Source organism: Cupressus sempervirens, chromosome 7, assembly GCF_028749045.1.
Source record: "Cupressus sempervirens isolate cs-2001-9-10 chromosome 7, ASM2874904v1, whole genome shotgun sequence".
Classification (NCBI taxonomy): Eukaryota; Viridiplantae; Streptophyta; class Pinopsida; order Cupressales; family Cupressaceae; genus Cupressus; species Cupressus sempervirens.
The window spans coordinates 494,041,738-494,113,826 of record NC_143124.1 but is presented as its reverse complement, the minus strand read 5'-3'; the positions used below and the strand labels follow the sequence as shown (position 1 = coordinate 494,113,826).

Genomic DNA, 72,089 nt, shown 5'->3' with positions numbered 1-72,089 from the left:
AAAATACTCTAAGATAATTAAATACACCATTTTCACCCTATAACGCCCTGCCAGGGAACCCAAAAGAAATTAACCTAAAGTTTCACTAAGTCTGCTAAACATTTTTTTTTAAAGATAATATCTTAACAACAATAGAAATAAAATAGTAGAAGTAATAACATATACATAAGCACATACCATAAATAGATTACAATTCTTAAGGGCCCCATGATGTTGAATCACATTTAAGTTTAATTAATACTAAAACTAATGTATAACACATTTACATTAAAGAATAACTACAAGTACAAATCCATTTAAATAATATACAATTATCCCGAATGCCACTTGGCAATAATAAGAATACACAATCATCGACTGTATAGGTTACAGGGTATGAAAGGTTTAAAGAATATACATCATAAAAATAGATTACATCATAGTACATAAGAAACAAAATAAAAGAGAGTACAGAACAGGGAACTCCAACCATGACACCGAACTATTGGATCTCAATGGTAAAAGTAAAAAGCACTACCACCTGACCTTGTGAAACCCAAAAGGGTCCACTCCCACCACACTGAGGAGATAGTCTCAAGTCCCAAACAAGATATCAAACTCCAAGGTCAAAACCAACATCTAGGTCAAGGAAAACCTGAAAGCAATCTAACTCAAAGGTACCAAGATATAAATGACATCTAAACCTACATGCAACAATGACACGTAGAAGATCTACTATGTAAGTGGGAAAGTGTCATTGCATGAGCCAACACTAAGTTTAGCCAGACAGTCTTTTAATACTCCACCCCCTAAGTGTCTCTATACGACATTAATATCCTTTCGTAAAGATAAGGCATACTAATGAAGCAAGGTCACCACCAAGCATCCTCCATACTCCCATCCTAGCATGTACTAGGACTAAAGGCATGGGCAAGGAAAAACAATAACTCATATTAATTCATTTTACCCTCATTTAATGTAGTGTTATCACTTATTAAAACAACCTACAATGGGTTACTCGTCAGCCTCTTTAAGGTCTCGGCCTCTATTGCAAGCCACTTCTCAACATGACATACAAATAACCTACCCTAAGCTCAATAAAAGAAGTAGGTCTCATACGACCATAAATCACTCATCAATTCTTAAATAAGAAACTGGAGAAATATTGAAAACATTACTGGTCATAATCACAAAATTCACCAATACCATAATCCTAATAGGACTAGTCTAAAATCAAATACACATATACAAAATAATGACATCACATGAAATTGCCAAAATAATAACTCAACATCACCTCAGTCCTATACAAGCAACTAGGAAGCAATCCAAAGATAACTGATCAAAGACTCAAAGGTTATATTAGGAAAGACACGCCATTCACCTTAGTTCTACACAAGAGAAACTAAAAACAATAACAAAACATCTGATCAACTCAGCATAGAGCACACATGTAATGCCCCGCCTGGAGATCCTTGGTCACAAGGATGAAAAACAAGCCAAAACAATTTTTTTTTTACAAGTGTAAGTGCACAAGATACAACCTACACAAACCAAAAGATCACAACGGAAGACTGAAAGACAACCAAGCACCAAAGGATCTCCAAACGCCAATACCAACCAGAACACAACCACGAAAACCACAAAGACCTACCAAGCCAAAAGACATAAGCTGATTCTTGGAAACTGGCTAAGTTTGAAATCCTGAAGCCCTAAAATTTGGCTAAGTCTGAATTTCTGAAGCCCTGATTTTTCCTAGAATCTACACCTTAGCTCGCAGAGGTTTGAAACCCATCTCAAATGAATCGTCGCATATGTTAAAATATATCTTAAGTATAAGGAATTACTTATACTTAAACGATATATTTTAAACCCCGAAGGACAACAACAGAAATGCAAAAATTGAATTTCAAAAGAAACCTCCTGAATTCAAAATGCAACAACATAGGCTTCAAGAACACCCAAAAGGGTATCTAGATCAACTCTCAAAATGATCGAAACACTACAAAAAGTGCCCACTATTGGCACGCACAAGTTTTAACCAAAGGGTGTGCGACACTTTTTACTAAGGAAGGGCGACACTTCTCCCTTGGTGTGTGCGACACTTCTCAAGAAGGCGTGCGATACTGGAAAAGTATCGCGTGACATTTCTCATGAAGCCGTGCGACATTCTTCCAGTATCATATGATACTTCTCCAGTAGTGCGTGCGATACTTTACAGTATCGTACGACATTCTTTATATGGGCGTGCGATACTTTAACAATGTCACACAATGCTGAACAAATGTTGCCCATACAAAACCAAAAACACTACCAAAACTCAAAAATGGGAAAAAATGACAAAAGAACCTCCACACCGGGGAGTACCGGATCCACATCTCGAGGCCAGAACACTTGAACCAGAATTGAGTAACTGAAATACAAAAAATGAAATCTAACCATCTATCAAACAAAGAAGGGAAAGTACAGAAAGGAAACATCACATTCAACTGAAATAAACATCACAATAACATAGTTAACATTGCAATGAGCAAAAATAACCAACTAAGTACACGGTTCCTACCAACTGTCAATGGCGTCATAGGACCATCGTGGGCCCTAGCCATCCCCCGCGCATAACATCCCAAGCCACCGATCAAATCATTGGTGCTGTCGTAATAGGGACGTCACTACTAAACATGCTACAATGTAAGTAAATAAAATCTACCATGCTAGTAGTAAGCACAAGATAAAACTATAATCAGACAACATCATCTACCACATGCTAATCATCATAATGAGGAATGCATTAAAACTAACATCATCTAAACATGATAACATCATAATGAGAGCATAAATTACAAGAAGCATACTCCGTACACTGAAGTACCAAGTGACACATCCAGCTACAGTCGTACTAGGACAATAGATCGTATCTGTACACCGGTCCCTAGCAGTGGTGAGGGTAGCTACGCCTCCCAACCACATGGCACCCGTAGGTCCACACCCGCCATGCTGATGGAGATAGTGATCCAACCGCAAACACACAAAAACACAACAACCATGGCTAACACTCACGCCAAGCAGTATGATGACTGAAACCAAGACATAGACAATGCATAAACTACAGGTCCTGGTCAGACACCTCAATAGGCTTACTATGTAGGGGCTGACATCATGGAGAGTCGCTTGGCATCAACAAGCCCAAGCTCAGATCGTGTGTCCTCAAACTTAATTGGGTGCTCACACATTGTGTCCTCGAACTCAATCGGGTGCTCACACATTTTATTATCTTAAATTTTATTACCTCCCAGTGTTTTCTTTAATTATCACTTATATAAAACTTCCTTTGCCAACCCATGACGTCATGATCATCGGGCTGCAAAATAGAAGCCCCCTCCATATGCTACCCTACCCTACCCATGCTCATCCAATGACGAGTGCTTGTAGGCATGCAAATTCCCAACCCAACCCCAATGATCATACTTTCGAAAGTGCTACGGAAGGTCGGGGCTCGTAAGTCATCTGACTATGTACATGCATGTACTCGTGTGTGGCGCACCGCCATCACGAAGATCAAATAAAAGGACTAGAAGAGAACACAAAGCAACAAGTCCCTCAATTGTAAACAAAATCGAGAGGACGGATGCAACACGCATCCCAATGCAACAAAAGATGCAAAAGTGGTCTAACTGGTATCCAAACAGATCACCCAGGTCCACGAACCACAATGTGCCAAGAAAACTTGATAAAACATGGTGGCACACAAAACGAGGTAAAAACTCCAAATTTTGGAAAAATTTCCAAAATTAAAACCCATTTGGCCCTTGGGTTCAAAAACCCCAAAAATTCAAAAATTAATGAAAACTGACACCGTATGCAAACACGGCCAGCATAACGGCCCAAAAACCCAAAAGCCCATTTAAAAAATAGGGAAAAATGTTCATACTCGACCAACCGAGCAGAACTAGCAACTAGAAACGGAGGGGAACACTAGTTCTCAGCCTCCTAACATATTGCTACAAGAAACAAAAGCTAAAACAGAGCGAAAACTATAAAACGAGAAGGCCCTACCTGAAGGAAAAAGAGGCAGAAACTAAAACTGGCACAATAAAATAAATCACCCGCCAAAACAGTTGAAAACGATAGCAAGGCATAAACTCCTTGAGCCGAATCCAACGAGACCAACCTCGCGCAGATCCCATGCTCACAGCTCCCAGAACGAGCAAAACAAGAATCCTTCAGAAGAGGATTTCCAAATTTTGCTCTACAATTCTATTTTCAAATTGTGAAAAGTGATTTATGAAATCACTTTTCCAATACTTATTCACTTTTTGGGTGAATAGTCGATTCTGGAAAATAGCTAGCTGGAGTAGTTAAACTCCGAATTGCGCCAAACGAAAATAGGTTATTATCCGCAATGGGATTTCACCTAAGGCAAAGCTGCCAGAAATTAAATTTGAAAAGATTAAAATCCGAAAACCCCAAAAAAATAGAAAAACACTTAACACTTTCACGACAAATGCGAACTTCTAAATGCACAGACACACTCACTGGTCTAATCACATAATGCAAATGAGTTCGGATTTACTAATCACCGAAAGGTTTTGATCTAAACAATAACAATAAGGGTACGTCGACCATATAGGAACAACATGGGTAAATATGAATAGCTGAATCACTAACTCCATGTGCCACTGCTAGGGATATAATTCCTGTACACTAAAACACACGATCAAGTGCAATGACAAATAATATCATAGCCGGAGCAACATGTATTAAAATACCTATTTAATCCATTTACATCACTCACATTCGCAGAAAGCGTAAAGATACAAGAATGAAGTAAATAACCATAGCAGAGAATCCATCTCATAACATAGTCAAAAAATAGGTCCAATACATCATATAACCAGATACCATCATAGATTTAATGTCATCTCAAAAATGGCATCCACATGCAAATGTGATAAACTGAATAGTATAGCAGTAAAGCATCTATGGTACTGAATCCAAGTATAACATCCAACCCTCAGGTCATCATAAGGTACAAAATAATAAGAGTATCAAGTATCACTCGAATCAAAATAGACAAGACATAGACTGCAAACATGAGAGGCACTACATCCTCCCCCACTAGCATAGGCTTACTCTTGGAAGCCAACAAAAAGATAGGGGTACAATTCCCTCAGTCGTGTAGCATCCTCCCAAGTCGTAGAGGTCTCATCGCTCGGGTCCCATTGGACGCTTACCTGCTCTATTTCCCAACCTCACAAGGTCAGCCTCTGGTGCTGTAGGATACGAATGGGCTCCAAAGTAAGCTGCCTATCCACTACCTGCAAAGAATCCCAATCAAGCACATGGGTCACATCTAGAATATACTGTCTCAACACAGAAACATGAAAAACATCATGGATGCACGAAAGGCTAGGTGGCAACAATAGACGATAAGCAACAGGACCAATCCTCTTGAGGATCTCAAAAGGTTCGACAAAACGTGGCACCAACTTAGAGTCTTTCCCATAATGGATGGGGCTCTTCCTTGGCCGCACTCTCAAAAACACCTTGTCACCAAAAGAAAAGTAACGATCCAACCTATGGGCATCTGCATACTTCTTCTGCCTATCCTAAGCAGTAACCAAATGCTCTCTAATGCGAACAACCTGCTGCTCCATATCCTGAAGCATCTCTAGACCCAAAAGAACACGGTCCTCCAAAAAATCCCAACTCAAAGGGGTATGACATGGTCTGCCATACAAGGCCTGAAAAGGTGACATGCCAAGAGAGCTATGATAACCGTTGTTGTATGCAAACTCGACAAGGTACAAATAGTCCTCCCACTTCACCTGCCTATCCATAACATACATGTGAAGCATATCCTCCAGAACTTGATTCACTCTCTCAGTCTGACCATCAGTCTCTGGGTAATAAGCTGAACTAAAATTGAGCTGCGCGCCCCAAGGCATGCTGGAGAGATGTCCACAGTGCAGAAGTAAACACTGGATCTCTATCCGAAATGATCCGATGAGGAATCCCATGCAAACAAACAATATCTGCCAAGAAAACATGCGCTACAAAAGAAGCTATGTAGGATGCTCTCATGGGTGAAAAAGGTGCTACCTTGGACAACTTGTCCACTGTCACCATGATACAATCATGTCTCCATGATGACATTGGCAACCCTATGATAAAATCAATGGATATTGTATCCCACTTCCATTCTGGAATGGCATGTGGCTGCAAAAGACCCGCCGGATGCTGATGCTCTGCCTTCACTCTCTGGCACTCAAGACATCTAGCAACAAAATCAGCAACATCGCATCTCATCCCTGCCCAGAAGTACAGCTATTTGAGATCAGCATCCATCTTCTTGACCCCGAGATGTGCAGAATATGGTGCAGGATGCGCTTCTGATAAAACTAAGGTACGAAGATCACCTGACAAGGGTACATAAATACGCCCTGAGTGTCACAATAGTCCATCAGACTCAAGAATAAAACCTGAAAATCTCCCTTCAAGGGTGCGTCCAGACTCGATCTCCGCCCTCACCTCTTGATACCAAGTATCACTAGGCAAAGCCTCCAAAATATGGCTTCGTAAATCCACTCCCAATGACAACACTGGTACCTCATGTCACCTCCTGCTCAAGGCATCTGCGAAAACATTCTCCTTCCCTTTGATGTAATGAACATCAAAGTCATACTCGTACAGGAACTCCATCCAATGACGCTATCGTGCATTCAAGTTTGGTTGAGTAAAGATATACTGCAAGCTCCTATGATCGCTATGCAACTCAAACTTGTGTCCCAAAAGAAAATGCCTCCAATGGAAAAGGGCATGCACTACGGCTGCGAGTTCTAAATCATGAGTGGGGTAGTTTATCTCATGGTCCTTGAGTTTTTTAGACTCAAAAGCAATCACTCGACCATCCTGCATTAACACCGCACCCACGCCTTCCAACAAAGCATCTGTGCAAACCATGAAATCACCTATAGGATTAGGCACTGCAAGGATTGGTGCACTAGTCAAACACTCCTTAAGAGTAACAAAAGCTGCCTCGCACTGATCTGACCAAACGAACTCGCTAATCCCATGAAACTATGAACTTCAGAGATATTAGTGGGTGCTAGCCAATCCATGATAGCACGAATCTTCTTCGAATCCACTGCAATTCCATCACCAATGATGATATGTCCCAAATACTTCACCTCTGACTGGAAGAACCCACATTTACTCAGGTTTCCATACAGTTGATGGTCTCTCAAGCACTATAATACCTGACATAAATGGACTTCGTTCTCCTCCACAGTCTTTGAGCATATCAATATGTCATCCAAAAACATAATGACACACTGATCGAGGTACATGCAAAATACCCCATTCATCAAACTCATGAATGTTGATGGTGCATTGGTCAACCCAAAAGGTACAACTGTGAACTCATAATGCTCATATCGTGTATGAAATGTTGTTCGATGAATATCAGCCTCTTAGATACGAAGCTGATGGTATCCCGACTTCAGATCAATCTTTGAGAACACTCGTGCCCCCTTCATCTAATCAAACAAGTCATCTATCCTTGGCAAAGGATAACGATTCTTCACCATCACCTTATTCAACTGCCAGTAGTCAATGCACAAATGCAAAGAACCATCCTTCTTCTTCACAAAGATGACTGGTGCACCCCACAGGGATACACTAGGATGAATATGGCCCTTGGCCAATAATTCCTCCAACTACAATTTGAGCTCACTCAACTCCTGAGTAGTCATGCGATAAGGAGCTCATGAAATTAGTTCTGCTCCTGGTACCAGATCGATCCGAAAATCAATGTCACACTGAGGTGGCATACCTGGAATTTAATCAAGAAACACGTCTACATACTCATGAAGGAGTGGGTGATCATCGAGTGTTACCGTAAGGCTCTTGACTTCCTCAAGATCACTGAGAGATACAAGAAACAACTAAAAACCCTTTCGCACACTCCGCTTCAGCTGATTAGCTGTGATCATACGAAGCGAGACTGGTCGCTAAACTCCCAAAAGTTCCACCTGCCCACCTGTTTCATCCACACACTGTACCACCTTATGATGGCAATTGATATTGGCCTGATGGGTGGCTAACCAATCCATGCCCAACACAATGTCATACGATCCTAGAGGTAGAATGCGTAAGTCCACTGTGGTGGTGAAGGTTCCCAAACTCAAAACACAACTTCTAACCAACGAGTCAACAACCACTTTAGAACCCGTGGCTAACTCTACCTGCCACCTATCAACCTGACACATTGCCACTAGCCCACATCGTTGAACAAGAGATGGTGATATGAAAGAATCGAAAGCACCAGAGTCAAAAAAAACTAAAGATGAAATACCATGCAACGTACCTGTAGCCTCAACTACCATACCTTGATGCTCAGCTTGACGGTTGTCAACCACTGCAAAGACTCTGTGATTCCTACCGGCATCTCCTATAGTGGGCTCAGATCTCGCTGTGCCCTTACCAAGACCAATGGATGGCCTGATCGAACAATCATAAGATTTATGGCTAGGCTGGCCACAAGAAAAATAGTTTCCTCCAAAGCTAGCACTTGATTGACGACCTCCTTGAGTAGCACTAGGGTAAGGTGCACTACCCCTGTTGCAATTCTACTAACTGCTATGAGGAGGACGATCTTGCTGAGATTTGTGTCCTCAGTTTTGGTTATCTCCTTTCTTCCCTGAGGTGTCAAAAGCTTGTACACCTTTCTTACCCCAAAACTTCTTCTTACTCTTACCATGATAACTACCCTGAGAGGGTTCTGATTGGGATTGGCCCTTGCCTGAAGACTGAGTGAACTGAGCATCCTGTCCTGAATTTTGAGCACTTTGGTTCTGAGAACCAAATTTACCACTGTAGCCCCTAGCCACATTGCTCTCAATGATCCTTGCCTTCTCCACGACAAAAGAAAGTGTCCTTGGTTGATGAGCACGGACATCTCCAATGATCGAGTCTCTGAGACCCCTAACAAAATGTTGGGTGATGAGTGCATCATCATGCCTGTAGCTCGAATACTGTTTCAAACCAAGGAACTTCTTCTCATACTGATCAACTGTCATAAAGCCCTGCTTAAGCTCATGGAATTCATCAATGTGAGCTTCACGATACTGAGGTGAAAGAAACTTCTCTCTAAACCTTTCCTCAAAGATCTCCTAGGTGAGATCTGTGACATTGATACCAAGTCTTTCACTCTCTTCACCCCACCAAATGGAACCATGTTCCCTTAGCTGTGTTATTGCACAACAGGCCTTTATGTTGCTCCCATAAGGTAGTAATGAGAAACAACACCCCATATCAAGCAACCAAGTCTCAGCTTTGAGTCCTATTCCCTGGCCATCAAATTCTGGTGGTTTGGACCTCTGAAGTTCCCGCATCATCTCAATCTGGGTGAGATCAACAACATCTTTGCCATGGCCCCTCCAATAGTGCCTTCTACCACCAGGTTATGTATGAGAATGATCACGCTCATGCTCTTCCTCTCTATGCTTCGAATGGTGGGACTCTCCATGATGAGATCCCTCTTCCTGATTTTGATCTTGCTGGCGCTCCTCAACACGAGGGCCCATCCGAGTAAGAATTTCCTGGAGCACTGGCATCATTGCCCCCAAGAGAGCCTGATTAGCATTGTTATTACCCTATTCTCCCCCTCCTCCCTACTGTTCCTCTTCGTGGTGTTCATTTCCACAGTTACCACTACGGGTACCACCACGGCCACCAGGTCTACATGCAGGAGGCATCACTAATAGGAAGCAACAAGATAATGTTAGAACAATCAAGTCACAACATAAGAGTTAAACATGAACCAACGAGATATCATATAATAAAACATAATATAACAATACACAACGAAAAGAAAAACCATAATGGAAGCATAACACAGAGATCCCAATGTTGCAACATGGGCTCTGATACTAGATGTAATGCCCCACTCGGAGATCCTTGGTCACAAGGATGAAAAATAAGATAGAACAATTTTTTTTTTACAAGTGTAAGTGCACAAGATACAACCTACACAAACCAAAAGATCACAACAGAAGACTGAAAGACAACCAAGCACCAACGAATCTCCAAATGCCACTACCAACCAGAAGACAACCACGAAAACCACAAAGACTTACCAAGCCGAAAGACATAAGATGATTCTTGGAAACTGGCTAAGTCTGAAATCTTGAAGCCCTGAAATTTGGCTAAGTCTGAATTTCTGAAGCCCTAATTTTTCCTAGAATCTACACCTTAGCTCGCAGAGGTCTGAAACCCATCTCAAATGAATCATCGCATATATTAAAATATATCTTAACTATAAGGATATACGTCAACTTATACTTAAACGATATATTTTAAACCCCGAAGGACAACAACAGAAACCCAAAAATTGAATTTCAAAAGAAACCTCCTGAATTCAAAATGCAACAACATAGGCTTCAAGAATGCCCAAAAGGGTATCTAGATCAACTCTCAAAATGATCGAAACACTACAAAAAGTGCCCACTATTGGCACACACAGGTTTTAACCAAAGGGCATGTGACACTTTTTACTAAGGGAGGGCGACACTTCTCCCTTAGTGCATACGACACTTCTCAAGAAGGTGTGCGATACTGGAAAAGTATTGTGCGACATTTCTCATGAAGCCATGCGACACTCTTCCAGTGTCGTACTATACTTCTCCAGTAGTGCGTGTGATACTTTACAGTATCGTACGACATTCTTTATATGGGCGTGCGATACGTTAACAGTGTCACACAATGTTGAACAAATGTCGCCCATACAAAACCAAAAACACTACCAAAACTCAAAAATGGGAAAAAATGACAAAAGAACCTCCACACCTGGGAGTACCGGATCCACATCTCGAGGTCAGAACACTCGAACCAAAATTGAGTAACTAAAATACAGAAAATGAAATCTAACCATCTATCAAACAAGGAAGGGAAAGTACAGAAAGGAAACATCACATTCAACTGAAATAAACATCGCAATAACATAGTTAACATTGCAATGAGCAAAAATAACCAACTAAGTACGTGGTTCCTCCCAACCGTCAATGGCATCATAGGACCATCGTGGGCCCTAGCCATCTCCCGCGCATAACATCCCAAGCCACCAATCAAATCATTGGTGCTATCGTAATAGGGACGTCACTACTAAACATGCTACAATGTAAGTAAATAAAATCTAACATGCTAGTAGTAAGCATAAGATAAAACTGTAATCAAACAACATCATCTACCACATGCTAATCATCATAATGAGGAATGCGTTAAAACTAACATCATCTAAACATGATAACATCATAATGAGAGCATAAATCACAAAAAGCATACTCCATATATCGAAGTACCAAGTGACACATCCAGCTACAGTCGTACTAGGACAATAGACCGTATCTGTACACCGATCCCTAGCAGTGGTGAGGGTAGCTATACCTCCCAACCACGTGGCACCCGTAGGTCCATACCCATCGTGCTGATGGAGATAGTGATCCAACCGCAAACACACAAAAACACAACAAGCATGGCTAACACTCATGCCAAGCAGTATGATGACTGAAACCAAGACATAGACAATGCATAAACTATAGGTCCTAGTCAGACACCTCAATGGGCTTACTATGTAGGGGTTGACATCATGGGGAGTCGCTTGGCATCGACAAGCCCAAGCTCGGATCGTGTGTCCTCAAACTTAATTGGGTGCTCACACATTGTGTCCTTGAACTCGATCGGGTGCTCACACATTTTATTATCTTAAATTTTATTACCTCCCAGTGTTTTCTTTAATTATCACTTATATAAAACTTCCTTTTCCAACCCATGACGTCATGATCATCGGGCTGCAAAATAGAAGCCCCCTCCATATGCTACCCTACCCTACCCATGCTCATCTAATGACGAGTGCCCGTAGGCATGCAAATTCCCAACCCAACCCCAATGATCATACTTTCAAAAGTGTTATGGAAGGTCGGAGCTCGCAAGTCATCCGACTATGTATGTGCATGTACTTGTGTGTGGTGCACCACCATCACGAAGATCAAATAAAAGGACTGGAAGAGAACACAAAGCAACAAGTCCCTCAATTGTAAACAAAATCGAGAGGATGGATGCAACACGCATCCCAATGCAACAAAAGATGCAAAAGTGGTCTAATTGGTATCCAAACAGATCACCCAGGTCCACGAACCACAATGTGCAAAGAAAACTTGATAAAACAAGGTGACACGCAAAACGAGGTAAAAACCCCAAATTTTGAAAAAAATTCCAAAATTAAAACCCTTTTGGCCCTTGGGTTCAAAAACCCCAAAAATCCAAAAATTATTGAAAATGGACATCGTATGTAAAAACAGCCAGCATAACGACCCAAAAACCCAAAACCCCATTTCAAAAGCAGGGAAAAACGTTCATACCCGACCAACCGGGCAGAACTAGCAACTAGAAACGGAGGGGAACACTAGTTCTCAATCTCCTAACATATTGCTACAAGAAACAGAAGTTGAAACAGAGCGAAAACTATAAAACGGGAAGGCCCTACCTGAAGGAAAAAGAGGCAGAAACTGAAACTGGCACAATAAAATAAACCACCCGCCAAAATAGTTGAAAACGATGGCAAGGCATAAACTCCTCGAGCCGAATCCAATGAGACCAACCTCGCGCAGATCCCATGCTCACAGCTCCCAGAACGAGCAAAACAAGAATCCTTCAGAAGAGGATTTCCAAATTTTGCTCTACAATTCTATTTTCAAATTGTGAAAAGTGATTTATGAAATCACTTTTCCAATACTTATTCACTTTTTGGGTGAATAGTTGATTCTGGAAAATAGCTAGCTAGAGTAGTTAAACTCCGAATTGACCCAAATGAAAAAAGGTTATTATCCGCAACGGGATTTCACCTAAGGCAAAGCTGCCAGAAATTAAATTTGAAAAGATTAAAATCCGAAAACCCCAAAAAAATAAAAAACACTTAACACTTTCGCGAAAAATGCGAACTTCTAAATGCACAGACACACTCATTGGTCTAATCACATAATGCAAATGAGTTCGGATTTACTAATCACCGAAAGGTTTTGATCTAAACAATAACAATAAGGGTACATCGACCATATAGGAACGACATGGGTAAATATGAATAGCTGAATCACTAACTCCATGTGCCACTGCTAGGGATATAATTCCTGCACACTAAAACACACGATCAAGTGCAATGACAAATAATATCATAGCCGAAGCAACATGTATTAAAATACCTATTTAATCCATTTACATCACTCACATTTGCAGAAAGCGTAAAGATACAAGAATGAATTAAATAACCATAGCATAGAATCCATCTCATAACATAGTCAACAAATAGGTCCAATACATCATATAACCAAATACCATCATAGATTTACTGTCATCTCAAAATGGCATCCACATGCAAATGTGATAAACTGAATAGTATAGCAGTAAAGCATCTATGGTACTGAATCCAAGTATAACATCCAACCCTCGGGTCATCATAAGGTACAAAATAATAAGAGTATCAAGTATCACTCGAATCAAATAGACAAGACATAGACTGCAAACATGAGAGGCACTACAACACACGACACATCACCGTGGTTGGGTATAAAAGACCGTAACCAAAATAAGCCATAACATCATCACAAAACAAAACTCCCAAGCTAGTAAACATTCTGATTTGGTCAAAGAACTAAGTCAACCCAAAAACCCAACACACAAGAAAACATAAAACTAACATAATAGTTTCATAGTTCTGTTTGGTTTTGAAAACACACAATTTTGGTTTAACAGTAGGGTTCATGTTTACATTTCGTTGTAAGTTTTCATTTTGATAAAGTTTATAATTTCCCATATAAAAGGATCCATATTCACTTTTAAATTTGAATGCACAACTATCACTAACTCATAAAACAATACTGCCTCTATTAATCATTATAAAATAATTTAACTAATAATTATTAAATTATTAAAACAATAATTATTGATTTATTAATAACACAAGATAATATTAATAAGCATAATCACTAATTAATAATATAATAAAAATTAATTTAAATTCATTAAATAACATTTAATATTAATTTTAATTAATTAATAATAATTAACAAATTATATTAATTACATTAATTAAAAATAAAAACCATATTAATTTTTTTTATTAAATTAAATTAAATTTAATAATTTAAAATAAATAAATAAATAAAAACATTTAAAAGCATTTTTAAAGGCCTGTCGGCCTGCCTAAACAAAGGTTGCCATAGTAGACCCTGCTACAGTCATATCAGGTCCTGCATTAGTAGTACCTCCTGTTGTCACAGTAGGATTGCTACGACAATCCCTGTATGCCACCGAGGATAAGACAGGGAAGGGAGGTGTGATGTGGTGGACAGCCTCATCCAAAATACATTTAACATTATTATTTTTTATTAAATTTGTTTATTAAAACAAATTACCAAATTCGCCTAGCCCCCCAATAAATTCTAATTTATAATTTTATTTTTATTTTTATATTTAATAATGTAATTACCTTATTATATACATATATATTCCAATAGTAGATTTGTGAAAGAATTTACTAGCAATCAAATGAATTTGATTAATCAATAATCTTTGTTCGATTTCAAACCCTACCCACAATTTCATTTTCTAAAATTTACCACATGAGGGTTTCTAATTCATAATTCCTCAAATATGGACAATTTCAAAAATGAAGAACAATGATAAACTACGACAAGGGTTTCAATAAATTAATTCATTCACAAAAAAAATCAAGAATAGAACCTAGTAAATTACAACACAATGATATCAACCAAATCTAAAAATTCTAAGAACAGATTTATCCAGGCACAAAGAAGACAAGAAATTTAAGAATGGAAATCTATTATGAAAATTAACCACAAGATTCTACCTAAATTTGATGCTAATTCGACAATGCACGAAGCACGCAAGTATTTTCCTTTCTTTCTGAAAACCTCCTTCTCCAAAATTGCTCCTCCAAAACTCAGTTAATGTAAAGATGAGCTCTAGATCTCTGATAAAGAGTTCTTCCCTAAATTTAGGGCTTCGATTGTGCAATCACACGAGAAGACTCATTGATCTTTATCTTTTATTATTTTATTACATTTTAAATATTCATACACAACCTTTTTGCCATTTAATTAAAATATCTTTATTAAATAAATTTCTTTCTCTCCTTAATTGATTTTTGAGACATTTTGGATAAAAATATCTATTAACTTAAGTAATAATAATATTTAGCATTTATTTAAAAATAAATTCCTAAATATATTATTATTAAATTAAATAAATATTAATATGTCCAAAATTAGACTTTAACTAAAACTCTAAATATATTTAATTAAAATTTCCCAACTAATTAAATATAATTAAATATTGATTTTACCTTATAAAATCCCTATTAAATTAAATCATTAAATACTCTTTTTAATTTGATATAATTATAATAGAAAATACACCAAAGACCCACAAGACTAAAAATGAAAGCCCATAATAAAATACAGACAATTAGATCACATTGAAGGGTTATAATCATGAATTTACATCATTTGCCAAATTCAAAAGGGTAAACAAGTCAGGTACTTATCCACTTTTTAGGACAATTGGCCCAAGGATAGGATTCAAACTCAAGAGTTGTCTCCCCTCTCTTACCATTGAGATATTGCCATAGGGTACACTCATCTTGGCAATTCAGGGAAGTCGATACTTGGTACTTGTAATCTGCATAAAATCCACACATGTACATACACATATATTCTAAACTAAACAAGCAATGGCGGGAAGTGGTGCATCATATAGATCTTGACTAGCGGGTGACTACAACCCCCTCCCTCAACCATATCAGAAACAACATACATAAAATAAAACATATAGCTACACCATAAACATGCAAGTATGGGGTAAGTATTCATAGAAAATACGTGTAAATAATCCATCTAACTATCATCATGAAATAATTGGAAATCATTGTATACAATCATCATCAAAGAATAATCATGCATACCTAGAATATCTATTACCAAAGTAACTCATCATATAATCATTTGTGTATGAAATAATATCCAACAATTTGGAAAACAATGTCATTGATCATCAAGCATAAACATAAAGCTGGCCTAAAAGAGTTTGGCAATAATATGAAAAGTCAACTAGGGGTAGGCATTACATCCACCCCCCTAGACTTAGGCTTACTCCTAGAAGCCTACAAGAAAGATAAAACTAAAGCACTCACTGTGCGGGTCCCATTGGACCCTTTCCCCTTTTAGGAGGATAAGATTCCATTGAGAACACTCTCTACAATCTATCCAAATCTTCATCTGTGGGTCTTGAAGTTGTATGTCTCTGATCCAAGAACTATGATTTCCATTGAGGAAAATGAGATGACTTGTGTCCATGTTTCCCACATGAAAAATATTCTCCACTAAAACCCCTCTGCACTCTAGGTGCATCGAACTACTAAAAACTACCCCCAATAGCAAAAGACTGAGTACTCTATGACGGTTGGTCATACTTGTTGCACTTGTTGTATTGGGAATTCCTAGAATGTGATCCATCGACACCACTTTGAAGTGGAGGAAAAGATCCTACCTAATGCTGATTACCTCCTATAGAAGCAGGCTTCCTAGTGCTACTTGATCCCTGGTTACCTTTGAACCTTGATGTTGTAGGTGCTCCCACAAAACCACCATTTCCTAAGGTAACGCTATGCTTTACTAGGAGAGTTTGATGTACCGCATCCTTAAGGGTTTTAGGTTTTAAATTTTTTACACCCCCAATAAGATGGTTCTTCAGACCTCAAATGAAGTGATGAACCATTAGTGGTGAATCCTCACTAGCTCCGAGATAAGGCATGAGCTCATAGAATTTCCACTCATACTCTGTTATGGTCAAAGTAAACTATCTCAGGCTATATGGAAATTAACCACAAGAATCTTGTGCAAAAAAAATCTCATTCTAAATAAAATAATATCCTTGAATGAATAAAATAGAAAATATCTAAATGCAACGATAATATCTTCACATTTTAAAAAGTAAATTATAATAATATTTGAAAAATTTATATACTAAATTTAAAATTATTTTTTATATGAACAATTGAATAAAATAATCAAAATAAGTATTTTTTTATTAAATAACAATATCAAAATTAGAATAAACAATAATGAGATATCTAAATCTCTAGAATACTAAATAAAATAAATTTTTATAAAATAAAACAATTTTGTATTAATTGAAAAATATATTTTTAATTTTAATTTTGGTAATAAAACCTTAAAAAATTATATTTTTTTAATAATTAGAATATTCAATATAAATTGTCTATTTATTAAATAAAAATATGAAAATTAGAATAAATAATATAAGACTCTTAAGCCTCTGAAATAATAAATAAAATAAAAAAATCATCTATTTCTTATTATTTTAAAATTTCCTAAAAACTATGCATAAATCTTGTCATGTGTTGAACTTCTACTTATAAATTTAGGTCAGAGTATTTCTCCTTGTATTATGTATGCCCTTGCCTCTCATGTTCCACACTTGTTATCATCCATTGTTCCTTGGTTTCTCATTTTCATACTTCCTCTTGAATCCTTGATTGTTATTGTTTTTTTGTGAAGTTCTAATGGCAAGTACTTTCTTTAGTTTATCCTCTTGAAGTAAGGCCTTAGCATAGGAAAATTCCATAGTCTTTGGTTCATACATCTCCACCTTATATCAAATCTCAGGACAAAGTCCCAATAAGAACTTATGCATTTAGAAATGCTCATCCTATAGATTCATGTATCATTAATGGAACAAAATTACAATGATGTGTGTTTCCTAGTTGATGCAGATCATACATATGTGCAAGAAACAATACTTAGGGTCAGATGGTAAAAACTCTTACCATATGAGATCAATGTGGATGAAGCCTCTGCAACAATCACAACCTTAGTGGAAGAAGAAATTGATAAATATGATACATCTTTTGGAAACTATGATGAAGCCAAATCTAGAATAGCCATTGACTTGAAAACAACTATAGTTTTGAGAAAGAAGAAAAAACTTGTCAAAATGCTTAAGGAGAGATTTGGTGAAGGTGAAGAAGATGAAGATGAAGAAGAAGAATAGGGCCAAGCACCATTGAAACTTACCCAAGGCCTAGGTGAAGATGTTGAAGGTGTTGAGGAAGAAGAAGCTAAGGAAGCACCTAAGAAAAAGGAGAAGAAAAGGAAAGAAGAGACTCAAACAATGGACAAACCTAAGAAGACTTTGAAGAATTCACAACAAAAGCCAACTGTACCTATAACTAGGTCAAGCACAAGGGAAACTACTGCACATGATAATGAAGTGACAAAGGCAAAAGGAAAGAGATCCATTACTATAGTAGAGCTAAGCTAGCCTACTCCAAAGACATTCAAAAGATTAAGGAAGAAGTACACACCTCAGAAAGATTTAGATAAGGAAAAGATAGAGTCAGATGACTTGAGTCAATTCAAAGTGGTAAGTCACAATCCCTCTTTTGACATTGACAACTTATGTAAAAACATTACAACCAATGCAGATTTGTCAGGGTTTACACATGTTAATTTTGATAAGCTAGGGAGTATTGATAAAAATAAGATTGAAGAGGCCATATATGATATGATGACTACTTTCAAGACCAGTCCTCTAAAGATTTCCAACTCTCTACCTAAAAGTCATGTTAGATTGTGGTGATTGATCAGGAAAGTACTGTACATACTTCATAAATAGTGGGGTTCGGGGCATCGCCCTGAAATTTTTTTTTTGGGCAGTAGCCGACATATGGCCGACATGTTATAACCCTAAAGCAGTTTAATACTTGTATAAAAGGGCTTAGGGTTGGGTATTTTTCATATGATGTGATACAAAATTGGTTCTTGTGGCGGTATTGACCTGTAAGGGATTGCGGATTGTAATCAGGTTGTAATCACTGGATTGTAATAAGATCAAACTTGCTGTTTGGTGGACGTAGCCCAGGGATTGGGTGAACCACGTTAAATCTTGGTGCCTTGTGTTCATTTCTGTGTGTTCTATTATTTTCTGTTATTGGTTATATTTGCATGTAGTTTTTATTTCTTTCCATGGTTTATCCTAACAAGTGGTATCAGAGCGAGGTTGTCTTTCAGTTATCCTCTGCAGGAAAGTCTCACGATTAACTGGGAGTCTCACGGTTGAGTGGGAGCGATGGAAGATAAGGGTAAGTTGAGGGTTGATAGGTTTAATGGGCAAAACTTACAGTTATGGAAGATGCGAATGGAAGACTATCTATATCAGAAGGATTTATGGAAGCCGTTGGAAGGAAAAGCCAAGAATCAGGGAACTATGTCAGAGGCTGAATGGGATCTTTTGGATAGAAAGGCACTCGGAAGCATTCGGTTATGCTTGGCACCATCGGTGGAATTTAATATTACAAAAGCAAAGACAACAGAAGATTTGATGAAAACCCTAGCGACACTATATGAAAAGCCCTCTGCTTCAAATAAGGTATTTCTCATGAAGCGTTTATTTAATATGAAAATGGCAGAAGGTGGATTTGTTGCAGATCATTTAAATGAGTTTAATACTATTACTAGTCAATTATCTTCTGTGGGTATCAATTTTGATGAAGAAATTAGGGCTCTCTTGATTTTGTGTTCTTTGCCTGAAAGCTGGAATGGCTTGGTAATGGCAGTGAGTAATTCTGTTCCTGGATTTCGTACCCTAAAATATAATAATGTGATCGGTGTTATTTTAAGTGAGGAAACTCGTAGAAAATCCTCAGGTGGATCTACATCAGGAAGTGCTTTAAATGCACAAAGCAGGGGTAGAATGACTGAAAGAGGAAGTAACTCTGGAAATCATGGGAAATCAAGAGAAAAGTCAAAGGGGAGGAGGTCTCAATCGAGAGGAGCAAATGATTGCTGGTACTGTGGGAAACCAGGGCACAAAAAGAAAGATTGTTGGAATCAAAAGAAAAATGAAGGAGATAAATCAGATGGAGACAAGGAGGCAAATGTGGTAAGTAACAAATCCGAAGAGGATGCTTTGCTTCTGTCTTTAGAGAGTGTTGATGATTCATGGGTTTTAGATTCTAGTGCTTCATTTCATGCTACACCTCATAGAGGTTATTTCATTGATTATGTCCAAGGGGATTTTGGGCTTGTTTATTTGGGGGATAATGAACCTTGTTAGATTGTTGGAAAGGGAAAAAATAAGATTAAGTTGCAAAATGGGAATCATTGGCTACTACATGAGGTAAGACATGTTCCAAAACTAAGTAGAAATTTAATTTCAGCAGAGCAACTCGGTGATGAGGGTTGTGTAGTTACTTTTAATGATAAAAATTGGAAGGTTTCAAAAGGTTCCCTTGTAGTAGAAAAAGGTGTGAAAGTAGGCACTTTATATCTTTGTACAGGTCATATTGTTCCTTCTACTTTGATTGTTTCAGAGAAAAATGAATATTCAGGAACAATTACTGCAGTTGAGCAGGGAGAACAAATAGTTGCTGTAGATTCTGATACAGCGTTGTGGCACAATAGACTTGGGAACATGAGTGAGAAAGGTATGAAAGTACTTCATTCAAGGAAAGTTTTACCAGGTCTAAAATGTGTGAATATGGATTTCTGTGAAAGTTGTGTGTATGGAAAACAAAAGAGAGTGAGTTTTGTAAAGACAGGGAAGGAAAACAAAAAGGAGAAATTAGAGCTTGTGCATACAGATGTATGGGGACTAGCCTAGGTATCTTCCCTTGGTGGCTCTCATTATTATGTTACATTTATTGATGATGCAACTAGAAAAGTATGGGTTTATTTCCTTAGACAGAAATCTGATGTATTTCAAACTTTTAAGAAATGGAAATGCTTGGTTGAAAATGAGACTGGTAAGAAATTAAAATGTCTCAGATCTGATAATGGTGGTGAGTATTGCAGTCATGAATTTGAAGATTATTGCTCCACTAATGGTATTCGTAGACAAAAAACTATTCCAAGGACTCCACAGGAAAATGGAGTGGCTGAACGCATGAACAGGACTATAATGGAGCGCGCAAGGAGCATGAGGTTGCATGCTGGGTTGCCCTTACACATGTGGGCGGAGGCTGTCAATACTATAGTATATTTGATTAATAGAGGTCCCTCTACTCCTTTGGGCTGTGGTATTCCAGAGGAAGCATGGACTGGTAAGAAGGTGAGTTATTCTTTTCTCAAGACCTTCGGTTGTGAAGCTTTTACTCATATAGACTCTGAAAATAGAACCAAGCTCGAAGCTAAATCAAAGAAATGTGTCTTTGTTGGATATGGAATTAATGAATTTGGTTATAGGCTTTGGGATTTTGAAAATCTTAAAATTATTAGAAGTCGGGATATCATATTCAATGAGAAAGTGTTGTACAAAGATCTGTTGCAGCAACATGAGAAGAAAGAAGATGATTATGTAGTGTTGGATGATACTCCAAAAGCTGATGTTCCAGCCATTCCTCATGATATGCAACAACTGCAACAAAAAATACCACACACACCAGTAAATGTTAGATGGTCAACAAGGCAAATTAGACCTCCACAAAGGTTTTCTCCCTCTTTGTATTCTATTTTACTTACTGATGCTGGTTAACCTGAAAGTTATGATGAAGCTGTGGAGGTGGATACTAAGATTCAGTGGGAGTCTACAATGAAAGATGAAATGGACTCTTTGCTAAAAAATAAGACATGGGATTTGTGCAAGTTGCCTGCAGGTAAAAAGGCTTTACAGAATAAATGGGTTTACAGGTTGAAAGAAGAGGAAGGAGGTAAGAAAAGATTTAAGGCCAGGTTAGTTGTAAAAGGATTTGCACAGAAAAAGGGAATTGATTTTGATGAGATATTTTCTCCTGTTGTTAAAATGACTTCTATTCGTACTATTTTAAGTCTTGTGGCTACTGTAGATTTGCATTTAGAGTAGATGGATGTTAAAATAGCCTTTCTTCATGGTGATTTGGACGAAGAAATATATATGGCTCAGCCATAGGGTTTTGAGGTCAAAGGTAAGGAGAACTTAGTGTGCAAATTGAAGAAAAGTTTATATGGCTTGAAGCAAGCACCTCGGCAATGGTATCTGAAATTTGATAGTTTTATGCATGAGCATGGATATAATAGGTGTCATTTAGATTAATGTGTTTATTTTAAGAGGTTGGATGATGATAGCTACATTATTTTATGTTTATATGTTGATGATATGCTTGTAGCTGGGTCTAACATGGATCATATTAAGGGGCTGAAATGCCAATTAGCACATGCATTTGCTATGAAGGATTTGGGGGCAGCAAAACAAATCCTTGGTATGAAGATTTGCAGAGATAGGAAGAACAAAACATTGACGCTATCTCAAACTGATTATGTTGAGAAGGTGTTGTAACGTTTCTCTATGGAGAATGCTAAATCTGTCAGCACACCTTTACCTGGTCATTTGAAATTGACTAAAGAGATGTGTCCCAAGACACAGGAAGAGGAGGATAAGATGTCTAAGGTACCCTATGCTTCAGCTGTAGGAAGTTTGATGTATGCTATGGTATGCACTAGGCCAGATATTGCACATGCAGTGGGAGTCATTAGCAGGTATATGAGTCATCCAAGATTTGAGCATTGGAATGTTGTCAAGTGGATTCTCAGATATTTGAGAGGGACATCCAATAAGTGTTTACACTTTGGGGGCTCTACTACTGATTTACAGGGCTATGTTGACTCAGATTTGGCTAGGGATATTGATACTAGGTGGAGTACTATAGGTTATGTCTTTACTGTTGGTGGGGCAGCTGTGAGCTGGGTTTCTAGGTTATAGAAGATTAATGCTTTATCCACTACAGAGGTCGAGTATGTTGCTGCTACAGAGGCAACGAAGGAGATGATATGGCTTCAGTTCTTCTTGGAAGAATTGGGACATCCTCAGAAGGATAATTATTTGTTTACAGATAGTCAAAGTGCCATTCATCTTGCTAAGAATTCAGCTCTGCATTCTAAGACCAAACACATACAGTTGCGGTACCATTTCATTCAGTCAGTTTTGGAGGATGGACAGTTAAAGCTGGAGAAGATACATACCAATGACAATCCAACAGATATGTTGACAAAGGTTGTAACAAGGGAGAAGCTAAACTCCTCTTCAGCTTCGGTTGGTCTTTTAGACTGAACATGCATAAAAGAACAGTAGAATCTAGGATGGTTTGATCTAGTGGGAGCCCCATGTGGTAGTGGTTTTGCTACAGGATCAGTCTCCAACTGGGAGATTGTTGTTTAGTGTGGAGCCTGATCAGTCCCCAAGTGGGAGATTGTTAGATTGTGGTGACTGATCAGGAAAGTACTGTACATACTTCATAAATAAATAAAAATTTTGGGCAGTGGCCGACATGGTAGCCGACATATTATGGCCGACATATGGCCGACATGTTATAACCCTAAAGCAGTTTAATACTTGTATAAAAGGGCTTAGGGTTGGGTATTTTTCATATGATGTGATATGAAATTGGTTCTTGTGATGGTATTGAGCTGTAAGGGATTACGGATTGTAATCAGGTTGTAATCACTGGATTGTAATAAGATCGGACTTGCTGTTTGGTGGACGTAGCCCAGGGATTGGGTGAACCACGTTAAATCTTGGTGCCTTGTGTTCATTTCTGTGTGTTCTATTATTTTCTGTTATTGGTTATATTTGCATGTAGTTTTTTATTTCTTTCCATGGTTTATCCTAACAAGTCATTATGATAGAGTTGACCAAAAGTGGCAATTCAGTTTGACCACTAAGAGACAAATAAGGGAAACTACTCTAGCACAAGTAATGCTTTAATTAGATAAAAAGATGATTGCCAAAGCTATGGAGAAGCATAAAGGGAAATTGTCTCCCAAATACAAATTTTTCCATATTCTAAACAAGAACATAGAAGATGTGGTAACCAAAAGTACATCAATTTCAAAATCTATTTATGGGTTGTCCATTAAAGCTATAATTGAGAAAGGTGAACAAGAAGAGAAAGAAAGTGAGAAGGATGAGGAAGAGAAAGATAAAGAGGTTAACCCAGTCAAGGAAATTAATGTGGAGCGAGATGAAGGAACAACAAAGGAGGTAAAAAATTAAGAAGAGAAGCAAGATGTATAGGATACACAGATGCCAAGTTCCAGTCCTCCACATGATGACCAAGAGAGTTAATAAGACTCAGTGAGCATCAAGGATGTTCCTGATAAAACATCATAGAGTGTTAATCCTTTGACTAAAGATGATTTGAAAAAAATTATGCAAGACTCTACCAATGCAACACTTTTATGTCATAATCCAATATTGGTGAGAGTGGATGAGATTCAATAGGCAAAGTCTGCATCTGTAAGGGAGAAACCACAAGATACATCAAATGTGCCCCCACCAACTACATACATAAAGGAAAATGAATCATAAGATCTTCAAAGAGATCAAAGTGTCAACTTGGAATATAAGGAAGATACAACTAAGACACCATCTATAATGCTAACAATTTTCATTCAGATGAAAGAGGCAAAAGCACAATCTAGAAACACATCAGTGCCCAGCCTAAATAGTTTAGGTTTACAAGCTATAGTGATTGTTGAGAAGAATAGAACATAATTGCATAAGGGTCAGGAAGCAAGTCTTGTACCTAAGTTACCATCAGAGGGTGAAGTCCAAAAGGAAGGAGATAAGACTGAAGAGTTGAAGTTGACTATTGAACTTGAGGAGAAAATTGCAATACATCCTCTAGTTACCTTTCCAGTTTCTACTTCTCCTCTTAGTAGTCACACTCTTCAGAGGCTGAATACACATGCCACCCCATTACAGATCTCAAGCCCGAGTTGCAAAAAACCAAAGAGTGCTGCAGTTACATCATTTGAGGATGTAAGTTTAGAAGAGGTGATTGAGTTACCAAATTTTTGGTTGAATACAATCACAATTGAACAAATGAGCATTCTTCAAGTAGCTTTATAGAGAAAGAAGAGAGAAGAAATATTAAGGAGGGAACAAAAAAGCAAGCAATTATTACATGAAATTAAAGACTTAATCATGGATTCTTTTAAACTCCTAGAAACTAAGGCAGATAAGCCCATAATAGAGCAACTTGTCACTATTGTGGACAAGATAAAGGATGGAGACCTAGTTTCTAATGTCAAATTGTTAGAATGGTTTGAAAGGAAATTTCATAAAAAGGTTTTAGAGAAGATAACTAGTGCTATTTCTCTAAGACAAGTTGATTTAGCAATCAAAATGGAAAGTGTGAATAAGGTATTAGAGAATAACAAAAAGTTATGCAACATTGATCGATTCCCTCAGGGAAATCAAAAGGCTATTGAATAGTTGCAAGGCAATTTGAAACTCATAGGCAGTACATTACAACAATCTCTTGGTCATAGTCAAATACACTTTCAGAGTTTACTGGCTACTTGGAGGAGGCTTGCCGAGTTGCAAGCCAAAGATGCTAATATCATATCTACTCTAATTAGCATACAATCCATGTTAAAACCTCACATAGAAGTGTTACACAAGGAACTAGCCCATCTTGAAACTCTGATGAAGAAAGACTCCCAACTTTCTACACATGAAGGGGGATACTAAGCTTTGGATATGAAGCTTTGGATATAAATTTTTGGATAAGTATTTACTTAGGGGGAGTAATGGAGTATTAAGGTATGAAGGATATATAACAATTTTACAAATTTTGAAGTTTTTTGAGAATTTTGTATATGAGTTGAGTCACAAAGATATGTTGTCTGACTTATGCATACAATAAATTGTATATGCCATGACAAAGTGTTTTTTCCACTCATGTAAAAGGGGGAGATTGTTAATCTTAGATTGGTTTTGACATAGTAGAAACATAATGCATGCTGAGTAATAAAAGCATGTCGAGCATCAGTCTTTAAAAAATACATGACAAGCAATATGACAGTTAGTACTAAGCACTAGTAGGTGCCGAGAAGTTAGTGTGTGTCGAGTCATTCAGGTACCAAGCCAATAAAGGGAGATGAGTAAATAGTATATGCTAAGTGATTTTGGTGCTGAGCAAACAAAGTGTGCCTAGCTATTCAAAAGTTGAGCTACATCATTAAGAGCACAGTGAAGGCTAAGCATCAATGCCTTTGGATGCCGACTGAATAGTTTATGACATAGATGTTTGTAATGACACACATTTATATGTAAATCATTTTTGGGTCAACATAATCATATGTTATGATTGTAGAAGATAAGTATGGAGACATATTACGAATCCCTAAATAATACATGTAACCAATCAGATTGAGGGAAGCTTTAAGAAGAAATAAGGATCAACCACAACTATTGATTCTTACCTAATCCATCACCACCAATGTTTACTTAAGAAGTTTAAACCCTAAGTTTGTGAGTGTGTAAGGAGACAGATGCTAAGAGTTCAAAAGGCATTCATAGTGGCTTAGATGGCTATGACAGAGTAATACTTTGCAGAATGAGTTTGAGGAGAACAGAGTGAACTAATGGAAGGATAAAAGATGACATATATGATTAAGAGGATCAAGGTTTAAACAACAAGGAGGAGATCTGACATCAAGTAGGAAGGTGCCAACCAAAGGCTCATGGTGTTGGATCATTCTAATAGGTGATACAAAGTAAATATCTTAACTAAGTAGTCTTAACAAGCTGTTGTAAATCTCTTAACTGAGTGCTTACTTTATTGTAAGTTTAAATCCTCTAACAAGGTGAGAGTTATCAATCTTTGTAAGCCTTTTACAGGGTAAACCTTTCACAAGGTAGATCATAGATTATGATCAAACACATTATAGCCATAATTGGCTACACTTTACAACTGCAATAGTGAAGATTTGTGGGTGTCAACTCTACCCTAGTTTTACCTTCTCATTAGAGGGTTTTTGGGTAAAAAAATTTCTTGTGTCATGTGTTTAATTTACTTTATGTTATGGATGTAATGCATGCTAAGCTATGACATGTATGTTGGTGATATGTTTCAAGAGGAAAATTTTTTAAGTGCTAATTCACCCCCCCTCTTAGAACTTACTTTCCCATTGTTATTTCCAACATGAGGGTTTTGATGTTAAAAAATAAGTGTCATTAATCTATGCTTCCCTGTGGGATATTGTATGGTTTTACTGCATAGAATTTATCATTTCTTTAATAGTTAAAGGGGTAATAAAAAAGTGTGTGATAAAACTTAGTACATGAACATGTAGATTTAGTAAAAGTGTGTGTACTGATTCACGCTCCCCCTCTTAGTACTAGTTGCAACCAACAATTGGTATCAGAGCATAGAATCTGATAGTGATGAGTGTAATGACTTAGGGGAAGATCTAATGGCATCACTCAAAAGAAAAATAGAAGAAGCATTGTACGATATTGAGGATTTAAAAGATAGACCAAATTTATATCCAAGTAAAAGAAGTTGATGAGAAAGCCAGGAGGTTAATAGATAAGCTCAAAGAACAAAGTTGTTTCAAATAACTAGAAGAAGGTATATCATAACTCATGGTCAAGAATGATAAGATAAAAAAGGATCGAGGTCCTAAAGAAGGAATACATACATTCCATCGTAAGATTAAGTGAAGATATGTATAAGAAATGGAGTACTATGCTAGCAAGAGAGAAAGCCTATTAAGAATTAAGACTAGCTTTGGAGGCAAGACATCGAGCTAAGGATATGGTAAAAGAAAAGGAGAATGAGATAGATCTCATGGGGTAGGAACAAAAATATGTAGTACAATAAAATAGCATACTACAAGAGTACAATCATGAGAAGATGAGATAATTGAATGCTCTAATAGAGGAATCTAAACAAATGGAAGAGCATGTCCATCAACTAATGGATGGACTCAAGATAGTAAAATAAGAATGTGATAGACTTGCAAAGCCAAGTGAAAATTCTTAGGAGGTGGAGAAAGGGTCAAAAAATCAAGGAGAAACAACTAGTTCAACTAGTCCAGGATTCCAACGAATCCATACATCTGAAAGAGAAGATTCTTCAAAGGCAAAAGACTCATAGACCACAAAGAACAATGGAAAAGAAAAGGAGGTATGTCATAAAAAAAAACCTACTTTTCATTTGTAATGTACCTTCTTTGGGGACATTAGAATTTTTAGGAAGGAACAAATTTTCAATATTAAATTTGACTATGTTACCTAGAGATTTATTATTAAAGGTCAAATTAATATCTCATGTGGTCACAAGAGGATGAGGAGGGATAAGACAAAACCTAGAAAGGAAGTCGAAGGGTCATCGTTGCAAGAATAAAAGGAGAAGAGGCTCTTTCCTTTAGCATGCTTGATTTACTATTCAGATTTTTAGTTCTCTCTTGTGAGAGTCATTCAAAAAGCTTTAACTTTCAGCTTGTGTGAGGACATAGCCCCTTGTGCAGGCAAGTAGTGGATGCAAACCCATTGCTAGTGGAGATATTAGTTTAGGTGTCTCAATTTTTCTTACAGGTTCTTCTCTTGTTCTCCAATTTGACTATAAAATCTGTGTATAAGATTGGATTGTGGTTGGATGGTTATTGTATTGCTGTTGTATAATACAATAACATTTTAGAGGTTTTTTGGAAATTTCTAGTTATTATACTGCTAATGAATAGTGCAATAATATGCTTCCAGATTTGTTGCAAGGTTGTTGGTTTAGAACTTTGATTTGTACAAAATTTTCCTTATACTTGAGTCTTTAATATCATTTTGGAAAGAAAGATTTATTGGAGAGAGTTTGGGTTTATTTATTGTTTGTATTATCCATCTGCATGTGGATGTATTGTTGGGTGTGCTATTTAAGAGTGAGTTTGAGTAAATACCTATCTCAAATTTCATCTATTATTCATATTGTGGGTTATTTGTTAATGGGTCCATACTCTGAGACTTACATTTAAAAAGGAAAAGCAGAAAAAATGGATTCAGGATAGTACAGTGCTGGTTGGGTTTATTACAGTACTAGTTCAAGTCATTACATAATTAGTATGGTAAAATAGGACATAAGTTGAATGAATGATGACATATGAAAGATGCAACTGGTAGACATGATCCCAATATAGAACTATGTTATAGTTATTATCAACATGGACATAGCACTCATGAATGTTGAGATCTTGCAAATGAAGCTAGAGTACATAAATACTTCTACTACTATGACATGTATTGTCACGTGGAAAAAGACTATAGATTGAGTTTTGGATCATATCAGTCATCTCCTAGGAATAGGAGGTAGGTTTGCTTCACATGTAAAAATGATGGTCATGTCACATTGTAGTGCAAGTGGTGGATGCCACAACATAATCAAGAAAGCCCATGGAACAACACAAGGAAGGCATGCTATAGATGTCAGAAAATAGGTCATGTATTCAAGAACTATATGGAGAAGAAGAAACCTAGGAAGCACCATAATGGAAAAAAAGAAAAAGGCATGGCCACTAGTTTTGAGCAAGTCAATAAGAACTTCTCTAAAGAAAGGATCAAGAAAAGATCGAAGAATGCCAGAATAAAGATTGTATAAGTGGCAAGCTCAACAAAAGTAGTGAATCCTCCCAATCATGTTAAGCCAAGGAAAGCTTAACATGGGTTAGGAAAGAGAGGTAGCCTTGCATTGGTCCCCATAGATAAACCTGTAAGTCATGACTAGTGACTCAAAAGGAAGTTGTTGCATCACACCCAAAAGTGGAAGATAGGTTTTCAAAATATGACAGTTGGTTGGATTGTCAAAAGACATTTTTTGGAATAAGGAAGAGGTAGGTAAGTGATGAGGTTACCATTTGAAGGTCAACATCATTTTTTTTTATTAATCTATAAATGGGCATATTGAAAAGTAATTTTTTTAACTTTTTACAATCTTGAGATCATAAAGATCTTTGTTCGTGAAACCCTAAATGAAAAATTCTTTGTGCGAACTTTGACAAAAATATACCAATTGCTTTGAAACCCTAGGATCCACTTAAAGCAACTAATCAAAAGACATGACCAAAGCTCCAACTCACCATGACATAATAAAATAGTTTGTTTATTGTCAAAATGGTCAATGGATAGGATCTTGAGCCACATCTCTATGAGAAAATCTTGTTGAGTACCGAAAAGGAAATTAAGGGAGCCCTAACCTCACTCCCAATAAACATACTATTGCTAGAAGAAATCAATGACTATCTTAGAATCAAGATAGTAGAGCTAGGAGATCCAAAGATCAGAGAGATATAAGAAGAGATTCATGCAAAAGAAAAAGATGAGGATGATCTCAAAGAACTGGAAGACACAATGCTAGCTCATGCAATAGACATCCTTACTTTATTTAGAAATGAATGGGTGAGATTCATGCTCAGCCAAGTGCACAGTGAGTAAATGTCGATGTATAAGCCATACAAGGTCATCAAAGAGGTGATTGAGAAGGTGAAAGGGTTCAATAGAACTGAGGAGGATCTAAGCACTCGAAATAATACCATAGTAGAAGTGGAAAGATTGAACATATGTCATCATGATATGTTGAAAAGGTATAATTTACAACAAGGGTGATTACACACATGATCTACCAGTCTAATTAAGAAAATAGTGTGCCTACTATAGCAGTATAATGGGCATACCAGATAATGGTAAATAAAACCAAGTTGGATCTCAACATTTGGTTACATGGGAAGATGATACAAAGTCTTGAGAAGATTAAGATGGACAGTGTTGCACACTTATTCAAGTTTGGAGCAATACTGGTAAGCACATTTTTCTAGCTTAGGAGCAAGTACCCTAGTTCTAAATAGTTCCAATGGAAGTCAAAGAGTAGTGTCATTTCTCAGATAACGAGCATGGACAATAGATCAAGAAGTAAGGGCCTAGAAAATATTTAAAACTACTTCAATAAATTCCAACTGGATATGTTGAAAAGGAGGAGAATACCCATCAACTTGATATATGACTACAAAGGAAGCATTTACTTCTTAGCTAGTATAGACAACTACATAGTATAGGAAGTCAAACCAAGAAATCACTAGTTAAACCAAGAAATCACTAGTTGACTAAGTTTCCTTATGAGGTTAAAGAAGGTCCAACAAGAAGCCTCATTACAAAGTTACTGAAGAAACCTATTGATAAAGATAAACAAAGGTTCAACACAATTGAGGAGATGAAGAAAAAGATAATAAAACAAGAAGTAGAAGCTTCAAAAGAAGTGAAGAAAAATAATAATAATAAAGGCACAAGATGAGCTGAGAAACAAGAAGAGGAAGAGACATCCCAAGAAAGTGGAGAAAGTCTACAATCTGATATAGAAGAAAGATCCTCACCAGTCATTGATTCAAAAGAAGAAGAAGAGGCAAGAAGAAGGAAGAAACTGACAAAAACCAAGCCTTCAATAGTGGAGGCTTACAAGAGGAAAGGTATGATGAAAGAAAAGAGGAAACCTCCTACTCAGTTGGAGGAAGAGCAACAAGAAGAAGAATTAGATATAAAAATCCTTGAATCTACAAAATATGGTAACAAAATTTCACTCCAAAGTATTATTGATGATATTTAAAATAATGGAAATTAGTATATTGTTAGAGATAGATTTTTGAATTTCAATAAGACAAATCATACACGCTATACTAGTAAGCTTGGGAGTGTTCAATAGAACACTAATAGAGCTAGAGTGACAAGTTCTAGAGGAACTATTTGAGATAATCAAGGAGAAATGGTCCAAGGCCATAGTGGAATGGAAGGGTATGCTAAATCAAGTCCTTACAAATATAAGACCCTATTTGAGAAAAAAAAGATATCATGGATCTTGTAGATTCATGTAGGAAGAATACCAACACACCATAGAACATCATACTAATAACTATAGGGTTGAAGAGAGATGCATTTGCAAATGCAAAGAAATTTTTGTCTCATCTATAAGAACAAGAGAAGGAAATAATTGATAATGATGAAGGTTGATGATAGGAAGATGAAGAAACATAAAAGGGAAAAGGAAAAATTAGGACAAGAGGTCCAAGAAGTGCAATGAAGAAGATAATAGAATAGTCTACTGTACATGTCAAACAAAAGACTCAAATTAGTGAAGACTTCAACAAGGAGCCCAAGGAAATTAGAGAGATGTAACAGGTCTCAACTGCACCATCTGCTACAATAAAGTAACACAAAGATGATACCCAGATTGCCAAAGAACAACTAAGTGTCATTGATGTGACCAAGGGGAGAGAAGAAGTAGAATGAGGCATAACCAGTCACAAGGGAGCAACCAGACAAGAAGAGAAGGGAGAAGCAATAGAGGAAGAGGAAATAGGTAATTTGATGGATGATAATCAATTACCTACATTGGAAATTCACAATGATGTAGGACAAGGACATGAAGATGAAATAGGTTGAATGCAAAGGTAGGAAACACGTTGAACACAAAGGAAGGAAACCTTGTAATCCACACAACCACATGAGACAACAAAAATTGAGCTATCATTGACACCATCCAAGGGAAAAAGGAGTGAAGAAGGCTAAGAAAATAAAAATATATTGAGAAGAATTGGGAAGCAAGATGAAGAGCAAGGGGATAGAGGAATCCCAAGAACTAGTAGGGTTTGCCACATTAGAAGATGAGGGAGCACTCTATGATACTAATGTGACCAAAGATGCCAAAATAAAAGAACTCATAGTAAGAGTCAATGAGATGAGTAAGTGAACAAAATGGATGAAATCAAAAGAGATGAGAAAATATACTTGACTGACCAAGAGATACAAGAAGATGAAGTAGAACAACAGGAGGTATGAACAAACAACTGCATTGGTTGACATTCATGATATTTTGAATGGACTTGTTAAAGGGGAATCCTATAATGAGGATGATAATCTTATTAGTAAAATAAAAAATGTTATATGACACCTTCACAACAAGGTAGTCAAGTTCCCAAGGATAGTAGAACAACATATTCCATTGAGACCTTGTGAATAGGAAAATAAACTTATATTAGGAAAGAAAGGAGAACTAATGTCACTCAAGCATGAGATGTTGGAAGCCTCGAAAGACATAACCATAGTGATTTAGAAGTTGAACATGACACATAGGTGATCTTGAGCAAAAAATGACAAAGGATCAACAAGAATTTGATAAAGATGTGCATGCATATGATCCACTCTCGTGATCAACAACATAGCATATCACAAAATCTTAGGATACAATATATCTAGTACATCAATTGTGAGCAAAAAAAGAGAAATGAGCTATCAAACTTATGGAGCTTCAATGATTCTTAACTCTAATGATTGGAGCCATTAGTGTAGAGCTGAAGAGAGTAGATGATTAATTACCATGTCACCAACAATGATAGATGAAGTAATTTGCAAGAAATTGACAGAACTAAGGAGTGCAATACTCCCACTCAAAGACTTGAAGGAGTCACGAGAAACTCTTTTGAATTCAACTAGAAAAAAATACAAGGATATTTTTGGAAAGTTGTAGTGGATATGGCACATAGAGATTGCCATCATAGAAAGAGAAGGAAAGTAGAACATAACACCCATCGATACCCTAGACCTTCCCATTATCATTGATGACAAAAAAGGGGAGATATATATTTGAGATACAATGGGGGAGAATACATGAGACATATACAAATGATAAAAGGGGGAGTATATGTGAGATGAACAAGATGGAAAACAAAAATGAAGACACTCAAGAAAAAAGAAGGAGATCCAAAGAGAATAAAGAATAAATAGGCAATCTGATAGGGGGAAGAGACTTGAAAAAGTCTAAGGCCATAAACATGTAGTATGAACATGCATGCATGGAGACATGTTAAAGTCTCAACCCAAGAGTCTTGTTAACTTATGAGAATTACAAAAGGTTTTTCCATCAATGAAAAATGGGGAGACTGTTGGACTAAGATACATCAAACAAGAAAGTGGTGAGCGAAGAACTCAAGCATTGCATTAGTAGAGTGTGTTGTCATTGATTGGAAACTAGTTAACAAGAAGTTATAAAGCATTGCAAGTGCAAGTGCCAGTAGACCAACATATTGGTCAAGACATAAAAATGAAAGAAAACCATAAAAGAAGAATGATTGTATCACAATCACCATTGATGTGATGATAGAAGAGAAGGTCTGAATGCAACAAGACATGCATAAGAGAAAAATGACAAAATATGGCTGAAGTACGTAAGGTCCCATGTTTAGTTGTAGACTTGTAGATGACCTACCTAGCGTTTAAGCCTAAACATCTATGGATAACTAGTCATGGGTGTTGTGTGACTATGCTCACTGTGTATTTCAAAATTCAATTTACAGTTTGACTGGGATAACTTTAGGATAATTTGTGGATGATTCTATATACAGTATCGAATGCTGGTGCATTAAGTTTCTCAAATTCGTTTCCTTCACCCTTAATATAAATTTGGGATTGGTGTCCTTCATTTCAATTTGTTGTGCTGATAGTTTTTTGTCCAAATCTAGTCTGCCAAATAGTGTTCATGTCTTAACTCTTATGTGCCAATAAAAGTTTTAAAACTCTAAATTAACATGAATGCTAACATTTCAGACCCTTGGCATCTACATAGTGGACTTAATCAACTATAACCTACTGGAGGGATGAAATAACATTTTTTTTACACATTGAATAATGTAAGTGACTCTGCCACTATCCGTAGTTTTTTTCCATTTTGTTCCAACGTCATTCATTTGCCCCAGTTACAAGTGTATAAAGCTTGTCTACAAACAGTTTAGTCCACAAGATGATTAAGCATTGACAAGAGCCATTTCAATTAGTAAAGAAGATGAAAATATAAGTGAATCAGTAGAGCATATGAAAACTTGATCCCCTTATCATGTACACCATATTATAGCAAAAAAAATGGTATAAAGGGAGCATAATTAATGTGTTACCAGTTCTTACAAGATCAAACATGTTTGGTTTAAAATCTAAATGTGGGCTTGACAGACAAAATTGGCAAGTTTTAACCCAAACAAAAAAGTTTCCTGTTTGTCTGCCATATTACTTTTGTTACACAAAGATTGTACTGAAATCACAATCTATCTATTTTTGTACAACAACAAAAACCATACAAAGGAGGGTATCTATGTAGTGCTCAGAGGAATGGAAAACCATTCGCTGGTTTAAATAGCATAAAAGATTCTTTAGAAAGGTAGGTATAGACAATTTGGGGACAAATATATTCATTTACTATTTTTTGGTTTTAATTTCAATTTGGAAGTTAGTTTTAGTTGTTTGAAACTCTACAACTGATACTTGTAGTCATTGAACATTTGGTTTCTATACATATATATACATAATACATATACATTAACAAAGAGTTTATTGAAATTTTTATTAATCCTATTTAGTTGCTTTCATGTGAAAATTTCAATTCAGTTCTAACCTTATGCAAAAGTGTTCTATAATGTATATGATGATTACCTTATCTTATGAACATTTAAAATTTCTTATAATTTTCCCTATTTTCTTAATTACAATCTTCTACATCTTGAAAACTCAAAAAAGACCTACATCCCTTGTTGTCCCTATCCCTCAAATTTGGTGTGAAATAATTTATGAACCCTAATTATTCTTTATATAATGAATTCTAAGGAAAAAGAATAGTCTTAAATGCAAGGGATAAAATTAATTAAACAACTATTTGCATGATGTTTTGGAAAAAAACCATTACAGAGGAAATTATGACTACATACCATTCCCAATAGCCATAGTTCCAAGGGCATGCCATGTGTAGTTGGGTGCCTTGGCAACAAACTCAAATGTGCAGTAGTTGTTTCCCTCATCTATGTTCTGCATCATAGCATTATAATGTCAGTTGTGTGTTGCACCATAGTATTATAATGTTAAAAATAGTATGGCAGTATCATGATGTCAAAGATTAAATAATAAGTTTCTGGGTGGCATATATTTTAGGGTTTATTTATTTTAGTGTTGCCAAAGGCACCATTCCTTACAATCAACATCCTCCATTATTTTTTGTAAGAAATGAACTTTGATAATGGGTATATTATATGAATATGATTGAACAATCACTCAATGAACAAATTTATAAGATAGAATATGAGAGAATGAATTGAGAATCAAACTACATGGTAGAAACAAAATATAGCACAAACCCCAAGTTGCAGCAAGCATTAAAAACAAGAATTTGAAATCTAAGACTAAAACAAACCCCACATGCTATAAGCATAACTTTTCATTGGCATTTATGGAAGATGTTAAAATCCATCTCATAATACTTGAGAGAAGAAAACAATTACAAAAATATAAGAACAAGGATACAAAGAAAATTCTTTTCGTAACTAAAAAATCCCTACAATAATATAAATTTATTTTTGATCTCATTTTTTTTAAGAAGAGGGGGAGGAGTATGTTACTAATTTAGAAAGCCCTTGACGATCTCTCCATGGAGTCGACTAGAATTCTAAATTGCCATTTGTCAAACTTCAACAACATTGAGGCCATCTCAGAATTAGCTTACACATATTGTCCTTTCCACTTTCTATGATAGGAATTTTCTCATTTCAAAAAAGAAGTGTGCAAGAATGACAAACTATATGAATATCAGAATATAGCTGCTACAAATATACAAGATGTCCAAATAGAGAAGCCATCAAAAAGTGATCAAAATTAGACCATTAGAAGTATGTTCAATACCAATTTTAACATGTCTTATTTTCAAAAAGTGGGTGTCCAAAATCTATTTCATTAAATCCTTCTTAAACTTTCTATGGAGTACCTTTTGCTTTTTATATGGAGTACCTTTCACTTTTCATATCATATTTTAAAATATTGAGAGTATACTTGGTGGCATTTGACCTTGGCTCAATATCATCATCACAAGGTTTGTTGTTGTATCAATCTCAAATATATTCTAGAATATCCATAGCTACTTTTGCTTCTAAAATGGTTTCGAGTTGTGAAGAAGATATTGATGAATCTTTTGTCACTTTGTCCATACACTTCAAATTAGTGCAATCATAAACAAGATTTATCAATCTTCTAGACAACCATAGTCCCCTATCAGACTGAATACACTCAAACTAGCTTCAATTCCTTTCACAAGCCCGTGAACTTGCTCCTTGGCTCAATAATCTAGAAGCAAGAACTATATCTCACAAGTGTCTACTCCTAAAGAGCTTCATCCATGTCAATAAACATCAACATCAATATGCAAGATGTCCTTGTGACTTGTATATTCAGATTCAATTCCCAATTTTACTTGCAATTTTAGGATGTGGTTAAGGTCCTGTAGTGGCTTCCTAAAGCTCACTTATCACTTAGTGATGTAGGACCATCATAGTGGTTGAACAATCTTCTATCACCTAAAAAGACTTTTCTTTCATTTTTTTTCTCAGTTTAGTTAGTTTACATGATGGACTAGTTTTGATATTTTGTTTGAAGTATACATTATGAGTTCTGCTATGTAGTTCGAGTTGTGTGTTTGGGAATCTAAGTAATCTAATATATTATTATGAAGGTTATTTTCATGCCTCTGATCTGGCATTAAACCTGATAGAGGAATTTTCTTAGGACACTATGATTTCACAATTTTCTCTCCTAATGTCAATAGTGAAATGATAGCAATTCATGATTACCATAACAGATCACAGGGAAACAGGATTGCTGCACATATATATCATACAACAATCACCTATCATACATCAATATGAGAAAAATCAAGTCTAGAAAATTCCCTATCATACATGATAAAAAAGTTCCGCTACAAAATCTTACCAAGAATAGAGAAAACAGTAAGAGAAGACACCCTATCATGTCTAGCACTTGTCATTAACAACATTGATGAAATAGTTTAAAGGAGGAGAATTAAATATTGTGCCACCCTTGAAAATAATAGTAAGCTTTGGTAATTAGAGTCTGGAAATACCTAAGACATTGAATCATAGATCAAATTATCTCTGTACAAATCTTATTCTCAGATACAATAGTCATTCTGAATGCTGCAAGGATTATCTGGTATTTAGGCTCTACAATATAGGTCAAGGTGGTGCCAAAATCAATGATAGTTCTCCCATTTCCCTGAACATCAATGCTCCAAATCTTGGGATGGATGGGAATAAGAACCCCATCAACAAAAACTTTCTTTATCCCAATGTAGTAAAAGGTCTCTATAAATATGTTCCTTAGAAAAGGAGAGTAGCTCATCAATTTCCTAAATGACTACCTCAATGGTGTCTACCCCAATATAAATTAACTTGTGTGGGGGGAGAAATAGTGTAGTCCACCAAGTAGTAAGAAGTTTTATTCCAACAAGTTTACCAAGTTGTGAGGTGACTAAAATAAGCCCCTTCCCCAACCCCATTACATAATATATTCCAACAAATGCTTAATCTATAAAACTAGGTCCTCAGATTTTAATCCCATAGCTAAATGCCACATTGGGGATTTTGGTACTCTCCCCTAAGCTTGCATTGAGTGTTATAGTCTCCATAGAGAAGATCCCAGTTCTATCAAGGTGATTTGCATAGATATGGTAAAATATGCATGAACGATGGATCCTTGTGCAATTACATGAAGAATTCAAGAGAGGAGAAACTAGTTGACAGACTGGTGCATAGTAATGTACTGGCATAAAACTTGATGAATGCCCTACAAAAAAGGTTGATCCAAGATTTATATGGAATTTCCCTTTACAAGTAGATCACTAATGGGTAAGTATATTTATTAAATTAATAGGAGTTACATTGACTTTTGTATATATTCTATATTAAATCTCAGGCTTATATTTATTTGTACATAATCGATGGTGCATTTTATCAAATCAACTTGGTTGATTACCTTTTAACTTGAAGGAGTCTATGCAGTAGGAAATGGGTCTTTCACAAAGTTTTAATTGAGGTTTGTGGAACTTTTCCAGAAGAGCTTCCTCTATGCTAGGTAGTAAGTATTATGCAATTAATATGGAATTATTTTTTTCCTTTGTAGTGCTTCTCCTCTACTAAACTCTATGTTATATTCAAGGAGTGCATGATGCTTGGTGTATATTGTAGGCCAAATGGTGATTCCTTGTTTCAAAGTATAATTTATTCAAAAGCTTGCTCTACCCAATTTATATAAGAATTGTCTCTGCACTATTGAGTAAGTATAATTTGTAGTTGATATGAGATTTATACTTTATAAGTTTATTGTCTTTCTTATATTACTATCTGTAATGAATTCTTCTTAAGTATTTTATTATCATCATAGATGCATTTTTCAAATGAAGTCAACTACCTTATATCATAGTAATTTGAACTCCATTTTAAGAGGAATTTGATAATTCAGATGACCTCCATCAACTTCTCTGAAGTGTATACATTTGCACTGTCTTCATAAGGTTTAAAATAGCAAAAGATAGAAATGGGAGCTCAAAGACCTCCAAAGCCTCTTGCAGCTATGAGGTAAGTATTGAAAGCTTCACTAACAGATTGAAGCACATATCCAATTTGAATGCTTTTATTATCATACACAATAATAGTTGGTATTAAATACACAGTAATAGTTGCAAACTTAAGAGACTTAGATACTTGTGCCTATCGACAACTTCAAATTCTTCAAGGAATTAACTTGTTTAAGTATATCACAATATTCCTAGATGTTGACTTGGTTTCTTAAACACCCAATTAACTGGCATGAGGATCTTTAAGACTGTAAGACAATACCATACTTCTAAAAATTTGGCTCAAATGCACAATACCCTACTTATTAGTCCTAACTCCTACTTGGTTCATAGACCTAACTCCTTTCCTTTTCCTCCAAGTTTTGGCTTTACTACTATGGCAAAGAAAGGGGTTTTTTTCACCTTGAGAGTCTTCAAAAACTCGTTCTCTCTAACCATCATCACACTAGATGCATGTTGGATCTCCTCCCTAATTATATTTTTGGTCATAAGTTGATAGGTGAGAGTTTTTTACCACCATCAAACATTCTACCTCACTCGTACCGAGAATTATCTGCCATCATGAAAGATATTGGAATGGAGTATCAAACAATACATGCATGTTTGAATGATCATATTATATATCATAAACAACATGAATTTGCAACATAATGCCCTATTTTTCATACTAGTAGATATCAATTAGATCAATTAACAAAAAAGGTGCCTTGCAAGGTTCTTCGGCATATTCTCATTATTCCATGTCTACAATTATTATTCAGGTGCAATAGCTTGGCACAATTTATGGATTACCATACATGCAATAGAAGTCAAGGTGACATTATGCGAATGCCTACAGATGGTTTAGTATTTAAGAAAATAGAGAAAAAATGGCCACGCTTTAAAGAAGAACCTCGTAATCTCAAGCTTTCATTGGTAGTAGATGGTGTCAATCCTTTTGGAGAGATGAGATCTACTTACTCAGTGTGGCCTATTTTTGTTATAAAAAATAGCATACCTCCTTGGTTGTCCATAAAGAGAGAGAACATAATGTTGACACTGATTGTTCCAAGTATTTTTTGATTTAATGGTCATCTAAATTAATTTATTATTACTAATCCATCAAAATGGTCATAATAATTATGTAATTTTTTTGTTCATTCAACTAGGTAAGTACCAAGTTAAAGATATCAATGTATATATTGAACCCTTTATCGATGAGTTGATGGTGTTATGGAATGGGGTTACTATGTATGACATCTTTAGACCAATTAGACAAAGACAATTTCAATTTTATGCAATGCTTGTATGGACAATACATGATGCCCCTGGGCTAACACATTTTTGTGGTATGTTCTCTTCTTAACACCTCTTTTTTGGTATGTTATAGTGACAACACAAAGTTAACACATTTAATCCAATTATACACGATCCTTGTAGGTCTTTAGAGAAAGGGAAAATTTTCATGTCCAATTTGTGGTCCAAAGACAAAATCTCATCATTCAAAAAGTTTAAGAAAGTAGGTGTTTGGTGAGAATAGACACTTTTTACACAGAAATCATAAGTATTGAATTATCAAAAAAACATCTTTTCAATGGGAAAGAAGAGACAACATCAAAGCCATAGAGAATGACACCTCATCTATGGAAGTTGGCATATAATAAAATAAATCGTCGAGGTAATGTCATTCCATCTGATCGTCTTTTTTTCAAGTTTATATTTTGATATTGTGTTTTGTTTATTAATGATGTAATTGATGCTTGGGAAGGTTGTCAAGGCATCAATGACCAACTTCCAAAAGGACTAAAAATTTATCCTACACAATTTACTAGGTTGCGATACTACAAGAAACTCCCAATTGTGCATTTGTTTGATCCTATGCATATTGGAAAGAATGTAATAGAGAAATTATGGAAAATCTTGGATGGAAGGCATGACAAAGACCAAATTGTCAAAACTTCTAGTGACATTGAAGAATCCAACCATGCAATGAAAAATGGCATTTGATCAAATAAAAATGGAGAGCAAATTGATACTAGTGTCCTTAGTTGGTTATTTTCAGAGCAACAGAGCAATGCTATAAAAGAAGTCATAAAAAAATATGATTTCCCACAAGATTTGTTGCGAACATAAACAATCTCATATCAAAGAAAAGTGAATTTGGGCTAGGGTTAAAAACACAAGACTGGCATACACTTATTAAGGTAATTCATGTTATTTTGTATTTACTATGTATTTGTATACTGCATGTAGTTTTAATTATATTCTTTTATAAAATATTGACAAAATCATTTTACAAATATTGCAGTATGTTCTACCTCTATCTCTCCCACAACACTTTGCCAACAATGTCAAACAAGTTATATATGATCTTGGAAAATACATGAGGTGGTTGTCATCTAAAGAAATCAATAAAGAAGATATAAAATATTGGAAGAGAAAAATTCCTCTTCTTATGTGTGAAATGCAAAATTGTCTACCTCCAAGTTTTTTCAATGCACAAGAACACTACCTCATACATCAAGTTGAGGAGATTGAATTGTGTGGACCTATACCAACTAGGTCAATGTGGATGGTTGAGAGGCACTTGAATTTTTTGAAAGGCTTGGTTTGATAGAGAGCACATCCTAAGGGTTCTATGGTGGAGGGATATATGGTATACTAGACCATGGTGTACATTAGTGAATATCTTCCTAAGTTTGCAGCAAAGATTCATGTAGATCGTATTTGAGATCCCAACTCAATTAAGAAATTCAAAGGGGAGTACTTGCTGGGAAAAGATAGATCGAGGAAAGTGAGAGGTAAATGCAAGATGTTATTGTAGTTAATTAGTTCTTATAAATCTTCAATATAAGTTATTTATAATTGGTGTATTTTTTTTATACAGGTGGTCGAGAGTGGGATGCTATACATTTGTATATTGTGAAAAATCTTGATTGGATGATAGTATGGATTGAACGATATCAACAAAATGGTTGCTCATTAACATGGGAAGGTGTTGCTTCATTGGTTACAGAAGCTCATCATAACGGAGATTCCAATGTTACATCGATGGTAGTTGATCTAGTATAGGGTTTAAGAGGTGGAGAGGTATGTAGAAATTTATTAATGATCATAACTCATGATGCAAATAATTTACACACGCTTCAAAAATTGCAATTCAAGCACCACAAAACTATGTACTATCATGGCCACAAATTTTACGTAAAAAGGTTGGATGACACAAAGAAAATTGGTGATTCTGGGATAACTATAGTTTCTGAGGTCACCAATATATCATCTAGAAATGACATACATCCTCAACAATCTCAAAATCAATACTATGGCATCTTAGATGATATAATTGAATACGAATTTACCTCCTTCAAAGTTTTTTATTCATTGTCAAATGGTACAGGTTACGACTAAGTCAAAATGATCCAAATAGAATAGTTATTCAACATGATAATGGATTTACAATAATTAATACAAGGTCATTTGAGCCAATTAGAGATGAGCCCTATGTTCTTCCAAGCCAATGTTAGCAAGTATTTTACTCAGTGATTCCACATAAATAGGGTTGGTCATTTGTTGTTAGACATGATCCAAGAGGAAGGTTGATAAAGTATAATGTTATGGAAGAAGAAGATATTGAAGATGATGAAGAAGTAGATGATGAAGATCAACATGATGGTGATGACGATGATGGTGATGATGATGATGATGATGATGATGATGATGATGATGGTGATGATGATGATGGTGATGGTGATGATAGTGATGATGATGGTGATGATGGCGATGATGATGGTGATGATGATGGTGATGATGGCGATGATGATGGCGATGATGATGATGATGATGATGATGATGATGATGATGATAATGAGGATGATGAAGAAGAAGATAATCAATGACTATAGACATCATCACCCCTTCTATTGACGATCTTGCATTCCATATATAAGGTAAATTTTTTCATGTTTACGATGTTGCATATTGTTCACATTGTCTTCTAAGTTATTTGTACCATACGTGTATCATGTAATTTTTAGCTAACTTAAGATAAATGATTAACATATGCAAGAAAAATGATTACATATTTATTGTGTTCAATTCTAATGATTACAACATATGTTATTTATAATTACCATTTTTTATATTGTGTCTGATTATGACCCTTTTTACAAATAGTTAGTTGACTACAAACATTGTCACCCCTTCTGTTGATGATCTTGCATTCCATATATAAGATAAATTTGTTCATGTTTATGATGTTGCATATTGTTCATGTTGTCTTCTAAATTATTTGTAACATATGTGTCTCATGTAATTTTTAGCTAACTTAAGATAAATGATTAACATATGCAAGAAATATGATTACATATTTATTGTGTTCAATTCTAATGATTACAACATATGTTATTTATAATTAATGTTGTTTATATTGTGTCTTATTATCACCCTTTTTGCAAACAATAAATTGACTACAAACATTGTCACCCCTTCTGTTGACGATCTTGCATTCCATATATAAGGTAAATTTGTTCATGTTTACGATGTTGCATATTGTTCATGTTGTCTTCTAAGTTATTTGTAGCATACATGTATCATGTAAATTATAGCTAACTTAAGATAAATGATTAACATATGCAAGAAATATGATTACATATTTATTGTGTTCAATTCTAATGATTACAACATATGTTATTTATAATTACCATTGTTTATATTGTGTTTGATTATCACCCTTTTTGCAAACAGTCAATTGACTATAGACATCATCACCCCTTTGGCCTGGATCATGCATAGTGACATGGATTAGCAAGTATAAGTCATTAAATAGACATAATTTTCTTATATTCTTCTTGTTTATCATTGACCACGTATGTTATAAATAGAAATATTATATAATGATATAATGTATACATAGACAAAGAAGGTCCGTATAGAAATATAATTGTATAATCACTTTCAACTTACTACATTTTATATCTCTCATGTATAGACAAGGAAGAACTGCACATATGAGTCACAACATGATTATTCTATATATATAATTTAAATATTATCAAATTTCCATTTGATGGATTGTAGGTGCCACCAAATAGGTACTCATTAGATCTATCTACATCAAATGAGGGAAATGAGGAAATGGTAGATGAAAACTCTACATGTAGTACAACTAAAATAGGGAGATCAACTAGAGGTCAAAAGATTAATTTTTTTTTTTTGATAAACGCATGCAATTTTTCCTTGCTAATGGGGGGTCATGTTCTTATGATGATGAGATCAAAGGCAACATCAAGGTGCCCTTTTAGTACACACTCATTGAGAAAGAATGAGTACCCAATGAGCTACCTCCAATTAACATAGATTTTGTCTTAATGAGAGGATATATATTGCATTGCTCCATCCTCATTAAATGGTTTGGGCCTATTTTCCATGGATGGGATAAAGGTATGTTACAAAAAAGTTGTTGAATTGTTCAAGTATGTTGGTCCATGTTATAATTACAGTGATTGAATGTGGATTGTTCGATATAAAAAAAAGTATGCATAGGTATGCACTATTAGCTAATTATATACAATAGAAAGAAAATGATCAAAGTAACAGATTTTCTGTGTACATTGATGGGAGACCAAAAGCAACAGGTAATATTGTAGGTTTTATAAATAGTATGTGAGCTTCCTCAACTAGTAAGAAACCCAATTGCATATTTGAGGCATGTGAGGGGAATGAAGTTTTTGTTTGTGCAATAAAATCAATAAGTGCAAGGGAAGAACTGCTAATAGATTACCATTTAAATCACATAGATACAAACAACGTTAGTATCATGAGGGTTGTAAGTACTATATATCATTTTTTTAATAAGTTTTTTTTTGTTGTCTATTGCTTTCAGTTAGCTGAAGTTTTTATGTTTAATCTTTGTGACAAGATGATATGGATACGATAGATGATAGAGGCGACAAGGATGCTACTCCCACCCATTCTTTAGCAAGGGTAAACCTTATTGAAAGTGTAAAAATTAGATAGTTGAAAAATATTATATTATTATATTATTTTATTTATGTTTTTTGAGTTTTTATGATAGTTTTACTGATATTCCTCTAACAATCTGATGTTCAGGATAAGGGAAAAGCACCTACAGTAGGTACAGAGCCACTAGCTACCCCTTTTGATGATGATATTGTAGAAACTCCCAATGTAAAAATAATGTTGAAGAAAAAAATTAAAAAATCAAATTTAGAAATAATGAGAACTTTGGCTGAAGCAAATATTCCATCCGAGCAAATGATGAAGAGGCTATCTGATTTCAGAGCGCAAGCTCATCATTATGAAGTAAGCAGTAATGAATCTTTAGTTATAACAAAAGTTCAATAAAGATTTATATTTTATAATCTTTTATTTTGTGAAGTAAAATACGTAATATGTGTTCTTGTTACAGGATTTTTTGGCAACTGATCCAGAGCCTAGTCAAGGACAATGCGATGAGGTCGGTACTAGCAGAGCTCCGACTGCCACTAGTAAAATAATCTTTTAGCTGACAAGTTACAAGGAATTTTTAATTTCAAACATTCAAAAACTTCTTAAGTTAACTCTTACTTTTATTATTTCATAATTTCTTTGCTAACAATGTATTTTTTAGGTCATCAAGTGCAGGAGACTCCTAGGAGGTCGACGGATGTTCATACGAGATTGTCGACTACAATGTCAGCAACAAGGGGATGTCCAACTAGTAAATCCTTGTTTTTCTATTTTATTTTTTGTGTTAATTATGAGTTGATAATTTGTACTTTTATCTTGGGTGCATCATACAGTGGATTATTTTTTTTGTGGTAGGAGATGCACAGTTTGCTATGCCAGAGATAGATCATAGCACAAGTATTGGTGATAATTCACCATCATTTCTTGGAGCTACCTGTGTTTCTAGCACGAGAGCTATGCAAACTTCATTGTTGATTGAAAATGATGAATCAATGCCTTTAAAATATCCTAAGATTTCAAGTACTTTAAATAATTATTTTTTATATTGTAATATGCATTTAACTATTCATAAGAAGCTTTGGATTTATTATCCGATGACATTTTTTGCAGGAAATGATATATTTTATAGGAAGCTTTATGACCTCACACTGCAAATATGCAGGCCCACCATACATACAAGGTGGAACATCATAAGTGAACTAATTTTATCCCACTATATTTTTGTTCATTTCATTAATTGGTGCAACATTTTTCCTTTCATTCGGGTCTTTTCTTTTACTAGCTATATCTAACAATTTTGTGTTTTTTCTTAAAAGGTGGAACTTTCAAGATAAAAAATTAAAAGATCAGCTCATCAAAGATTTAGAGCATGAGTTTGGTAATAATATTTTTGATCATAAGAAAATGTTACAAAAATCTTGCAAACATCTTAAGGTTGTGAGGGACTCATATAGAAAGAGTCTCATCCTAAACCCAAAGTATGAGCGTCCTCCCTTTATTATAGTGAGGGAATGGAATGAGTTTATTTTGGATGCAATGAAGAAAGGGGTGGATGATCAAAGAGAAACTACACCAACAAGTGCGAGAAGGTATGCAATAGTATTAACTACTAGTACTTTAATGTAATAATGCACTAATTAGTACTGATCTTTACATCTATATCATCTAAAATATTTCAAAAATTTCATAGGTTGCAAGACACATCAAAGGCAACAAAGGCCAGGTTGGAAAAGGTTGGGCAGCACAAACTTGGCTCTGGGAGATTTTCTAAAATCAAAGCACGAGTTGTAAGTAGCAGTAAATGAATTGTAGAGAAAAAGTATTTATAAAATGCAAATAAATTTTTTAATTAATAAAAAAATGCAGGCACTGATTTTAATCTGGAGGCCACAGAAGAACACAAAAGAATTGCCTTCAAGCAAGGCTATGCAACCATGGCTGAATGCCTACGACAAGCTTCCATTGCCCCAACCGAATAGTCTCCTGCATCATGTGCATAGGTAAATATGCCAAAAAATATATTATAAATTGAATACTTGAGCAACAATCTATTTGATAATAATGTGCATGACATTGCAATATAGCCTGTTAATCGTGACACAGATCATATGCCACATCATGAAGCCCTTGATGTGCCTCATACTATCCATGGAGGTGCTCATTTTCTATTTAAAACTAATTATGTAATTATTAATACAATTTAACATCTTTAATTGAACTTGGTGTAACCTTTTTGTGTATATTTTAAGGGATATAGATCAATCATGTCGTGTTGATGAACGAGTACCGGAGGATGTTTAGACTGATCAACAGGTAGCTCATGTCACACATTCAGGTAAAGAAAATCTATGTTTTGTTCTTTTAAATTAATTTTTTGATTTATAGTTATTTTACTTAAATAAAAACTCGCAATTTAGTAATATAAAATGGTTTGAATTTAACTCATGAAGTACTTGTTATTGCAACGGATCTTGCTTCGATGCAGTGGCCTCATGATGTTCCTCAACGGATGAGGAGGAGACATGTGTTAGAACCAGTAAAGGAAGGGGATATCGAGGACATTGATATTCCTCTTAAAAATTTCATGAAAAAAAAAGCAAGAAAGCCAAAAAGAAATGATTGTTGTGTGTTAATGAATTTTATGTGTTAATGACTTATTCATGAATGTTGGGTGTTAATGAATTATTCATGAATGACTTACTCTTGAATGTTGCATGTTAATGTAATGATTGAATTTTATATTTCAAAAATGGATGAATGAATGAATGTTATTAAATGTTAATGGGGAATTTAGAGTGATGTTGGGGGGGAGGGGCCAAATGATCTTCCACCTTCATGTGGAGGCCCCTACCCCTACTATTTGATGGGGATGGGGATGGGGATGGGCATCTTGATCAAAGATCCTTCTCGTGTTAGTAGAGAATATTAAACTATTCTTGAAACCAAGTGAAGCTCAAACTTTAAAGATAAGCTTATAGTTAATAGTGACAACCAATTAGCAAGTCCAAATGAAGTTCTTCGTTATAGGTACCTTTTTAGTTTTTAAAGCATGATGTCATGTTTTAATATTGTGTAGTTTTTTTCTTAATTCAAAGCATTCTTTTACTATGAGAACATAATTTATGACTTGTTTTCTAAACTAAAAGTATTAAATAGTCAAAATTGTCTTATTTTCCATGCTCAATTTTCATATTAATGTGAGATGTTTTTAAATGACCATCTAAGAACTGTACAATATCTAATTTAAAAAATCCTACATGTTTGAAATGTGGTGCTCTTTCTAATACATTTGCTATCAATGCATTCTAGGCAAAGGATGGTCATGATAAAGATTTTAAAGAAGCATTACAAGCTCTTAAGGGAAGCCAATGTGATGTGTCATATGAAGCAACTGAAATCTTGGTGCATATCTTTGTATGTTCTAGAAATATATATATTTTTCATTCACCGATATCAACTAGGTCAGCTTCCAATTTCAATTTAAGCTAAAATTTGAGTAAAAATTTGGAGCTAATCAGTTCCAATGAAGATGTTAAAAAAATAGTTGATTGCTATTGATATTAGGTTATCAATGTATTGAATATATTATACAGGAATATATAGAGGAGTTGGAAAATCTGCCCAAGACCAAAATACTTGGTTTGTTTCATAGAAACTATGCTCCTACTATCATTGTAAGCAATATACTCAACAATTTGTTGGTTCTCCATAATTTATCTACTCATCCACAGTTCCTTCGAATAATCCATTCATCATTTACAACTTCATAATATGTATTGTACTTGATGAAATTTTGTTTGTTGAATCTTAATTATTTATCCAATCATCCTTTACAGCTTAACAATTATATTTTTTGTATCAAGTTGGTGTTGGCCTAGTGGTATACCAAAAAATTGGTGGAATCAATGGTGTTATATTTTATGCCAGTGCATCTTTGAGGCTGCTGGTGAGAAGCTACGTTAGGATATTAGATGTTTCTCTTTCATTTTTGCTGATATAATTATGTTCTTTTCTATTTTAGATTTAATATAATTGTTCTGATTAGATAAAGTGGGATAGGGTTTAAACCTATACAATAAAGAAACAACAAGATCATAATAAGCAATATCAAGTCAAAACTACAAACAAAAGGAATTCATAAGAGGTCAAAAGACTTTTGGACTTTAATGTAATATAATTAATTTGGACTTCGTTGTAGGCTATTCTTTGAGTTAGACAACATCACTTGCAATTGCTATAGTTCAGGTGCCAACAATGGTCAATTCCAGATAAGAATATCTTATTTAGTTCCTCTCAATGATCAAACACATTTGTCTTACTTATTAATTAGAAAGTGGTGCTTGACAGGTGCCAAAGACAAGAGTAGATGCATTGTTGATGGACAAATCTAGTAGGAGACCACTTCTAATGGTATGAGTTAGGTCCTAAATATAGACTATTATAAGGACATTTACTATTTATTAATTTGAACAATAATAAAGAAAACTTTCTTCAAATTGCTGTAGCAGGAATGAGTATCAGTTGCCTTATTGTTGGATTGTCATTCTACATACTGGTAATTACACTTTCCTGTCATTAAAACACTTTATGTCCACTACTCAATTTAATGGGATTTAATTTCATTTACCTAATGCTCATGCAAAAGAAAGTAGCCATTTCTCTTGTTAAATCATCTAAGACTATAAAGGGAATGCCATTTTTGTGTCAATGTGTTTAAAAGAAAATTTTAGAGTTTTGAATAAGGGTTTAGTTCAGCTCAATTGTTTTTATAAATTAAATTATGGCCATTTTGTTAAAACCCTTGTAGAGCAAGATAGTATAAATATGTAAGATCATCTTATTTCTATAGGGGTTTGAAATTGAGAGGGGGTCTTTATTTAGAAGCCAATCTTTTTGTGATATTGCTATTATGATTTAATTGTGTAGTTTTTGAGTCAAATTCATTGATCTATGTTTCATGAGTAGCGATTGGCACTAATCTATCTAGTAAAGCACTGAGACTTTGGCCGAGGGCACTCATCCTAGTACTACTTCAACTTAGAACTCACTTAACTATAGAATTTTGTCCATGGTTAAACCCACTCTAATTAATTTTTTAGTGAATTCAATTGTATGAAGTTTATTTATTCTAATTATATTTTATATCTATTATTGAAACAAAAGAAACTTAAGAAACTAAAGTAAAGATCCCATCTTTTACAAAGTATGGAAACAAAATTAGACTTGAACATGATCGTAAAGAACACAAAATCTATGTGCAAGATGTAGAGAGATAATAAGAAGCACAATAATGAAATGAGCCTAAAAGACATCCACAGATTAAAGAATTAAAGGAGGAGAGTGCATCTGACAAGAGTAATTGGATCTAATCAAAATTCAAACCCAATACTCAATGAGTGGTCCTGAGTCCACTCCCATGAACCTAAGATGAGCTATCAAAATGAAATGAAAAAATCTACTTTAAAAAACTCCTAAATGGTGACTACTTGAATGAACAAGTGTCATACATGTATGGAGGACCGATTAAAATTTAAATTGTAAGTGTGATTAAATAAAATAAATATACTAACAAAATCTAGTATTAAGCACTACTACATTAACAAAGAATCAATCCCTAGCTTACTGGAGACCCCACCAAATTCCAAAGACTTAGAGGTAGCCTATTGTTTAGTATGAATCACAATATGTGAGTTGGTTAATTGTTTTTGTGTTTGTTTTTGTTTATTGTGACATTGGTTTGTTTTGGTTAATTTTATACTTTTCATTAGTTAAGTAGTTTAGTCAAGGGGCTAAGGGCTGACCTTTGCACTATTAAATATTTCCTTACAGTCACGAATGTTAACTTTAGGCAAGAGACAAGTTAGAGAAATCAATGGTGGTAGATAATGAATCAAGGAAGAGTATTATGAGTGAGATTCGAACAAGCTCAAGAATGTTCTTAAATAAATCTTAGGTATGTTGGGCTCATCCATCAATCAAAGCCTGATTTTAAAATGTAGAAAAATATGATACTATTCATTATAAATTAGTTGGATAAAATTTTAAGTAGGCACTTGGGCTTAACAAACATCCATATTTTATAGATTATATTGATTAAGATCATGTAATAAGTAGATCTTTCCTAGCTTATGTTTACTCCTCTACAAAGGTTGTTTATTGGCATAGCTTGTACATTTTTAATAGGATGACATTGTTGCAAGGATTGAAGATAGAATACCAGCTTGGACCTTTCTTCCAAAAGGTAATAACATGTTGAAAAATGGTAGTAACCTAATTCTAATTCATGATGTATTGGTAAAGATTCTTTTAAAGAACTTGTATCATTTTAATGATGATTACAAAATGTTGTTCCATTTTTATAACATTGTAAATTCTTGTACAACTTATGAAAAAAGAAATTCATTACCTAGTTTCATTGAATGTAATTTTACTGGTTTAGGCTAGGCCCTTCCCACTTTATTTAACCAAGATTTCAATCATGAAATGACTTCATTAAAATGTAAGCCCTAAGTTTTCCAATACTATAAAATATCTTTTTTGTAAGTTTCTTTCATTAATATTTATTTTATGGGTGTTTTTAGAGAATGGTGAGGCAATACAGATTTTACATTATGAAAATGGCTAGAAATATGAACCTCATGTTTATTTTTCCCATGATAAGTTTAACAAAGAGGTGGGTGGTCATAGAACTGCCACAGTGTTGATGTATTTGTCAGATGTGATCAAGGGGGGTGAGACTATTTTTCCCTATTCAGAGGTTAGTTTCTTTGCATCAAACACCCACTTTATGTGGTTAATCCATATCATAAAATGTAAGTGAGCTCTTACATATATTATTCAATTATCTTTGTTGGGTATTCAGAAAAGTGATAACCAATTAAAAGACAGTTCTTGGTCAGAATGTGCCAAAGGTGGATATTCAGGTATAAATACTTTGGAATTTTTTTGGTTCTCCAAATTAACACTGACTAAGCATTCATGTTTACATTTAATAACCTTAAGGGTGAAAGATGAAGTGAAGCTTATATTCTTTATTGTTATCAATATAATTTATTTTATAATTCATAGTCAAAACTGAAATGATCCATGAGATGATTGAAGTACAAGTGAAAAATGAAATTCATGTTTTTTTTAATAAAGTGAAGCCAAGAAAAGGTGATGCTAGTTTGTTCTTTAGTCTTATGCCAAATGGGATAGCTGATGAAAACAGTTTGCATGGAAGTTGTCCTGTTATAGAAGAAGAGAAGTGGTCTGCTTCAAAATGGATACATGTGAAGGCATATGACTTCATTAAAATGGGCACTTCTGATGAATGCATTGATGAAAATGATGATTGTGCTAAGTGGGCTGCTACTAGGGAATGCATGAACAACCCCACCTATATGATTAGCTCTCCACATTCTAATTGGATACAAATTTACCCCTTGCCTCAACATCTTTCATTTCCTAAATATTCCAACATGTACAACAAAGTCAAGAAAGATTGTTAGAAACAAACTAGTACACAACTTCTAGTCCACGTTAATAATAGGTAGATAACTAACCAACCATTTGGGGAGGTGAGTGAGAGTCTACATACTGATTTTTTCCACCTTTGGAAAATTTCATGCCTTAAGTTTAGTAGGGTCCCAACTACAAGAGGAATGTGGAAGAGCCCATTTCGAGAGAGAATCAACAACAATAATTTTGTAGATATTGACAATGTTTTATCTCAATAGTCAAGCCTTGATGTGAATCAGGAGCAACAACATTTAGAGAAGGTTGCACGTGGCTAGAGTGGACCACATTAACAACAAGAGGTGGGGTCATATCCATTAGGCCACAAAAGGCTAGTTCAATAGAACTATAACATTGGGAGGAGTCATCATTACCCTATGGAGAGTCATTAGAGGAAGAGTTAGATGCAAAAATAGTCAAATAATTATCATTTGTGTCCCTCCAAAAAGTGACAACACCTCTTTGACACGCAGAAAGATAATCTATAACCAAATATCCTATGGAGAAGCATTGATGAATCCAAAAGGGGAGGTCCTCATAATCTAGCAGTTGAGCCCATGACCTATCCCCTACCATGAGAACTTTCTCCCAAAGGAGAGGATTGGAGATGCCAATGTCAACTAGAACATGAGGAAATGTAGAATGACCTGTAATACCCTTGTATTAGTATAAGTAATTTAGGACATTTTGGAATATAAGATTTATCTTAACAAATAACACATGAGACTGAATCAATGAAGGAATTGTAAGGGTGTATTTAGTCAATGAAAGAATTGTAAGGGTGTATTTAGCTTTAATAATTTCAATCTATATGACATCTATCTACTTGACATGTTCCTAAAAGGTTCTATATAGTCTTGATTTAATTAATGCATCAATTGAATTATTAATAGTTAGAAGTATCTCTATCCTTAATGTACTAGTTGGGATTTCTTATGATGCTTAGAACTTATTTTACATCATACATTGATTGTAGTATGTTGTTTAAATGCATCGTTAAAAGTGTACCTTGATTCATATTTATTCAATATCATGTTTTCAATACCTTGGATCATGCCTTATATGTTGCTTAGAGTTCTAATTTAATATCACACTTGAACGCATTGCTTATGAATAAGTATCATTTGGTGTTAAGCCAACCCAACTAAAAGATTATGCTTATGTACATATATGTATGCTTATTTTATTTGGTGTGACTTTTGGATGAGGGGAGACTATCATAGTCACTTCTTCAGGAGATATACATGATATCACACTCGTCCTTCCTTGCATGTCAACATTTTCTATGATCCATTATCACCTTGTCTTTTCTAGATCATTGTTTCAATAATGCATTATAGAGTATAATCCATGTTCTTACAATCCATCATTAGGATTATTATTATTATTTTAATTCATTATATTGATGGGTGTTTGAACTCTTTGAAAATCTTTATTATAGACCAAGAAAGTAAGATTGTCTAATTTGTTTTCAAATTCAGTTATTTTTATCATTTTTTCCTATTAATATTTTAGATCATGTTCTATGATCTACCATCACAACTTCCATGTTCTCTAAGATAATGGATATGCGCCATTGCCAAAATATCTTGTTAATAACTCATAAATATTGATGCAAAAGAGATTTATGAAGTCATATCAAAATCTTTGAAATTCATTAAATTCTGAGAAAAATAGTGTACACTAAGTAAACTACTTATAAACAGAAACTTTATTCACTCTGAATTTTCATTTTTTGAGTTGATTGTGTATGTTTGTAAACTCAGAATTAGAAATCATAGTTTTATCTATCATCATAAATTTTCCCTTTTCTAGCTCATTATCTTGTCCGATCCATTATAAACCTGACCACACTCATATGAAAAAGTCTTAATTTGTATCTTGAATTGGAAAGCTTGTAGACTTGATTGCAGGTATCTCCAAAATTATATTTATGATCTAGCACGAGTTTTTTTTTCTTTTCAAACTCACTATCCTAAATGATACATCATGGTAGTTCTCTTTTTCACTAATTCACTATCTATATTATAGATTCTAAAATATGAATTGCAAAGTTAATGCAAAAATGTTATACACAATCAAAGTGAACTGTCCTCATTCTATTCATTTTGTTTTGGTGTTTATTTTATAGGAAGAGTATTTGGGGTCGTTCAATATGCTGACATTGTTGAATATGATGACATTCTAACTTGTGTATTTTCAAAACTTGTTTAAACTAACCAAGTAAAAATGAAGCTTAAAGGCCACCAAAAGAAAATTACAGGCTTGGCATTTTCACACACTTTGAATGTATTGGTATCTTCTGGGGCCAATGCCTAGGTTTGACTTCATTTTGTATATCCATTTCCATCTCATTTTTTACATTCACATGTTTATAGATTCAAATTACTATATGTTTGGCCAATGTTCTGGCAGCTCTATTTCTAGAGCACTGATAGATGGGAGAAGTGAAAGTCAAAAATTTTACAGGTGCAGACAGGAAGATCATCACCACCGGTTGGGGATATAAGAGTACAGTTCCATAATGATCAAGTTGACTTGTTGGTTTTTCACAAGAGCTAGCTTGCTACTTATGATGCTTCTAAGTTTGACCATTTGCATTATGTAAGTTTTTGTCAAAATTTGAATTTAGTAAGTGATAATGATATAAGCTACCTTCTCTATATGAGTGTAAATAGATATCACATTTGTTTGTACTATAGTGGACACCTCATGATTCTCTATCTGCTCCCATTTCAAGTGCATTATATTCATGTGAAAACCTTCTAATATTTTATGATTTAACTCAAAATGTATCCTTTGATTTTTCATGCAGTGTTTATCCTTTAGTAATTACATCACATACATCTGACTCAAATCAATTTTCTCTTGGAATGATTGACGAAGGAATCTATGTCATTGAGCCTTCAGAAAGTGGGGTATGGGACCTCCTCTAGATAATGGTACCGCTGGATCAAATTCAACATTAAGCAATCAAGGTTTAGAACTAGCTCCAAGGTAGTTCATCATATTAGAACATGGCAAATGGCGCCTTGTACTACCTTTTTATGTTTATCACTTACCTATATGCAACTCCACAATCGATATTGATGATAGTCTCTTGCCCTCACCACTCCTTTTGATATATTAGTCTTGTAACTTGTATATATATCTTCAAGAGCATGGTTCTTCTTTGTGCATAAGTTTGAGCTTTTACAAAAAATCATTCACTTATGAACATTCCATCAAAGATGATGTATACTGAGGAATTATGGCTTTTCTAGCTATTAAGTGGAAGTTTCACATTTTTTGAACATTCAAATAATGTTACTTTTAGTGATGTAGCTAAACTACGAGTACCTTTTGTGTTCTTGAAAAATGGGAAGCTTTCAAATTTTGTGAAGCCATTACGGATGCAAATGAACTACAACTGGTGAGGTGTCAATTTTAAGGCAATTTTTGTTTCTATAGTATAGTTCAATTTCTAGAAATAGGCTCAGTGATTAATTGTGTTTTAATATTATGTCCTAGATGCTCTTACCAAGAAATTGATCAATAAGTAGGAAAATAAGGGGTTATAGTAATGTATGTACTCTTATGATTATGTGTTTGGGATTGTAAGTTTTTTTGTCATGTTTATCTGTTTGAAAAATAGAGATTAGTTAGTGTTATTGGCTTTCATTCTTGATAAATAATTCTTTCCTAATTTTATTTCTCCTTGTAGTCTTCACAAGAAACAATGTCTCAAGAACCAAAATTTAGACGGGCTATGCCAATTATTGCAAAGGCTTTGCTCTCACAGGAGCCTTTTAAACTGCACAAAATTTGATTCTAAAGCACAATTTCTCGGTGGAGACTCAAGATATCATGCTCATTTCTTCCTCCTTGCCATTGTTTTGTATGAAATAAATCATGTGATATGAACAAAACAATGCTATGGAGGTAGAAATGTGCACGATACCCTGAGTCTCACACCGAGAAATTATGCTTTAGAATCCAATTTTGTGCAATTTAGAAGGCTCCTATGAGAGCAAAGCTTTTCCAATAATTGGCACAGCTCGCCTAAATTTCTACCAAGCGTTGGGTCTCAATTTTGACCAACATGTCTTCCCTTTGCCATCACATGTATGGTACCACCATAGAAAATTAAGGGGTCTTGGTCGCAATTTTGATGATAGTTGAAAGGGATCTTGGTTGCAATTTCAACGATAGCTGCCATCGAATGTTTGGCTTTATCGTTGAAAATGTCAAGAGGTGTATGTCAAAATTTTGACTAGCGATGGATGCAAATGAGGAAATAGGAGTTTAGGTTGGACTAAGGAAATCGACAAAACTCGCATCGATAAGTCAACCTTTTTTGAGTCAAAATTTTGACACATAGTTACTATGACAAAAAACTAACTAAAAAAGATTGACAATAGGTTAAGTCATCTATTCGACCAATTCTGATCAGAATTTTGACCTTTTCTCGTCAAAATTTAGGGCTAAATTTACTAGTGATCTATAAGGAAAGGTGTATCATATATTTTGATCACATGAATTTTTTTTCTTCTAACCATAACATCTATTGCAAGCATAAAGGCAAGACGCATTTCAAGAACTACAAGAACTTCAAGGACAAAGGTAAGAAATATTGTTTTATGGCTAAAGATTCTAATAACAATGAAGATGAAATGGTATATATTGTTGTAAATGATGAATCTGATGATGAAGGAGATAAGATGACACTTATCTCTCATGTTAGCAAAAATGATACATGGATTATTGATAGTGGTTGTTCACATCATATGACTAGAGATAAAACAAAATTTGAGAATATGGAACCTTATGATGGAGATATTGTGAGATCTGGAAACAATGAACCTTGTTACATAAAAGGAAAAGGGCATATCTCATTAACCAATGAACTTGTGTGTGACAATGCTTATTGGTTTGAAGGATTAAAGCATAATCTACTGAGTGTGGCACAATTGGATAACATTATATTCAAGCTAGATTTCATGAATGGATAGGCCAAACTACTAGATGGTAAAGGAAATCTAGTTGGATCTAGAAAGCAAACAAAAGGTAATCTATTTTTTCTTGATCTCAGTGATTGTTCATGTTTTATTGCTCATGTAGAAGAAATTTGGTTATGGCACAAGACTATGTCATGTAAACTTTGATAATCTGGTTAGGATAAGCAAACATAGAAGATTAAGAGGCATTCCTAGTTTGAAGAAACTTGATATGGGTTTATGCAAGAATTGCCAAATTGGTAAGATGGGAAAGACTAGTTTCAAAAGGAAAAACTATCAGTCTGAAGATGTCTTAGAAATTGTGCATACTAACTTATGTGGACCTATTGGAATAGAGAGTTACAATGGAGAAAAGTTTTTCATTCTTTTTGTTGATAATTACTCTAGAATGATGACTGTAATGTACTTGAAAGAAAAATCTAAAGCTTTTCAAAAGTTCAAGTGGTACCTGGCAAGAGTAGAAAAAGAAACTAGAAAGAAGTTGAAATTTTTAAGATCAAACAGAGGTGGAGATTCATCTCCAAGGAATTCAATAATTTTTGCATTGAAAGAGGAATTAAGAGACAAGTATCAACTCCTAGCACACCACAATAGAATGGTATAGCTAAAAGAAGAAATAAAGCCATCATGGATTGTGCAAGGACATTGATGATTGAAAAGAATTTTTCTCTCAAATACTGGAAGGAAGCCATCAACACTGTAGTTCATACCTTGAATAGAGTATAGTTGAAGAAAGATTTGAACAAAACTCCTTATCAACTATGGTATGGCTACAAACCTAATGTAAGTTACTTGAAAGTATTTGACAACAAATGTTATATCTTGAAAGAATCTAGAAAAGGAAAATTTGATGTAAAAGGTGATGAAGGCATATTTCCAGGATACTCCTACAAAGTAAAGCATAGAAATGTTTGAATCCATCTACTCATAAAATCATAGAAAGTGCACATGTCAGAATTGATGAGTTTTTAGAAAGGAGTGAAGAAGAAAGCAACAAAGAACCAGAGGATTAAAAAATATTTGTTTACTATGAACCTAATACCCTACCAAATATATCTAAAAGAAAGGAGGCTTCACCTCTCGAGTCCCCAAAATCTTCAATAGTTACCCAGTTGTAGATAGTGCAACCCGAGTCACATTCTGAAGAGCCCAAGTCACAATTAGAGGCTACTGAGCTAGTTCAAATTGAATCTGATGGACTTGAATCACAGACAATGGGACCTAAGCCTGACATTGAAGTTCATGATGAAATCAATGGAACTCATTCCAAATCCAAAGAACTTGTGTTAGCAAGATATGTCAGAAAACATCATGCATCTGATTAGATCATTGGAGATAAATCTGATGGAACAATAATAATAAGAAACTGAAAAGGTACATGTTTACTTGTTGAATTTGAACTTAAAAATGTTAAAGATGCATTGGAAAATGAAAGTTGGGTTGAAGCAATGAATGAAGAAATATAATAGATTGAGAAGAACAAAACTTGGACTCTTGTTCCTAGACCCAAGGATAAAAATATAATTGGCACAAAGTGGGTATTTAGAAATAAGTTGAATGAAGATGGAAAAGTTTCAAGAAATAAGGAAAGACTAGTATGCAAAGGTTAGTCTCAAGAAGAAGATATTGATTATGGTGAAACTTTTGCTCTTGTTGCAAGATTAGAAGGTGCTAGAACTTTACTAGCATATGTAGCACATAGAGGATTTAAAGTATATCAAATGGATGTTAAATCTGCATTCTTGAGTGGAATTCTTGATGAGGAAGTCTATATTGAACAACCAAAAGGTTTTATATATCCTAGCAAAAGAGACATGGTTTGCAAATTACATAAAGCATTATATTGTCTCAAGAAAGCTCCCAGAGCTTGGCATGAAAGACTACATAACTACTTGGTACATATTGGATTTCAAAGAATGAATGATAATAGTAGCCTGTATATCAAGGAAGGATTAGACAAGAAGATTGTGTTGGCAGAAATATTTGTTGATGATACTTTATTTACAGGAAATGATGACTTATGCAAAGCATTTTCAAAAGAAATGAGTAAAGAATTTGAAATGTCCATGTTTGGTGAGATAAAATTCTTTGTTGGGTGGTAGATACAAAAAAAAAAATGGTATCTACATCACTCAATCTAAGTATATCAAGAAAATACTAAAGAAGTTTTGAATGGAAGACTCAAGACCAATTGGAACTCCTATGTCTATAGGACATAAGCTCTCCAAAAATGATGATTCCAAAGAAGTAGATCAGACCACATACATATCAATGATTGAAAAATTGCAGTATGTAGTGTATACAAGACCTGATATTGCTTTAGTAGTTGGTATGGTGGCAAGATTCTCAACAAATCCTAGAGAAAATCACATGATGGAAATCAAAAGAATCATTAGATATCTGAAAGGTATTAAAGATTATGGCTTATGGTAAAAACTTGGAGGTAATTTGGACTTAAAGGTGTTTACTAATGCTAATTGGGCAGGAAGTATTGATGACAACAAAAACACTAGTGGTGGAGCATTCTCTCTTCGTAAAAGACTAGTATCTTGGACATGCAAGAAGCAAAATTGTACATCTCAATCCACATCAGAGGTAGAATATATGGTAGCAATAGTTAATTGTTCAAACATTATATGGTTCAAAAAAATATTGGTACGTATGAAGATAGAAATCAAGGATCCAAGAGTCATATACTGTGATAACACCAGTGCAATTAATATATCAAAGAACCTAGTGATGCATTCCAAAACAAAGCACATTGCTATAAAATATCACTTCTTAAGAGAATTGGTGTAGGAAAAAGAAGCCAGACTGGAATATGTTAATACAAAAGAATAGATTGCAGACATATTCACCAAGCCATTACCTAAGGATGCATTTCTATATCTAAGAGGTAAGCTAGGGGTTATTCCCCTATCTAAAGCTCACTAAATAAAGTTTAGTGATGCATCAACAAAAGCTAAGTTGAAGATCAATCAAGTGGTGTAGAATGGACAAGGGCTTATTGCAAATGAATCAGTACTTAAGGTACATTGATATTTACAAGTTGTTGTCTTTGACATGTGTTGTCAAAGAGGGAGAAGTTATTTTGTCATATCACATAAGAAATTTCTCTATGAGGAAGAAGTTTGCAATAAGAGGGAGAAGTTTGTGAACTTTACTATCATAGAAACTTTATGAAGAGATGTCTAAGAGAGAGAATGAACTTGGTGAGAAGTTGTTATAGGTAGAATTTTTCTGATAGAGGGAGAAAACTAAGGGTAGAAAGAGCTCACATTGATAGAGGAAGTTCTCATGGATGAGAATCAAAATGAAACTAAGGATATGTTCCTTACTTTATTCCTGCTCTAAAATTTCATTATGTTATGACATGTTGTGTTGCCATCAATGCCAAAGAGGGAGATTGTTGGATACAATTGATTAATTGTGTATTGTCTATGATGTTACACAAATGTCATATCATTATCAGTCAATGCATGCCGAGCTCACTAAGGTAGCAAAGAAAATTTTATGTGTCTATTGAGTGTTCTTGTGTTTGCCTAGTTCAAAAGGCAATGTCTATCAAGTTCACTCAAGTGTTGAAAGAAAGTCTAGAGAAGATGAGTGTTAACCGAGCTCACTCGATTAATGAAAGAAAGATGGATGCAACCAATACTAACCAAGCTCACTCGGTTATCAAAGTATTTGTGTGAATATGCATTGTTAACCAAGTTTTAGTTGGTTAAAATAGGAAATCATTTCTAAGTTAGTATCTACTAAGTTGGGTAAGCTAACGAAGGATTTTCTTGTTTTGGCACATTAAACTTAATTGATTTATCTATTGGTTCTAGTCAACTGAGGAGATGAATACAAATTATTCTAACTTGCATTTGAGCTGTCTTGAAAATATAAAAGATATAAATATAAGGTCAAGTTGTGGATTCAAAGTAAGTTAAAAAAATGAATTGAAATTTTGATAATGAAGAGAGGAGGTGAATTTGAAGGATAAGAAGAATATCCTTAAGGAGCAAAGAAGATATCTTCAATAAGGAAGGATCAAGTACAAGCTAGAACAAAGATCTGTAATTAACAATTTAGTTGCATTCAAATCACGTCATCTCATTGTTACTCTGTAACCATTGTAGCGGTGATCTAAATCTCTTAATAGAGTTGGCTTAATAGCTATTTGTAAATCCTCTAGCAAGGTGGCAATTTTGTTGAATTGTCTAAAGACCTCCAACAAGGCCACTCCTAATAGGGTGATTAAATCATCTAATAGGGTCACACCTAACAGTGTGTTTTGTAACTTTTAATAGGGTTGGCTCCTAACATGGCTCACTTTAGAAGAGCGAAAACAATAACTAGTTGCAATTGGTGGTTTTTCCCAAATTGGGTTACCATGTTAAATCTTGGTGTCAATTGTGTTCATGTTATTTTCTTTTATATTTTTGAAACTAAGTTAAAGTAATGGTAATCGCAGCTAACATCTAATGATTTGCATGTTAATTCTTACCGAGCAAAATCAATTCTTACCGAGTTATAGTCTTTTATGTGTGTTTTCCAAGCATCAATAGTTTTTAGTTCTTTGAGTTTATTTTGTACTAACATATAAGGGATTTGGGATTTATTTTAGTGGTAAATGATTCACCCCTCCCCTCTTAGTTACTCCTGTTATATTTCCAACACCACATGTTGTTGCTACAAACTGATGAACTCTTTCTACTTTTGTTGTTCTATTGAACTCATCTCTCTTCTTTAGAATGTTTGGGATTTGACTTATAGAATGAAGGAATATTCCCCCCTTTTGTCTCTTGCTATTTACACAAAATCTCCCTCTCATTTTGAATTCAAACTGAGCTACACATTTAATGTTTCTGACTATTGTTGTAGAGTCTTCTGATAGGTAGGTGTACTGTAGGCTCAAGAGACAACATAAAAACACTAAATGTTCCAACAATACCCATTTTTCATGAGCCAAAAAATTAAGGATCACTACTGCTCCAAATAAACTATGCCAAGACTCCTTCTTAGGCGCACATAACTTTCTATGCCCAATGGTTTAGTGAAAATGTCTGCTAGCTACTCCTCAGACTTACAATATTCCATTTTTATTTCTCCATTTTCCACTAGCTCTATAATGAAATGAAATATGATCTCAAGGTGCTTGCTTCTCCCATGAAAGACTGAATTCTTTGTCAATGCAATTGAAGAAATTTTGTCACAATAGATTGTGGTTCTATCCTCGTTCATTTCATTCAAATCTGCCAAGATTCTTCTTAGCCAAATAGCTTGACATGCTATTGCATTTGCTGCTATGTATTCAACCTCTACTATAGATTGAGAAAAAAATTGTTGCTTCTTGGATGCCCATGAAATTACAATCAAGCCCATATGAAACATATAACTGAAAGTGCTCTTCCTATCATCTAGACTTCTAGCTCAATCATTATTAGTGTAACTAATTAGCCTAAATTCATTATCAGTAGTATAAAAAATGTCAAATCCCTTGGTACCATTCACATACCTTAGGATCCTCTTTTTCGCTTGCCAATGGGAATCCTTCAGAGCTTTCATGAATCTAGAAGCCAGACTTACTACGTGCATTATATCAAGCCAAGTTGTTGTCAAATACGTCAAGCTTTCAACCATACTTTTATATAGTGTTAAATTCACATTGTTGCTACAATCTTCCTTGCTCATTTTTAGACCTATGACTATTGGTGTTGGGACTGCCTTACTATTTTGCATTTTGAATCTCTCCGAGACCTAATTTGCATATTTTTCTTGAGAGATAAAGATTCCATTATGCATTTGTTTTACTTCTATTCCTAGAAATTATTTCAAGAGACCCAAGTGTGTCATCCCAAATTCAATCTTCATGGCCTCTTTGAACTCACATATTAGGAAATTATCATTTCCAGTGAAAATTAAGTCATCTACATACAATACAAAAATAAAAACCTTACTATTTTCTACCTTGATGTAGAGAGTGGGCTCACCATTGTTTTTTCTAAAGCCATTGCTCATCAAATATGAGTCAATCTTGCTATACCATGCTTGTGGAGCTTGCTTGAGCCCATAAAGAGCTCTCTTCAACCTATACACCTTGTGTTCCTTTCCTAGAACTTCATAACTAGGTGGTTGCTCCACATACACCTCTTCTTTCAACACTCCATTCAAGAAGGTGGACTTCACATCCACTTGATATACCTTCCATTTGTGTTAGGCTGCAATTGCTATGACAACATGCATGGTTTCCATTCTTACAACCAAGGCGTAAGTCTCATCATAATATCTACCATACTTTTGTTTATACACCTTGACCACTAATTGTACCTTATGCCTACCTATTTTTCTTTCAACATTGCACTTGGTCTTATAGACCCATTTTACTCCAATAACTTGTTTATTGGGAGGCAAATCAATTAACTCCCATGTTTCATTTCTCTCTATAGCATCTATTTCCTCATCCATGGCATTACACCATTTCTTTTCCTTAATGGATTCATCAAAATAGATTGAATCACTATGAGAAAATAATGCAAAATTAAGACTCTCATCATATTTTTCATCATACCTTTCATCTTGGTATATCTCCCTTAGACTCTTAGTCTTTTTTGGAAATAAGGAGGCAAGAGTGGGATCAAAATTTTTAGTATTACTGCTACTACTATTTTGCATACCAATTCAGAGCTATCTAGAACTACTAGAAGCTAATTCTCTGCATGTTTGAGGCTACTTGCCTTTTTGCCTTTGTCTAGAGCTATCTATATCTACTGCTCCTTCATTTTGTTGATCAACAACTTCATCTTCTTCATCTATAGTTTGCACTTTACTTGAAGTTCTTGAAGATTCATCCACCAAGTCATTCCATGAATGATTTTTAAGAAACTCCACATCTTGAAATGATGATCTTCTTAGTGATTGGACTATACAATCTACAAGCCTTTGATTCCAAACTATAAGCTATGAAGATGCACTTCACACCCTTGTTATCAAACTTTTTTCTTTTCTCCTTTAGCACGTGTGCATATGTTACATAGTGAAACACTCTCAAGTGCTCAACGGTCCATCTATGTCTTGCCGATGCCTCAAGGGGAATCTTGTCATAGATTGCCTTTGTTGGACACCTATTTATCAGATATATTGTTGTTGCTACAGCCTCTCCCCAATATTCAATTGGGAGTCCCTTTTCTTTCATCATGTTCCTTGACATCTCAACAATAGTTCTATTCTTTCTCTTGGCCACTCTATTTTTTTGTGAAGTATAGCTAGTTGTAAGCTCCTTCTTGATGCCATTTTTTTTGCATAAATTTACAAAATAATTGGAGGTATACTCACCCCACATTCCTTTTTAGCCTGGGCTTTAAATTCAAAAAAATTATCAAATGCTTCATATTTTATTTTTAAAACATACACCCATGTCCTATGGCTGAAATAATCTATGAATGTCATAAAATAAGTACTCCCCCCAATAGAAGTGGTTTGCATAGGGCCAACTAAATCAGAATGCACCAACTCTAAAGGAACCCTTTCACTTCTAGAATTACTAGAATTAAAGGGAAGCCTTTGTTGCTTACCCAAAATACAAGCCTCACACTTGTCACATGACTCTACAATATTTGGTAAACCATGTACCATTCTTTTCTTGAATAATAAATTTAAACCAGAAAAACCAAGATGTCCATACCTGAGATGCCACATCTTGGAGGGATCTTCAGTCACACTCTTTAAAGATAATTGTTGATGTACTATTTTACATGCATGCTTGGGAGGTGCAACAACAATTTGAGAAGAGAAACATGTCCTCTATCTTCAAGGGGAACATCTGGTTCCTTATCATTTGGATTGCTGCTAGAACTTTCTTAACCCCATCTTTCTCATGAATGACACACTTGTCATTTTTCATCAGCGCCTTGTAACCATTATGAATGAGTTGTCCAAAACTCATCAAATTATGCTTCATACCCATGGAAAAATATATTTTTTAAATTTCTCTCTTCTCACCTTGCTTGGTGCAGACCATTATAGATCCTTTTCCCACAATAGGAATGGCTCCATTGTTTCCCATTCTAATTTCAGATTTGAAATTCTTATCAATAAATGAAAAGAGACTTTCATTACCACTCGTGTGGTTGCTGCAACAACTGTCCAAATATCATACCTCAGGGCTTCCTTCTTCACCAATGTTGTACATGATGAAGGCTGTGGGATTGTGTACTTCACCCACATTCACATCAGCCACATTTGTATTATGCTTTGACTGATCACCTTGCTTTTCCTAGCATTCACTTGCATAATGCCCAAATTTATGGCAATAATAACATTCTACATTACTCTTGTTAGAGTTTTAGTTCTTCTTACCTCCTCTAGAGTTATTTTGAAAGATGTTTACTCCCTCTTGATTTCCTACTCATCTTGAACTTTCTCCTCCAACATTGATTTATCTAGAGTTGTCATGACCTCTACCTCTAGAGCCTCTATCGGAGCCATTTCTTCTTCTCTCCCTGCCTCTTGTATTGGACTAAGCTTTGAAAGCTTGCTCTTGGGAAGATGTTGTTGATCTATTAATCTAGTGTTCATGGGTTTGAAGTGTACCCATCAACTCATCCATTTTCAAAGTAGTGAGGTCCTTTGCCTCTTCAATGGTCATCACAATATTATCATACTTTGGAGGTAGACTCCTCAATATCTTTTCCACTATTCTCTACTCCTCATAATATTCTCTATTTGATTTCAACTGGTTTATCAAACCATAGATCCTTGAGCTAAAGTCTGCAAGAGACTCATTATCCTTCATTTGAAGGTTTTCAAACTCCCTTCTAATCATCTGTAGCTTCAATACATAGATTTTATTAGTCCCTCTGAAATTTGTCTCAAGGATATCATATGCTTCCTTTGAATAATTAGCTACTGCTATCTTAGGAAAAAAATTTTCTATCATGGCTACCTCAATCCAGCTTAAAGCTTTTACATCCCTTCTTCTTCAGTCCTTTAGCTAAGTCTTTTGATGGTTGGTGGGTGCAACATATTATGCTAGGTTGGTTGCATCATTGAGCCCATTTCCCATAAATTCCCACAAGTCATTTGCAACCATAATGGTTCTCATCTTCTTTTCCCAAGTGTCATAATTTTGTCCATTAAATGATGGTGGTTGTTGCTATCTTTCCTACATCTCCAACCATGTCTCCTATACAACAATGTCAAACACCCAAAAATAATTCCCAAACTCACAAGGATGTGGGGCCTAATCACTGTGATACCATGTAAAAAATTCAAAAAATCATAAAACTTGATGAAGCAACCGAGATGCTAAGATAGAGAAGTTTTGAGTTGCTCGACACCAATAGGGACCGACTTTCTCAGTCACCAAAGGGAGCTTGATAGATAAGGGACTTGATAGAGGAGACCGAGTTCCTCGATCAATGGAAGCTAAGTTACTCTTCTCAAACATAAGCTGAGTAATGCAAGGAGAATGAACAACATTTTAGAAAATATGTAAATAAACTTATTGATTTCTCCTTCATTTTTCAAAGACTACTAACATGTACAATAGGATGTGTCAATGGAGACAAGATCAAAATACAATAGATTTGACATTGGCAAGTATGCTTGCTTGCTTTCTATTAACTAAACCAAACTGATACAAATCTAGAGAATGAACTACAAATCCTAGAAGAGCCAAAAAATCTAAAAGCTTAAATCAAACTTATAGAAATGCATGGATGCATACAATAAACCTAGAGCAATCTCTTTTCATACTGGATAAAACTTCACTTTCACAAAACTTAGAAAATCAATGCCATGTGCTGCTGCTAACACTGATGAACTCTTTCTACTTCTGTTGTTTTGCTAAACTCGTCTCTCTTCTTCAAAATGTCTGGGATCTGACTTATAGAATGAAGGAACATTCCCCCCCTTTTGTCTCTTTTTGTCTACACAAAATCTCCATCTCATTTTTGAATTGAAACATACTTACCACATTTAATGTTTCTAATTGTTGTTGCAATGTCTTCTAACAAGTAGGTGTATTGGAGGCTCATAGGACAACAGAAAAACATTAAATATTCCAACATTGAAGACATCTCATAGAGTCCTTTGATGAGTTGACAATCTATTAATCAATTTATCAATAACTACTTTGGAATATTGAACATCCAACAATTATTATTAAGCCAAAAGATAGATGCATTAGAATAGGAGCCTTATTCTGTCTCACAACTACATTCTACTTTGCAAGAAAGGAATTCCATTCATTCACTTCCTAGGTTGAAGACTGACAATTCTAATGTGAATACTAAGGCTATGGTTGGACAAAATATTTCTAGTGACATTATGGATTCTTTAAATGTTAAGGGGAAAAACCTAGGCACCAGTGAGATTAATGAGGAAAATGTCCCAACATCTATGTCAACTTACTTAGTATTGAAGGAGTCACAAGATTTTGTACAGAAGGCTGAAGAATTAACTTGGAGATCGAGAAGGCTGAAAATTAAAATAATAGAGACATTAGCTTTTTATCTAAGGCATTTATCAATTCTTGTTACAAAAAATTCATACTAGAAATGGTATTTGTTTTAGCATCAGACATTTTGGGATGTAAGTGTAATATCATATTTAATGTTTAATGTGTACATTTATATGGACACTTTATATGGATGCTTTATAAGGTCTCATCAATGTTTCAATATGTGGTTTGAGCTTGAAAAGCTAGAGAATATTAAGGGAAGTTGTCTCGGGTTCAATCAACAATCTTAGTTTGAGAATTGCACTTTGTACATTTTGTATATAATGAGTAACAAATTAGAGTTTTATTTTTGATTCTTTACCTTAAGAGTCATTTTGAATCATTTTATTTAATAAAATATATAGTGGTATTCCACTTTTTCCTTTTAAAAAAATAGCTTTTTGAAATATTCATTTCTCAGTTCGTTTGCACATTATATAATCCATTTTTACTTCAAACATAATGATAAGTAAGGAAGTAAGACACTCACTATGGAGCTAATAATTTGCACCCAACCAATACTAGTGGTGTATGCACAAAGGTGACAAATATAATTTTTAGGAATAAGGTGTCTCAACCTTGCATAATTCCTATTCTTATTATTTTCTTTGTAAATGTATTTTTTGCAAATAATGTAATTAAGTGTGAGTGTACATGTCTAGTTGGCATGTTGATGTGTCACTCCACTTGCATGTGTCGACATCTTGAATTGTGTGTAAGGAAATCGTGACTGAAATGATTATGATGGATTCCTATGACGCACAAGAGCTATCTTTAGAATATTTAATTGTGTGTAAGGAAATCGTGAATGAAACAATTATGATGGATTCCTATGACACATAAGAGCTATCTTTGGAAGATGCCCTAAAAATGGAAAGCACATTATATAAGCACTTTTAGGACTATAGATAGTGTGTGTGAGTGGTGTATTGTTGGTTTCTACAAGATAAGTCTTCCATGTCTTGAAAGAGCTTGCACTGTAAGTGTGTAGTAACCTTTGAGTTGAAGATAATACATTGTGCAAGTTTTGGAAGGGTTGGGTTGTTTTACCGAAAGGTTTTTCCCCACCAGCATATATTTGTTTTTATGTGTTATTATTTCTCTATCTATTTTCTATAATCATGGTTGACTACAATATTATTTTTTACAGTATATTGAATCTGTAATTGCAAGGATTTTAAAAGAATTTGCACAATACTTTCCTTAAGAGATTAGTGTATGAAGTTTTTTCTACACCTGAGTTTCCTTACAAGTGGTATCAAAGCTTGATCAACTTTTGATTCTAGTTGTTGGGTAGGGTTTTTTGAGCTAATCTCAAGTTGAGTGGGAGTTTTGTGTAGAGCATTTAGAATCTTATTTGCAAATTGAGATGGCTAGTTCATCATACAAAAAAATGGAGGTGGAGAAATTTAATGGCAATAATTTTGAGTTGTGAAAACTCAAGATGGAAGACTTTCTTGAAGATCATGATCTATGGGAGGTGACTTCACTTGATGTGAGACCCACAAAAATATCTCAAGTAGATTAGGATCTCAAAGATTGGAAAGCTAAGGGTCTCATTAGACTCTATCTAGCTGATTTAGTTCTCCTGAATGTTCTTGATGAGAAGACCACAAACAGTTTGTGGACATGGCTTGGGTCTGTGTATTAGGCCAAATCTCTGGTGAACAAGTTGTTCCTAAGGAAGAAGTTGTATTCTCTAAGAATGGAGGAAGGAGGATATGTTATAGATCATCTAAATGCTTTTAATTTAATGATTGCATAATTGACATCATCTAGTGTCAAGATAGAGGAGGAGGATCAATGTATGGCCCTATTATGTTCCTTTCTAGATTCATGGGACCATCTTGTGATGGCTCCTAGAAGTACTTTAGTCACTTTCAGAATGGATAATGTGGTGTCTTCACTATTATCTAAGGAAACAAGGAGAAAGTCTTTAGATTTGGCTAAGGAAGCCCTGTTGGAATAATGATACATTTGTCATTAGTTACAACACTTATTTGATTCTGAAAGCTTACCGAGTTCATCACTCAGTTTACAGTTCATACCGAGCATTCGTTGGTTACCAAGTATGTTCAGTAGTGTTTACCGAGTCAGGAAGGTAAACGAAGGATTTAGTATTTACCAAGTCGGGAAAGTAAACGAAGGATTTAGTGTTTATCGAGTCAAGAAGGTAAACGAAGGATTTAGTGTTTACCGAGTCAGGAAGGTAAACGAAGGATTTAGTATTTATCGAGTCAGGAAGGTAAACGAAGGATCTAGTGTTTACCGAGTCAGGAAGGTAAATGAAGGTTTCAATGATTACCAAGACAGAAAGGTAAAAGAAGTATTCAGTGCTTACCAAGTGAATCGAAGGAGTTAGTTTCTACCGAGAGACACAATGTTTACCGAGTCACCAATGGTTACCAAGTTCCAAGCTACTCAGAGTGATTAGTATGGACCGAGTCCCCTACTCTTACCGAGTACATGACGATGCAGTGTATTGCAGTGGATGCCGAGTGTCAGAAGGTCACCGAGTGAGTTTGAGGAACTTGAGTTTTCTACTATCTGACCGACTCAGTATTGTTTTGTCCACTTGTGTTCAGCTGACCTTGTTGCTGTAAATATTAGAATGGTATATATGTAATGTATTGTTCCATTTGCAATATAGCTAAGTAAGAATGTAATTGAGCAAATTGAAAGAGAATCAGCAGCAGAGTATTCAGCAAGGTTATCAAGGAGCAGCAAAGATATATCCATCACATCAAGTGATCAGTACATAAGATCTAATCAGCAAACTAGTTGCAAGCAGATCCACTACTTCATCTTAATAGGTGAATCAGTTTGTAAATCCTTTAACAGGGTAGACTTACAAGTCTTTTGTAAATCTCCTAACAAAGTGCATACTTCATTGTTTGTTTGTAAATCCTCTAACAAGGTGGATCTAGCAGTCCTACTTGCTCCTAACAGGGCAGATCACCAGAAGTGATCATTGTAAGCCTTAACCGGCCAACTTTATACTGCAGTATTGAAGTTTCGTGGGTATCATCCCCACCCCAATTTTACTTTCAAATTGAAAGGTTTTTGGGTCACCAAATCAGTGTGTTAATCTTTTCATGCATACAGTAAAGAAGATGAAAGAATGGTGAATTTGTTATTATGCAAAATTGGTTTATATTTTTAAAGTTTACTGATTCACCCCTCCCCTCTCAGTAACCTTGTTAGTCCTGAATATTTCCAACAATTGGTATCAGAGCATTGTGGTTCTCGGGATAAAGTTTAAACAACTTGAGCAAAGATCAAGGACAATGGAGATATTCAAACTTGACAAAACTATTGAGAATGAGAAGCTAGATTTGGAAATGGCCATGATACAACACAAAAAGGCAAAAGAGCATCTTTCTCTATCCCTAAAAAGAAGGAAAGATCTTGCAAAAGAAATCAATGATCATCAGTATACTGAAACAAAAATTGAAGATCTCATCCCATCAAGTAGTTCAAATGAAGCTAATGAGGCAGACAAGGCAATCAAAGAACTTCTACAAAAGAATGGATCTTTGCAAGAAGAAGTAAGGATGCTAAGATTGGAACAAGAAACTCAATCAATAAGATTTTGTGAAATTATGGAGCAAAGAAACATGATGCAAGAAGAAATAGAAAGAAGGGACAATGAAACTCAAAATCAATCCCTTGAACATGAAGATCTAGCAGATCAACTATCCAATGCAAATGAAGAAATCAGGATTCTCAAAGCACAAAGTGAAAGAATGAGAAATGAATTGAATATTGAAAGACAAATCAATGAAAGTCTAAGAAGAGACCTAAGATCTGAAAGGAAAATCAATGAAAGCTTGGAAAATGA

General features: G+C 34.9%; 2 pseudogenes; one reads left to right on the top strand and one right to left on the bottom strand.

The window, feature by feature from the left end:
• Positions 1-37,576: 37,576 nt before the first annotated feature.
• Positions 37,577-45,268, bottom strand: LOC149547706 (aspartyl protease family protein 2-like; annotated as a pseudogene).
• A 264-nt stretch (positions 45,269-45,532) lies between these two features.
• On the top strand, positions 45,533-52,755 carry LOC149547705 (putative prolyl 4-hydroxylase 7; annotated as a pseudogene).
• The last annotated feature ends 19,334 nt before the right edge of the window (positions 52,756-72,089 follow it).